The following is a 72,089-nucleotide window of genomic DNA, read 5'->3' on the forward strand; positions in this document are numbered from 1 at the left end:
GAGCACTAATCATCATCAAAAAAGCCGAGGAGCAGGTGTAGGCAAATGCATATTCCAAGGAAAACACAAGAGATGCAGAAGCGGCCAAATTTTAACATAACACTTCAAACAAGAAGTGCAGAATAGTTCCACCAATTCTAATTTTTTTCAAACCAATATCCAGACTAAACAAGGAGCGAGCAATTCTGTTATTTTTAACAACTACTCCAGAGTTTGATGACACTGCATTGCTCACTAAAATACAACTTAATCACTTTCCACATAGAGCAAACACCAAATCATAAAACAATATCCATATGCACCATGAATAGAAACCAAACAGGAGGAATGTAACACAAATTGAAATAAACGGTTGATGATTGATGGAAACTTCTGAGTTTAGTGCTATTTACTTATTCACACAAGGAAATGTGGTCGATTATCCTCTACAGTGCTAATCTAATGAGGAAAACAACTGTAACCCAGATTACAGCAGCCGAAACAATAAAAGAACAATGTAGAAGAAAGAAAATGGCTTCCTGAATTGGAGAGGCAGATCTCTGATTCCCAACATCTTTCTTCTCTTTCTTCTTCTCCATGTAACCTGAATCCCCTCCAATGAATTGGCTCTCATCTCATGCTAATTTTTCTCTCTGCTTCAGCTAACCCACCCAGCTCTCATCATGAGAAAGTTAGTTTTCCCTGAGCACCTGCCCTTGAGGGGCCACTCTATTTTTATTGGTTTTATTTGTTCTTTCTTTTCTAAAGTATGAGGCTCATTAAGATTGGATCAATCAATAATCCAATTGAAGAGGGATATGACGCACAAAACATCAGCTAAATCATATAATTTCGATGATGATCAACAAGACTTAAATTCAGCTAAAACACAAATTGCAAAAGGAGCCAAATATATTTCCTGCAAAAACTGCAGATGATCCTAACCTTTAATTCCATCTGACGCTTGTTTAGTTCACTTGCTGATAATTGCTGCCGTACTTCGGCTGTTTCTTTTAATTTTGCAGGATCAGCATGACCTAAGACAAAATGGTAATATAATTATGCTAAGTACAATTTTACATCAACCGCAAGTTCGTATGCTATTATTTATTAATGTTACACAGAAGAAAACTTGTTTGAGTACAAACGAATTCAAATGCTGAAAGTTTACAATTTTCATTTGGCATTCATCTAAGAAATTTTGGTTGAGCAAAAAGGGAGCGATTACAAAAGAAGATTTTTCCTGCAGCATGGCATCAGAAGTTGAGAGAGGTAACCAATTGATTATCTTGCAGCCAATCAAAAGATTTAAAAAGAAAGAAAAGACAGCAAAAAAAAAAAAATTATACACCCAGAATACAGTTACAAACCCTTCTAAAATTAGAGACTAACAAAGTGATCGATTATAAAAATGATTATACTTATAGCCCACTGTAACATCCCCTCCAGTGAAGAAAACCCGCCGTCAAGGTCACCATTGTATTGCTTGTCGTTGGGCACTAGATTCTCTTCCTCCTTTACAGTGGACCATATTGGCCCTCCCGAAGAGAGATTAGTGTCTATGCCATCAACCGTTGCGTTCATCAACCCCAGCACAAATGGAAGCAGGAAAAACAACCCTAGAATCCGGAATCCCATAAATAATCGTAATCCAGCCAAAGCTTACTGGGGAACGACCGACACCTAACGGGTAAAGTTATCCCCTGCTTCAAAACTCCTATCAACTTTAGCAACGGGCGAACTTACAAGGGGTCGTTTACTCAGCGGTTTATTCGCGTCATGTGGATTATCTTCTAGCCGTAGGTCAAATCGGGGTTTGGACGGACCAGATAACGATTGGTCTTAGCATACGCACATAAAATTTCCTTTGGTTGGTTTTTATTTTTGATGCATCTTTTACGTTTGGTTGTTTTTTTATTTTTTCTTTGGTTAGATTTTACGTTTGGTTGTTGTATGTTCTCGGTTTTGTCTTTTATTTTTTTTTTTAAATGTTCCTTTTCTTTTGGGAGAATTATTTTAAGATCACATCCAAAAAAAATTAATTTTTTTTAGGTTCATTGACAATTAAATTTAGGAGAATAATAACCTTTTTTTTTCTTTTGTTAGATTTCACATTTGGTTGTTGCGTGTTTTGGGTTTTGTCTTTTATTTTTTGTAAATGTTTTTTTTAAGTTATCATTCTCCTAAACTCAATTATTAATGAATTTAAAAATAATTAATTATAACTTTTTTTTTCTTTTCAGTTTGCAGCATCAAGTAGCCAAGATTGTAACTATTATTTCAAATAGCTTCTAGGCCTAGCCCCTTTCATTACAAGAAAGGGGGTTTTTTTTTTTTGGAGAAATTGTATAAAAACATATTAGATGAATTGCATTTGTAAATGCTTGGGTTTGAATTGTTAATATTGTAGGAGGGCTTGTAGCCTTCTTGCAACATTTAGAAGTCAAATTTATAAATTTACAGCTTATATGTTGTATTTTTATGCAAGGTTTTCAAATGATCTATTGGCAATAAATCAAGTTCAATATACTTATTAGTAATTACTTTGCCTACTTAATTAGATGCATACATAATTTCTCAATTAAGATTAAAATATGATGAGTTATTATAGTTTAATTGGCCAATACACAAATGATATGATGCATTGGATCTAATTAAAAATTTCTCATATATTAGAACAAAATTTATCTTAACTGCATACAATATTAGAGTTATATATACGTCATTAATCCATCTTACTTATGTATTCTTACACAATTTAAATTAAATGCTTCAATATGAAAAATAATTATGAGTTTACTATCAATTTTGAAGGCGTTTGTGTGCACAGTTCATTTTCTCGTTTAAATAATAAATGCATATAAATGGATATAACTAATTGCAAAATGTAAATAACGTAAAAAATTTAAAAGTTGAATGAAGGGCAAATTGAGAATAAAGACCTAAATAGTGGCAAATGTTATAAAATTAAGCAACCAAAAAATAAAGATATTAGGAGAAGAAGTAGAGATAAGAGAATGAGAAAATTTCTTATAAGTTCTTGTATTTTTCAAAACAAATTACATGCCCTATTTATAGGCATGACCTTACACATCAAAGGTTACATAAATGATAAAAATAAATAAAAGGTAATCAACTCTCATGACAGTGGGAATAGTGTTTTGAAAATCGGACCAGACCGAATGGTCGGCCGTCAATCGGTCTGATTTCTTGTCTGGTTCATAGGAAAAAACCATTTTAAGAGTTAAGCCATTTTGAACTGGCGGTTAGATTGGGAATCAAAATCAAACTGAGAATCGAATTTGGTTTTCAAAAACCGAACTGTTAAAAAAAACTTTTTTATTTTTTATCAAATTTTTTTAAAAAAAATGACCAATTTTTTTAATCATTTGATATTATGTTGTATCATATAGCTTGTTAAGTCATGATAAATTTAAAATATTCAATTTTTTTAAGTTAAATAGCAATTTCATATGTATTTCTTATATTTAAATTATTATATACATATATAATTTTTTAAATTTAATTATTAGTCACCAGTTAGACTATGCGAATTGTGGACCGCTGACTTTTCCGGTTCAATGTCCAGTCCGATTCTGAAAACGTTAGGTGGGAGTTTCATAAGAGGACAATCAATTCTCATGATGAAGGAAGTTCCATGGGAAAAGATAAAGATGAAGAGGTGATATCGCACCTAGAAACATGTGATGCGGACAGCGTGCAAGTGGAGGTCTCGGGCTTTGCGGTGAGAACTAAACAGAACAAGGAGTCGTCATTAAGATTTTGAGGTAAATCTTGAAAAATTGATTAATGAAGGATAAGAATAGTCTATGAAAACAGAAAATAAGTTCGGGAGTCGGTTGAGTATGGGAAAGGTGTCAAGCATCTCACAACACCCGTTCGTGAGAACAGTTACTTGAAATTTGTTGTGTTTTATTAATATGATTTTAAAATTATTTTAATTATTTCTTTTATATTCATGTGTTTTAAAAAATGATAAGAATTAAGTAAAAAATATTTATTTATTTATAAGGGAGGACTTGACTCAAAATCTGACTTTGAGTCCTACGTACCCTATGATGGGGATCAAAGTCCATGTAGTTCGACTTGCAAGTTGTTGGTGAAAATATTTTTTTGAAAAGAAATTAATTAAAAATAATTTATCATTTTGTAAATAAAATAATTTTTGAAATTTTGATATGTATGTTTTAAATTACAAAAAGTAATTTAATTTTAATTATTTTCTTAATTTTTGAATTTTTGAAATGAAGAAATGAAAAGGGTTTAAAATTATTATTTTTTATGTTTTATGATTGAGAATTTTAACTACTATATTTGCAGAACTTTATTGATTCATACGGTAATGCAGTTGTTCTAAATATCTCCAGAGATTCTGAATTCAGTGTTAGTAAAAATTTGTTTAAGTATTATATATATGATTTATAGGCTCTTAATCATTATACCTGCAAAGCCTTATTGACTTATACAGTAATATGATTATCCTAAATATCTGTGGAGATTCTAAAATCTCACATAATAAAGGAATTAAATTTATTTAAATACATCTTTTAGTTTAATTAATTTAATATATAATTTATATATATTTTAAAAATTTAATCATTATATCTGTAGAGTCTTATTGACTCATACGATAATATGATTATCTTAGAAGTCTACGGAGATCCAAAAATCTCACATGATTAAAAGATATAATCAATAAATGTGATTACAACTTAACATTTATTAATTTGATTAATTAATTTTTGTAAATTGTCTATTATATGATTACTTACAAAAATCATTTATTTATTATAAAAATTAAAAATCACTACATCTGCAAGGACTTATTATCCTACACGATGATATGATTAATTTAAGTCTCTATAAAGATTCTTAAAATCTCACATGGAACTTAAATAAATTATTAATGTGAATTATAAAAGGAGAGTTAATTTTAATGATGGGCTTTTGAAACCCATATTAACATATAAGTTTTACTCTCATACCTGTGAAACTTTATTGATTTACACGATACAAGATTATTCTAAATATTTGCAAAGATTCAAAGTTTCACACAATAAAAGGATTAAATAATATTTACTTTAAATACATTTTAATGTGTAATTATACAACATATATTTTTAAATATAAAAATATTAATCGTTATACATGCGAAGCCTTATTGACTCTCACGGTAGTGTGATTATCCTAATAGCCTATGGAGTTTTAAAAATATTACATGACCCAAAAGATCTAATTAGACAATATAATTATAATTTAAATTTATTAATTTAATTAATATTATAAAAAAATTTATTATTTTATTTACAAAAATTTGTTTATGTATGTACCGTACAAATTGTGAATCACGATATCTGCGAGTATTTATTATCCTACATGATAACGTGATTAATTTAAATCTCTATGAAAATTTTTGAAGTCTTACATAAGACTTAAATATTTTATTAATACAAAAGAGTTAATTTTAATAATGATCATTTTAATATATACAAATTGAATCTTCACACCTGTGAAATCTTATTAATTTACATAGTAGATGATCATTTTAAATGCCTATGGAGATTTTAAATTTTTCTTGCAATATTAATTATTTAAGAATATCCTTGTTTTGCTGTTTCATCCAAAAGTTATTGTATTTTACTTTACAAATGGACTCTAAAAATGATAATTTAAAGTTTTATACATCAAATTGCACATGTGGAGAAATATGGATATAAAATTAAGCTCAAGAAGGCCCCTATACATGGAGAAAAAAATCACCAATTAAGCTATAAAAATTAACATGTAATTTATTGACCAACTCTTAAAAATCAATGTAATTAAATAGGTAAATGAGATCTAAAATCCTAAGAATTTTGTCTCAAACAATAGTTAGAAAGTGTCATGGATACAAAATTTCATATTAAAGTAACCTCTATGTCAACATATAAGAATCTATAAATCAAGTTGTAACAATTTAATAAAGAAAAACTTTTCATGATCTATTCTGCAAAAACCATCATATTTGATCGTATAAACGGGCTCCAAAAATAATGAAAATTTTAGGGATTAAACTAAATAGGAGAAGGAACATCTGTGCAAAATATTAAACAAATAACATGTAAGTACAGATAGAGGAAACCAACAGTAACAGTCTAAGCAATGAACATGAAATTATAGGAGTAGATAAGTTCAAAGTCGTTACCTATGAGCTTGTTAATACGCATGCTTCGCCTGTGTCTAGTGAGCTGAACCATCTTCTCCTTAACTTCATATCTCTCCTCGCACATGTCTGTCAACCACACTCCTAGACTCACCAACAATAAGCTTCTCTGGATGATCTTAGCCTTCTTCTTAGGCCTCTGTGAAAGCTTCCTCTTCTTTCTCTTTGTTGAACAGCGAGATATACAACTTCAACTACACATGAACTCTCTCCTCTCCATCTCCTTCTTTCTCTTGTTCTCCATCTCTTTCTCTCTCTCATTCTCCGTCTCTGTTTGGCTTCCCCCTTCCTCTCAGTCTCTATTTTTTCTTTTAACTGTCTCACTTTCAATCTCTCCCTCGCTCTTCTCAATCCTCTACTCTCCTTCTGGGTACTCTCTCCTTTCTTGGCTTTTCTCTTGCTCATCACTATCAAAACTCTATTTTTCTTCTCTTTTCCTCTCAAGTCAATGCTCTTTTCCTCTTAGTTTGTACTCTGTTTCTGTCTGTTTTTTCTTTTGTGCTTCATCGCTGAAGCTTCCTTGGTTTTCTACTCTCATTCTTGTGCTCTCTTTTCTATTTTTTCTACATTTTTGTTTCTCTCTCTTTATGCTTTGTTTTTGTTCGATTTTCTCGTCTGCCCTCCCCTCCAGTTTTTGATCTTCTCTCTTTTAAAGAAGAAACAGGGAAGAGCTTGCATGTGAGGAGAGAGTTTATGTGCTTTATCGCTCGCTCTGCTCTGCTGTGTGCATGCGTCTGAATTTTCTTTTGCATTTTTGTGCTTTTGTCTGTGTGTTTTCGGCTTTCTTCTTCCTTTCTCTAGTGCAGCGCCTGACCGAGAAAGATTTGTTTCTTTTAGCTGTCTATGACTCTAGTTTCATGTGTTCACTGTGCACGCTTGCTTCTCCCTGGTCTGCTACTGTGTTTGCTTGCTCTGTGCTCAAGCTCCATACGTGCATGTCCCTTTTTTCAGCCATTCTTTTTTGCAATGCTTTTTTTTTTTTATTATTAATTAGATTAAGGGAGAGAAAGAAAAGTCTAATTTTAAAATATATATATATATATATATATAAATGGAAAACAAAAAGATTTAAGAAGAAAAATTTAAAAATAGTTGAGTCTCAAAAAAAATTAATTTTCAATATTTTTAAATGATTGGGATAATTTTAAAAAAAATTTAAAAGATTTAAACAAGATTTTTTTTACTTTGTTAAAAATAATCCTAAAAAAAGTTAAATTTTATTTTTTGTATTTTTATTTTTTTTAATTATTTTAATAAATTAAGAAATAAAATCCTAACTAACAAAAAATTATCCAAAACAAAATTAAGCTCTATAACAACAACAACAACAAGCCTTTATCCCACTAGGTGGGGTCGGCTACATGGATTGCAAGACGCCATTGTGCTCTATCATTTATTAAGCTTTTAGAAATATTATTAATTAAGAGATCACGTTCAACAACTTCCAAGAGTGTTCTCTTAGGCCTTCCTCTACCTCTCTTAATCGGACTCAAAGTTATATGTTCCACTCTTCTCACTGGTGCCTCCCTTGGTCTTCTTTGTACATGCCCAAACCATCTCAACCGATTTTCTACCATTTTTTCCTCAATAGGTGCCACCCTCACTTTTTCGCGTATGTGCTCATTTCAAATTTTATCTTTACGTGTATGTCCGCACATCCATCGTAACATTCTCATCTCTGCTACTCCAACTTTATGCTCTTGCTGTCCCGTTAGAGCCCAGCATTCACTACTATATAACATTGCCGGTCTGATAGCAGTACGATAAAACTTTCCTTTAAGTTTATTAGGCACCTTACGGTCACAAATAACTCCTTTAGCTTTTCTCCAATTAAACCACCCAGCTTGAATTCTATGTGAAATATCTCCACTGATTTCGCCATCATTTTGAATAATGGCTCCCAAATATCTAAACTTTTCCACTTGAGGTATAATTTGATCTCCCAATTTCACTTCCAAATTATTTTCGAATAGTCCTTTACCAAATTTACAATATAAATATTCCGTCTTACTTCTACTCAGACGAAAACCTTTCGACTCCAATGTCCTCCTCCATAACTCAAGTTTGCAATTAACCTCTTCTCTTGTCTCTGCTATAAGAACTATATCATCCGCGAAGAGCATACATTTCGGAATTTCCTCTTGAATATGTTCCGTCAAAACATTTAAAATCAAGTTAAACAAATAAGGACTCAGAGATGATCCCTGATGTAGTCCAATCTTTATAGGAAAATCCTTTGTTTGACCACTAGGCGTTCTTATACTAGTTTTTACCCCCTCATACATATCTTGTATGGCTTTAATATAAGCAATCCGTACTCCCTTTTTTTCCAACGCTTTCCAAAGCACTTCTCTTGGTATACGGTCATAAGCTTTTTCCAAATCAATAAAAACCATGTGTAGATCTTTATCTTTACAACGATACTTTTCCATTAATCCCCTTAGTAGATAAATCGCCTCTGTAGTTGATCTACCTGGCATAAAACCAAATTGATTCTCAGAAATACTTGTCTCCAATCTCAACCTGTGCTCAATTACTTTCTCCCACAATTTCATTGTGTGGCTCATGAGTTTAATCCCTCTATAGTTAGTACAATTCTGAATATCTCCTTTATTTTTATAAATAGGAATTAATGTACTTCTCCTCCACTCATCAGGCATTTTCTTGGACCGTAAAATCACATTAAATAACTTAGTTAACCATCTCACCCCTTCTTCACCTAAACATTTCCACGCTTCGATAGATATACAATCAGGTCCGTTGGCTCTACCATTTGCCATTTTCTTAAGAGCTTCCTTTACCTCCTTATCACGTATTTTTCGATAGAATGACAAATTTTGTTCTCCTTCACCAGTTACTAAATCCTCCAAGTTACTAGATGAATCCTCTCCATCATTGAAAAGTTTAGAAAAATAAGTCTCCCATCTATTTTTAATTTCATCATCTGTAACTAAAATTCTTTCCTCTTCATCCTTAATACACCTTACCTGTTCTAGATCTCTTGATTTTCTTTCCCTACTCTTGGCAATCTTATAAATATTTTGCTCTCCTTCCTTCGTCTCAAGGTTCTTATAAAATTCTTCAAAAGCTTTAGAACGAGCTTCACCCACAGCTCTCTTAGTTTCCTTCTTAGCCATACGGTACCTCTCCCAATTTTCCTCATTGTTACACAAATGTATGGCTTTAAAACAGTTCTTCTTATACTTGATTTTGTCCTGTACACTATTATTCCACCACCAAGACTCCTTATCTCTCGGACCAGAACCTTTCGATTCTCCCAAAACTACTTTTGCAACCTCCCGTATCTTTTTAGCCATATCCTCCCATATGATGTTAGCACTTCCCTGAGAATCCCAAATTCCTTTATCCAAAAGATTTCGCTTGAAAATATCTTGCTTCTCACCTTTTAATTGCCACCACCTAATCCTTGGTGTTACTACTTGTCGACGTTTTTGAATTTTACTCATAATACACACATCAAGGACTAGGACCCTATGTTGTGTCGTTACAGCATCTCCGGGATCACCTTACAATTTTTACAAAGTTTTCTATCTGTGTTCCTAACCAAAAGAAAATCAATCTGCGACCTTGAGGCTCCACTTTTGTAAGTGATGAGATGCTCATCTCTCTTCTTGAAACAAGTGTTGGCAATCTTAAAATCATACGCCAATGAGAAATCAAGAAGAGTTTGTCCTTCATTGTTTAGCTCTCCAAAACCAAAACCACCATGCACCCTCGCATACTGACCAGCTTCCCTCCCGACATGCCCATTAAAGTCTCCTCCAATAAAAATCTTTTCACTCTGTGGTATGTGTCGAATCAACCCCTCCAGATCCTCCCAAAATAATTCCTTAAGACTGGCTTCTGTCCCGACTTGCGGCGCATAAGCGCTAACAATATTAACAGTCTCACGTCCAATTATCATTTTTAAAGAAATAATTCTGTCTCCAATTCTGCTAACTGCTACAACGTTCTTCTTCCACTCCTTATCTATAATGATGCCTACTCCATTGCGTGCACTTACTTTTCCTGTATACCAAAGTTTGAAACCTTGAATATCCTTAGCTTCTTCTCCACGCCATTTTGTTTCTTGCAAGCAAAGATATTGATTTTCCTTTGAATCATAACCCCTACAACCTCTACAGATTTACAATTTAATGTCCCAACATTCCAAGTACCAAATCTAATTTTGCTCTTATGGACTAACTTCTTTAGCCGCGTGCGTCCAGAATGACGCGGTAGCCCTTGCTCATTTAACACTACATCCGGGCGCCGATGCAGTGGCTCTAACTCACTTATCACTGTACTCGAGCCATGCAGCGCGTTACTTACGGGCAACGACCTAGCATTAACATTATAACGTCTATTGTCCATGTTCATGATAGATTCAACAAATTTTTACATTGGCTGTTGATGGCCTAACACAACCCTCCTCCTTTACCTGGGCTTGGGACCGGCTATAAACATAGGCGGAGTTAAAATTAAGCTCTATCAATTAAATTAATTTTTTTTGAAAATGTAATCCTAAAAAAAATTAGACTTCATTTTTATATTTTTATATATTTTTTTAGTTATTTATTATTAAATTTAAAAAATGTCCAGACAAAATACGATGTTCATAGGTAATAAAGATGGATATCCACTATTGTAATATTCATAACAGCAATGATATTATGACTAATTCAGTAACTCCACCTCCTAATTAAATATATTTGACAGACAGCCATACTTGAAAAAATAACCAGAGAAGATATATTTCAGTAAGTACTAAAAATTGATATATTCACACTGTAGGCTGGTATGAACTTTAGATTGTGCAGAAAGATTCTATAAGCCATAGATCTGAATATTTGGAATCATTTTTTTTTTCACACAAAAGAGAGCAAGGCCCAGCAAACTCAATTTTGAATGAACAGCATATTTTTTTCATAAAAAATGTAAACCCCAAAACACTCCTCCGCCACGAAGGAGCCCGAGAAAATTCAGTTACCATAATTGAAAGTGAATCGAGCTAGCTCTGTTCTGGAAAGTAAGATGCCCTTCACTTCCCAACCCTTCACCAAAATTTGTTCCATCAAATCAGACAGATCCCTTTCCGCAGACCTCTTGCTATCCTCAATGATCATAGCCCACTCTTCAAGGGCTGACTCTGATTCATTACTATTTTCCCACCGACTACGATCCGCAATGAGGACCTTGCGGATGGAGCAAGCCTAAACAGCAAATGGGGGGAAAAAGTCATATCAATAATCATCGACAAAAGCAAAACATGTAGTGTGTTTGGTTTTGAACCAATGTTTTGCTGAAAGCAGGTAGTTACATACTTCCAACAAAAACCATGGTTTTGATGATTTCTAATGAGAATCTAAACACGTTAATAGTTAGTGTGTGCTTGGCTACTAGTTTAGAAGATTCAAATGACTCTTGAAAAATCCTGCTTTAATAATACTTGTTTGGGCGGGCCAAAACTGACTTTTATAAAATAGAATATTAACCTAAAACTGGGTTCTGCCTAAAAAGAAAAAGCTGCTTTTAAGAAACGGGGTTTTGCAAACAGAAACTGAGTTTTGGAAAACTGGCAGCCAAACACACACCAAGCAAGAAGATAAAACGAGAGACCTACTCTAGCTAAACCAACTGAGATGACCTAGCAGTACAGGCGCATTCATCATGACATTGATCATAATAGTTGGAAAACCATTGGTTATAATATTAAGAGTAGAGTATTCTCACCTGTAGCAAACCCATTATTATATGAACTGCTTCGGCACCTTCACGCAAAGAAAGAAGGATAGCGGGCTGCGTGGTTACCAACAAGTAATGAGTAATATAGAAACACTTCTAACACAACTAGTTCGTTGCAAGGTTAGGAGGCCTAAGAGCTGCAGAACGAGCTCATTAGTTATGCTCACCTGCCCAATTCTGTTTAATCTTTTGGACAAGATCTCTATGCATATGAAGTAAAAATCATCTCCAGTAATACGTTGCATTGCCTCTATTGACCACCTGGGTATATGGTTGCTGGGATTTAAACACCCTATTCTAATTGGCCACGATTCTTGACCTGATCAAATTCTTGTCAATTGATTACAAGTTCCCACAATCAATTGTGCGAGCTACAAAGAATTAAATACAATTCAAAGAATCAGTAGCGTATCACCTCCAATTCCCAGAATGTTAATTCCTTCTTTCTCGCTCACCTCTGCAGGAGCAGGAACGTACCCAGACTCAATCCAAGTATTGAGTATAATTTCAAGTCTATCCTAAAATAATAACACATCATGCGTGAGCATCATATTCCCAAACAGTGTTACTCTAAAATCCAAAAAGAGGAACTGAGAAACTCGGTAGACAAGAACTGAAGATCATGATTATAGCAAATAGAAAGGAGGAGGGGCATCAAAGCCTAGTTTATTTACCCCGCAACCCATGTTCAAAATTACAATCCTTTTCACTAGATTATAGGCAACTTGAAAGGGATTGAATCAAAAACAGTTTACTTAAAGGGAAGAAAAGAAGAAAAAGGCAAAAAACCATGGTCAGCTATTTGAAGCAACTACAACATAACTTTTATGTCATTAGAAAGCAAAATTTATTGGGAAAAAAAAAACAAGAATACCTGACACAAATCCAGTAGAATGATAATTTCCTTCAATAACGAGTCAAGTGGCACATTTGAATTGATATTTTAAAGACCTTTTTGTTGGTATTTAACTTGTCTTGAAGCACAAATGTGTCCATCAAATCACTTTGTCTCTAATAAAGAAAAGGATTCTTTATCCATAGGCAACTTAATATTCAAGCCATCATATAACCCACCTTAGTCAAAGTTCGCAGGTGGACAAGCTTCAGCCCCTGATATATCCCAAGAAGGTCCATGCCAGCAAAAATGAGATAAATAAGGAAATGAAGACCTACTTGTCGTCTTCCAAGCCAGAAAATAAATAAGGTAAGTGAGAAGACAAACTAAAACATTTATGCAGAAAACTTAAAACTTTCCGGCATATATATCTGAAAATAAGTTATTTGTATATCTTGTGAGCGCGCGCACAGATTTATGCATACACACATGCATGTGTGTGTGTCTGGGTGTGTGCGAGCATGTACAAGAAAAATACAATTAGCTCAATGTTTGATGGGACAGCCAACTGGAAATTTCATCCTCAAAGTAAGAACATTTAATGAATGACAATAACTTATAACCTTAGATACTTCTCAAATAACATGTTTATAAGTGCAGCAAGCACGAGGCCAAGGTTGTCAAAGCACACTGTTTGTATCTGACACACATCAAAATGTAGAATATAAATATCAGGATATATTCAAGAAAAAATAACCATGTAACCCAAAAAAAAAAGGGGGGGGATTAACCTGTGCCTTAGCAGAAATTTCACCAAGATGGTCCACCACAGCAAAACTTTGATGGACAGCAGACTGTAGAAACACAAAGTGAACAACAAATTCTACCAGCAAAACAAAGTACAGTAATTACTAACAGATGAGAAAGGGAGAATGATTGTGATAGAGCTCATGATTTTACTAAGACCTATAAGAGGAAATCAATGAGAGCAATGAGCAGAAGATAACATTATTGTTGGTTCAGATGTTTGCCCTTGGGATGCTGGTTATAAGGAAAAGTAATTGATGGTCTAGTGATGTGTTAGATCCCTAGTGATGTGTTAGTCTTCTAGGGGTAAGGGTTGTGTTAGAGTCACTTTTTGGGTCTTTAAATCTTCCTCCTTGCCTAGAGAGAGGGGGGGATTATTTTGAATATTGAGAGTGTTGAGGAGTGCTTTGGCCTCTCGAATGTCAGGTTGGGGGTGGAGGAAGTCATCTTTCTTCATCATTTTATCTTCTGCTTAGTGTATGTTTGTAAGTGAGTGACTTATATTTTGTGATTGTTGTTTGGTAGAGTGTATTTTTGTGCTGTTTCTGTTTCAGTACGCTGTAATTTTCAGTTCCTTATTTTGCTGTAATCCAACTTTGCTATTCGGTAATAGTAATTTTCAGTCTCCATTTGTGGTGTAGTTTCTAGTTTATGCTTGTTTAAAGCTTATTAGAATAGAGGGTTCCATCAGATTGCAAAATATTTCATCTGAAAATGATTTAAAGGAAAAAGGAGTAGGTAGAAAGATAAATCAACACAACCCATCTCAGAAAATAGAACATAAGTGGACCGCCAAATGGAACCCAAAGCAAACTGAACATCATAGTAAGGAATTGTTAAAGCTGGCAATCATGAGCTGTGACCTCTCTAAGTTTATTCTGTAAAGGATTTTTTTTTTTTTCTTTTGCCCCTCATTCTGCACAGGATATTTTAAACACATAATCTATCATACATCAACATGCTTTATGCATTTGTTAAACAAAAATATTAAGTTGGGAAGGAAAATTCTGCAACAATATACAAAAATAAAGCTCGCAATTAGCATGATGACAGAAATCTAAAGCCTCAGGCAAAACATCACTAAAAGCTCTCGTATATTGTTTTGCTCTCACAAGAAAAAGAAGCATTCTTTATGAACTATTATGCATCAGGGGCAAACGAAGATTTTCTCACTGATTTTTTTTCTTTTCCACCTTGTTTCCATCACTTCATCATATCATATCACGAAAACATAAAAGGAATTCAGGAAACAAAACAGTGCAATGGATATATAAACATGGCTTTCTTTGTTTTACTATCCAACTAATAATTTTCTCATTGGGCAAGTATAATATGGACTATCATATTTTTAATAAAAACAATCAATTTTGAAGATAAAAGATAGAGAGAAAATTCCATGAAAAATGTACTATAATATGAATCTTTAGATTACTAACCCTCGATACCTTACCCGAGTTGCTAAGTAGCATGCCAGGCTTATTTGCTTCGCAATGTTGGCAATAGTTGCAAGAAGGAGGAAGTATTGTGGGAACGCAGGAGTAAGTAACTCAAGTCCAATGCTAGCAACAAAAAGGATTGACGTAGAGAACCTGACTCTCTTTGTAGAAGAGGAAAAAATTGGGGGGGAAATGAAAGGAAGGATATAGAATTTTATCAGATGTCTTATGTGTGCAAATATATATCATATGTAGTATCACGTAAATGATAAACTGCAGTTCAACAATTACCACTTTACTTCACTGTACCTTTGATAACTTCGAAAAAAACCTTTGAATGCAGACAGTTAGGGTTTAAATGTAACTAATAGGAATTTATCCCTTCTAAATGACTTTTAAACGCACATACCTTCAAATTTGTATCAAATGCAGACGCCAGACTAGCAGTGTAGATGCATCTGCTAAGTCTTCCAATGCCATCTTTTAAAACCCAATTCAAAGCAGCAGAAGATGGAAGTGAATAGGAGTGCCCAACTCCTATGGCCTTGAACATGGCCTGGGATCAATTCATTATGATATAGTATGTTATCATGCAAAGTAAACTTTTCAAGTGAGACCAGAAGAATTCTCATTTAAAGAGAACAGATTGCAACTGTAAATTGCTCAGTGATTTTAATATTATTTCACTAAAACTGGCACATAGTACAATCATTCACAAAACAACACTGGAGAGGTAAGGAGAAGATTATAATTGAAGTCTTTTATTTAATCCGCCTATGGTCTATTTATATTTATATTTTTAATCCACTTCATACAAAAGTCATCTTGATCACCATAAACCGCTGAATCATCTAGAATGTTTCTGCTGTCTAATAGGTTCACTTCTATGCATGAGATGTTATGTGACAAAATACTAATAAACCTAGTCTGCATTTTTCACAAGAATACATGCATCAGGGTCAAAGTTGATCGCTTGTAGACTACTAAACAAAATAAAGAAAGAGGCAAGTCGGACGGTTTTCTGCCTATTTTGATTAGATGGTTTGTCCAGAGTCATGCACTGTGGTGGTTTATCAAATCTACAAACAAGACAGCAACTTGGCCAACCAAGTGTTTCTTAAAGTGTGTATATCCTCTATATAAAATGACTTTCCAGCTCTGATTTCGAACTTGGATGCTCTTGCTGATAGGAAGGGAATAAGACAATTTGCTTATCAGCTACAGTGGATTCATATTAGTTGTTTGTGTTTGCATGTTTTTGCATTTAGCACTCTTATGTTTTCTATTTACGCTTACATCCTCAACATGCTGTTGGGACGTTGAATTTGTTGTTGATCAGTTTTCAATGGAATGATGCTTTAGAGAAAAGCAAAACACATAAACAAATACAGGAGAACTGAACCGCTTATAATATTAAATCAGCTATCACCAACATAAATAAAGATTTAATATACCTGAGTAGCGAGAACTTGAAGCGCGGAGCTGAAAACACGATGCAAGAACTTCCACTTCACATAATCCATGTAACTATCAGCAACTTGTTGAGGAATAAGAAAATCCCTGATAAGAAAACAGCATATCCTGAACAATTTACGAAACCCCTTGTCGAAATCGAACTCAAAAGACGATGAGCCGCCACCATCAACACTGACCATTCGTATACAGTCCCCATCCCAAAAGTACTTAGAGACCTTCATCGAGCTACGAACCACAAACGGAAGGCTAACTGGCAATGTGGACTGTGGTCCTTTTTCAACCCCTTCATCGGATTCACTATCAAGTTGTGTTCTCAAAGAGGAATAAGCAGCCAATGGTTTGAAAAACAGTTTAGAATTATTGAGTATTGATTCATTGGATATGTAGCAAGTTCTTGGAAGTTTCCAAGATAAATGATAACTAATCGAGGCTGTGTGAAGAGAAGATTGCATGAGAATCGAAAAGTGGAATTAGAGATTGAAGTCAGTCTTGTCAAATTCCACTATAATTTGAATCGAACTGAGAAAATTTTCAGGCAGAATCCGTTCCCAAAGCAAGAGAACAAAACGTCTTCTCAACCTCGATGACTGATAACTAAAACTGCTGCGACAAAGCTTCAAATTAGAAAAAGAAAGAGAGATAGGGACAGGCTGACATAAAATGGGAGTTCAATGACCAAAAAAAAAAATAGCACCGGAAGGAAACTGATTGCGCCACAAGATAAGGTTTCTGTGAGTACTAGAGGAAACGGCGAGCCAGAATCTATTGCGGGACTCCTACGCGCGTATTTCCTACACTAGAGTTATGTCTGCAAAAGCCAACAAGTAGGGAAAATAAGTTCCAATTTCCACTGACTTTTAAAAGATTGGCTACAGGAATTGTATAATGTTATCACACCATTCAAATCACACTTAACCAACCCAAACCCAATAAGTTCATTACATAAAATTCCAATAAATTATAACAAAATTTTGACATAATCTTCCAAAAAAGTTAAACCTCAATTGCTGAACTCAACAAAACTCAATAAATGATTCATAATTCTACATTATTTAGACCAAAAAGAAGGAGAAGGAAGCGGGAGACTGAAACAAATGCCTTAGATACTTGCTTACTAAAGTAGACTCTTCAAACTAGTAATTCTTAATTAAGTCGTCAATTGAACTTCCTTGCCTTCAATCGCTCCAATGAAAAATGCATAATTTTGAGTCAATGATATCAGTTCCGAAGAGAAAGGAAGCAGGCGTCGAGCCGCGGATGCTGTGCTTACTTTTAGTTTCGATTTCGAAGACAACGTGCGGTGATGGTCAGAGGAGGAAGGCGCGCGGATTTGATTCGTTAGGGTAAGGAAAAGGAATGAGATATGGAAAAAATTAATAAAATAATTATTTTTTTTAAAAAAATTAATCATTTAATCGGCTTTCTAAGTGGATGAAGTTTTGTCCTCACCTCTCCTCATTATAACTTAATTTTTATAATTTTAATTCAATTATAATATAATTTTTAAATTTTAATTCTTATAAATTCATACTATAATTTTTATCATTTAAAATGTTGGTCATTATATTTTTAAAAAAATTATCATATGATTTTAAAAATAAAATTATAGATAATTTTAATTTTAAAAATAAAAGAACTAATATTTTAATGATTAAAATTATAAGGATTAAGTTGTAATAATTAAAATTTAAGAATTGAGTAATAATTGAATTATATGAGAATCAAGTTATAATTGGATTAAAATTATAAGAATAAAATAATTAATTTTTAAATTTTTTAATATTCAAGTGAGGAAAAATTTAGGCTCAACCCAATCTGGCTTAGGATTAACCTAAATACTCAAAAAATTTACTTTTTTAAAACAATGTATAAAATATAATATATTAAACATTAATTGATGCTCTAAATTTTAGTTAATTTTATTATAAATATTTTCTTTAAAAATTTCTTAATATTGATTTTTAAAATTTAAGATCTACAAATAAAAAAATTTAAGTCATTCACATTTTTTTAAATATCCTAAAAATATATTTCATATTTTTTATAAAATAAAAATAATTAATTTTAAAGAAAAATCACCAGGGCACATATATAAAAGCATATCATAATGGTCCCCAGCAAGGCCCAAAATAAGATACAGATCAAGCCCAAAAATGAACCAAAGCTCATTTCATCATTGTGCTAAAGTCGAAACAGCAACATAGCTACTTAGATGTGGTTCAACCAAAACTGAGGCTCAACCTGAAATTAAACTATTCTTAATTAAAATAATATAATTTAATTTATATACATAAAAACATTCATATTTAAATATAAAAAATAAATATTTAAATAAAAATCATTAGTTTTGCTTAAATAACACAACAAAAATTCAATAAAAAGAGAAAAATATTATACATGTCAACATAATATTAACAAAAATTCATCAAACTCAGTAAAATCTCAATAAAAATTAAAAAGTTAAATAACTTTGCTCGAATAAATGGACTAGGTTGACCAGGTCACCACCAGGGGTGACCCACTGAGTTACAACCAAATTGACTGGATCAATACTACCCTAGGTTAGATTATAAACCAGACTGACCAACTAGCTGGTTCATCAAGTTACCAGTTAAAATAACCCATCTAGTTCAAATTTTCATTCATTAGGATGGATGATTCCAAAATACATAGGATAAGCAAAACAAGCGAACAAACATGAACTCAACGGATTATGAAACAATCTACTAAATCAACTAGGGTTAAATTTGGTGGAAGGTGCTAGTCCCCCACAACATGTAACATCCTCAATTTTTTTAAAACAAGATTAAATAAGCCGAATCAAATTAATTAAGTGTACTAGTAAGGTGTGTGGCCAAAGAGGCCCAACGGGCGTGTTTGGTCTCAATTTCAACCCTAAACGCAGGTCCAAAGGAGAATTAGGTCACCTGGGAATGAAAGAGTAAGAAATTTTGAAAAGGGAGATTCTATACCATGTGTCATAGCTTGTGTATGAGCCGCCAAGGCGCATGTATGGCAACATGCTTAGGAGAGGCTCTATGTACCATAAGCCACAATGCATGGTCACTTTTTTGCTACAATAAGTCGCGAATCTGACGCAACAGAGAAGGAAAGAAATAAAAAACACAAGAGGGCAACGAAAGGACTATGCTAGGGGTTGGGAAATTTGAATATTGAGAGTATTTTTGAGCTCCTAAATGTCAATGGTAAGCTTCCTTACTCTCTCTTATTCTATTTTCTTAATGGTAGAAGTTAGGGTTTGATTGATGATGGTGATTTTCGGTCCATAGAGGCTATGGGTCTAAACCTATTGACTTAAATAGAGTTAATAAGAGTAGATTGAGCTAAATAAATTTGGTATTTATGATTATATGATGATTGGTGGTTAAAGGACATTAAATATCTAAAAATTCTCATAAATATGATGGTTGGGAATAATGTGATTCCATTAATAACCATTAAAGAGCTTCATGATATTAATGAGGGTTAAAGGAAGTTAAGAAACCTTATGGGTATTTTTACATGAGTCAATAATGAATCTTGAGTAATAAGAAATGTGAGTTATTAGTAATAATTAGTTCAAACGTGGATATTAATGAATTGCATTATAAATGCATGTAGAGTCACTATCATTGACACCATTCTAGCTTCTCGAAAGCTTTAGGATTGAGTATTTAAGGGGTGAAACTTTTAACCTCTCAAAAGTTTGAGGTAACCTGGAGAATTCTAACGTAGACTTTTATGTGTTTACTAGTTATTGATTGATATTTGATAATTAAATTATGTAAAATTTGTTCAAATGCAAATGTGGCTTGTTTTATTTAAAAAGCTCACTATTGAAGTAGTGATTTAATATAGTCCAATAATTTTCAATAAGTAAGGTACAACAATTATAAAAACTTAAAGTACAATGATTTAAGTTACTAGGAGTTCAATGACTTTGAAAATCTATGGAGTTCGACAATTGTGAATTTGTGAAGTACAATGATTTAAAATTTAGAGTTCTATGAAAATATGTTTAAGGAATTCAATGATTTGTAAAATAGTAGAGTTTAATAAAATTGGTTATGTAGAGTACTATGAATTATGTTAAATGTGAATTTTGTATGAATATGCATTGCATGATTTGAGAAGCAAGAGTTTACCTAAGAAAAGGAGTAGAAAATTAAATTCACATAATAGGGTTCCATCTAAGTGATGGCTTTTTTGAATTGATTATATTCATATTATCCCACTTGTTCAATGAGGGACTGTCTCATAGGTTCAACAAGGGACTCAAACCTAACTAACTATATACTAGTTTAACGAGAATGCTAGTTTAGGGTATATGACACCTCATGGTGAGAGAAATAGGGAAAATCGTGTTCCATAAGTGAATTGGGTGTGTCTTGGTCGAGTAATCCCCTCGGAAGTGTTTAGGCTAGGGAAGTCATGGATTATAGACTATCACATTATGTTATAGCCCACAGTTTCATGTTGGAGGAATAAGAAAGATATAAAGGAAGTATGATCATGCATATAGTGAATAAGCGCATATGGTTGTATGTATTGTGACCCTAATGATGATAATCATAAGTTGAGTCTTAATCACTTTTGATCATATATTATTGAATCGTGTGATAAACCTCATTTGATATGAAAATTGCTAAAAAACTTTATTTCCCAAACATGTGCTATTATGCTTGGAAGTGTGAATATATATTTTCAAATGTTTTACATGGTTTGAAGAATTATTTATACATGCCACTTGCATTTAAACTAATTGACATGCATTAGTATGGGTTAGTTGGACCTTGGTTATTAAGTGGTTATACTCACCCCACTATCTTCAATATTATAGGGAATAGCTCAAGAGAATTGGAATGAGGAAAGCTCTCCGAGGCTTAAGACTGTGATCCTATTTTGTAACCCTCTTCTTTTTTGAGTCATTATGTATTAACAATTTAAATTGCCAACTAGATTTTATCCATTTTTGATTCTTACTTGCATTATGTATTTGTGAGTTGTAAGTGTATTTTAGGCCCTAAGGAGTGAGTTGATATTTTGTGAAATATATGATAGGGTCAAAATACTAATACAAGTAAGAGGAGAGCACATTATGTGTTGATTATGGATTATTTGATGAAAATGTACTTAAACCCTCCCTTGTAGGTTTTTGAGGATAAGGGGTTGCGCAGTGAAATTATAATTTATAAATGTTTATTGTGATATGATGTATTGCATGTAACACCCTCAAATTTACAAACCGATTTTTCGCAAGTTATTAATTCAAGAAATCATTTTTTTTTCATTGAACCCTTATCATACCCTTATCATGGTAGAAAAATTTCTACCATGATACATCCAAGACAATATACCACAGGTCTTAAAATATCTCAAAAAGCAATTAGAACCATGAGGGACAGACATGATCCTCATAGCATGTTATTTAAATTAGGTCATGAATCAAAAGGGACAGACATAATCCTCTTGGACATATAAATGCATTTAATAAAAAGGATTAGAGTTTACATGCTCCATAGACAAGATATGTCCTAAGTTGGCACAAGATACATTGTATAATCCAAAATAAGAGGCAACGTAAAAGATGGTGTCTCATACACCATAATTACACCTCTGGTGCTTTCTCGGCCGGATTCGCTCCTGTAAAAATATTAACCACGGGGAATGAGACTTAAAAGTCTCAGTAACCAAAAATTAATATGTAATGATGCATGCGGATGTAACTAATCATGCGATTGCTAAGTGGGCACACAAAACATTTAACCGAACAATATTTTCAAACAAACCGAACAAGTATTTAATTGCATGACTGCACCTTATATCCTCCTTTCACCATGCTCGGACGCCAAATCACCCGGCCAAAGGTGAGTTGGACCAAGCGACACGCCACTCATTGGGTCCAATGAGGGCTTACCACGTGGTAATAATTAACCGAACAGAAATTCCCATTAACACCATACATTAAAATACCCTGACAAGTCATGCATCATTCAAATATCCAAACAGGAATATATCCGAACAATAATATCTCATCATGATAAACAAAAATAAATTTTTAACCCACTTGGCAATAATTTCAAACAAGTATATACAGTATTTATTTTCAATAATTCATAATTTTTCCAAACAACAAAACAACACATAACCATTCACAAACACACTCATCACAACACATTAATAATGGTTACCTTGTGTCTTGAATAACAAGTTCCCCTTCACAACTCCTTTTCACCACTATCTTTGTCAATATAATCTACATAATTATTTCACAATACTATATATTAATTTTACATTAAAATAAATAACTCTAATTTAAAGAGTTAGAAAGTCTTAGATCTATAATCCATATTAACACTAATTTAAGATTTATGCCTCATTTAACTTCCCAAATTCTTTTCTAAAATTCTCGTACCCTAATAAACTATTTTTTTTATCCTCAAATCACTTCTAGTATCACAATTTCATCCTTCTATATTCTAAAAATTCATCCAAAAATAAATTAAATTTTAAATTATCCTGAAGCCTCAAATCACCTTTCTATAACCTCAAAAATACCTATTCATACTTAAATAAATATTTAATAATCATAGATTTATCCCTACATCTCAGATTCCACATAAATTCAACCATATAGATCTAGATTTTAACTCAAAAATTCTTAAACATGAGTTTCAACCTCAAGAAAATATTCTATAATATTTATTATATCCCTAAGAGTTTTAACCTATATTTTTAATCCATCATATCATCAGATTAACTATCCTATAGAAAAATCCTAATCAAAATATTTACTCTATCCTACAAAATAATCATATCACTAGAAAGCTAATATTATTTAGAAAATAACTATAAAATTAATTTTGTAATTAAATAAATTTTTAAATGCTAATCTAAACAGGAAAGTTAGAACATACCTGAAGAAAAAAGAAAATAATCCCCCCTTGCGAGAAAACGCCGAGCAACGTGAGAGGAAGAGAGAAAAATAATATAAAAATGGGATTGTGAGTCCCAAAATTATATTAAAAAAAAACTATAGGTTTGAATTTAATTATTCAAACCTTTGGGCCCAAAGTTGCAATTTTCTCTAAATTGCATCTTAGCCTCTCATGCTTCCTAATGCACACACCCCCTCCTTTTTATACATGAAGGCACCTCTTCTCTTCCCTCATCTAACCAATGTGGGACTTAGAAACAACAACCTTCCACCCCCCCCTTTTTTTGTTCCTTCTACCTTCTCTTTTTTTTTTTAACACACACATAAAAAAAATTATTTATGTATTATATCTTAACTAAATATTGCTTATGTGGTTTTAAATTTAAATTTTTAAATTCATAATTAAATACCTAATCATAATATTATTTCTAAATAACCTCAAATAATATAAATTCCTATTATTATCATTTTTTTCCTCAAAACCTAAATTCCACAATTTCTTTATTATATAAAAATCAGGATGTTACAATTCTCCCCTCCTTTTAGAAATTTTGTCCTCAAAATTTAATAGATAAGCTTAGAAACTATGTACCTAAGCAAATAAATGTGGATAATCTCGCCTCATACTCTCCTCGGTCTCCCAAGTAGCATCACCTAGGGCTCCACCCTTCCAAATCACCTTCACGAGTCGGATGGTCTTATTGCGTAGTTGTTTGTCCTTAAAGTCCTCAATTCGCTCCGGTTCGGATCTAAAGGTCAAATTCTCCCTCAATTCTACTTCTTCAGGTTCAATAACATGGGAGGGATCCGGGTTGTACTTCTTCAACTGTGATACGTGGAACACATTATGGATACCTGCAATCTGTGGAGGTAATGCAACTCTATATGCAGTAGATCCAATTCGCTCCAAGATCTCATACGGGCCCATAAATCTAGGTGTCAATTTCTTTGCCTTAATGGATCTACCAATGCCTGTCACTGGAGAAACCTTCAAAAATACATGATCTCCTACTTCAAACTCTAACGGCCGTCTCCTCTTATCAGCATAGCTCTTCTGTCGGCTCTGAGCGGTTAGCAATTTTTGCTTAATCATTGCAATCTTCTGGGTGGTCTGCTCTACAATTTCTGGACCAATGATACTCCTCTCACTTAATTCTGTCCAACACAAAGGCGATCTACACTTCCTTCCATACAAGGCCTCATAAGGCGCCATCCCAATACTAGAATGATAGCTGTTATTATAAGCAAATTCAGCTAATGGCAAATGATTATCCCAACTACCTGGTAGTTCAATGGCACAAGCTCTCAACATGTCCTCCAAAGTCTGGATCGTCCTCTCTGTTTGTCCATCTGTTTGGGGGTGGTATGCGGTGCTAAAACTCAGTCTGGTACCCATAGCCTTCTGTAGCGCACCCCAAAAGTTTGAAGTGAACCTTGGGTCACGATCTGACACAATTCTAGAGGGTATACCATGAAGTCTAACTATCTCCTTAATGTATATCTCAGCAAATTTCTCTAATGTAGAGGTAAACTTGATCGCCAAAAAGTGAGCTGATTTGGTGAGTCGGTCTACTATCACCCAAATAGCATCCTTACTCGAGGGTGTTCTTGGCAGTCCAGTGATGAAATCCATAGAAATATCATCCCATTTCCACTTTGGAATATCTAACGGTTGCAGTGTTCCAGCTGGCTTCTGATGTTCTATCTTTATCTTCTGACACGTTAAACATCTAGAAACAAATTCAGTTACATCTTTCTTCATTCCTGGCCACCACCAACCTCGCTTCAAATCATGGTACATTTTAGTTATACCGGGATGAATTGTATATTTGCTCCTATGAGCTTCTTCTAAAAGGATATTCCTCAATCTTGGATCATTAGGTACACAAACTCTACCTTTATACTTCATCACTGTGTCCTCAGAGATGGTAAAATTTGGGGCCTTACCTACCACTATCTCCTTCCTTATATTCCTTAAGTAGTCATCACTCTGCTGTGAGACTCTGAGATCTTCCCAGAATTTGCTCTCAAAGTCTGCTACCTGGAGTGCGGCCATTTGATGTTCAATCACATCTACTGGAACATCATGAAAACTGTTCCATAAATGATATTCATGAACCATCAAATGTGCAGCATGAATAGTCTTTCTACTTAAGGCATCAGCTACCACGTTAGCCTTACCCGGATGGTAATGTAATTCAAAGTCATAATCCTTTAGAAATTCCATCCATCGTCGCTGCCTCATATTAAGCTCTTTTTGATCAAATAAATACTTCAGGCTCTTATGGTCACTGAAGATTTGAAACTTAGATCCATACAAGTAGTGTCTCCATATCTTCAGAGCAAACACAACTGCAGCTAACTCCAAATCATGAGTAGGGTAATTTTCCTCGTGTGGTCTCAACTGTCTGGAGGAATAGGCAACCACTCGGTCATTTTGCATCAAAACACATCCTAAACCCTTTAAAGAAGCATCAGTGTACAGAGTGTACGGCACCACAGGGTCAGGAATAGTCAATACTGGAGTAGTGGTTAACCTCTTTTTCAATTCTTGGAAAGCAGCTTCACATTTGTCAGTCCAAATAAATGGGGCATCCTTCTTAGTCAGCTTAGTTAAGGGCATCGCAATTTGCGAAAATCCCTTAATAAAGCGACGATAATAACCTGCTAAACCTAAAAAGCTTCGTATCTCTGTAACAGATTTTGGCTGTTCCCACTTCATCACTGCATCAATCTTGCTAGGATCCACCGCAACTCCATCTCTGGACACAACATGGCCCAAAAACTTTACTTCTTGGAGCCAAAATTCACACTTGTTTAATTTGGCATAAAGCTTATGTTCCCTCAAAACTTGCAAGACGATTCTTAAATGTTCACCATGAGCCTCCTCATCCTTTGAATAAATAAGAATGTCATCAATAAACACTACTACAAACTTATCTAAATAGGGTCGAAAGATCCTATTCATGTAATCCATGAATACCGCAGGAGCATTCGTAAGTCCAAACGGCATCACCATGAATTCATAATGCCCATATCTCGTCCGAAATGCTGTCTTAGGTATATCCTCTGCTCTCACTCTCAATTGGTGGTACCCTGACCTTAAGTCAATCTTTGAGAAAACTGCGGATCCCACAAGCTGATCCAGCAAATCATCGATTCTCGGAAGTGGATATTTGTTCTTGATGGTTACTTTGTTCAATTGTCTATAATCAATGCACAATCGGAGGCTTCCGTCCTTCTTCTTTACAAAAAGGACTGGAGATCCCCAAGGTGAAACACTCGGTCTGATGAAACCCTTCTCAAGTAGCTCTTCAATTTGCTTTTTCAGTTCCGCTAACTCTGAAGGGGACATCCGATAAGGAGCCTTAGAAATTGGCCCTGTACCGGGTACCAATTCAATTGAGAACTCTACCTCGCGCTTTGGGGGTAAACCGGAGACTTCGTCTGGAAATACATCCGCAAATTCTTTGACAATTGGGATATTCTTCACGCCTTCATCAATCTCAGCTTGGATAGAGAAGAAAACCATGTAGGCCTGGCAACCCTTCTTCATACATCTATCAACTTGCGCCGCCGACAAGAAAACATGATCTTGAGTCTCGACTGGGGTCACCGACAAAGAAGATAAAGACACACTCCTCTCTCTACAATCTAGGATAGCACCATTTGCAGCCATCCAATTCATTCCCACAATTACATCCATACCTCTCAGTGGTAGGATAATTAAGTCCATAGTTGTTTTCCTATTTTTAAACTCGACTACTAGGTTAAGGCATGCCTTAGCAGTCCTCACAGATTCTCCCGCAGGAGTAGACACATTCATATCAAAAGGTAAAATACACACAGGCAAATCAAGGTTCTTTACACAAGTTTCAGAAATAAAAGAGTGTGTAGCACCCGAATCAAATAGTGCAACAATATCATGATGAAGGATTTTGATGTTACCTCTAATGGCATCTGGGGAGTTCATGGTGTCCTGAGTAAGAGCAAACACACGACCAGAGACAGTAGGATGTTGGGAAGGGTTCTTCATATTTGAGCCCTGGTTGTCCCCACAAAACTTTGCAATGTGACCGGGTTTCCCACAAATGTAACAGACCCAGCACTGTCCGAAATGACGACGCCCGCATTTAGTGCACTGTTGAGAGCTCGCTGTACTCGGGGCAGGGGTAGATACTGTTGGGCTCCTCTGTGACCCGTGATAACTACTATGATAGCTCCTCTGTCCTTGGCCCCTTTGAAATGGACCCTTCTGCCTTCCTTGGTTCCATGAGCTACTCGAACCCTGATGGTTTTTCTTCATAATGCCTCCGGTGGGTCGAGGGTAGGTTGGGGGTCTACTATATGAATAACCCCTCTTCTCTCTCTCAACCTCCTTCTTACTGCGAGCTACTACTTGTAGTTTTATGCACATTTCATCATAATCTCGGATATCTAGATGAGCCAATTGTTCCCTCAATTCTGGTCTAGCCTTCTCCAATAAGCGCTTAGCCTTCCATTCGGAATCATCCCTATACTGCAGGTACGTGGAGTATCTAGATAACTCCTGAAACTTAGCAATGAATGTGTCCTCATCGAGGTTCCCTTGCTTAAAGGCATGGAATTCCGCTTCCTTCTCAGACCTTAACTCTGATGGAAAGTAATGCCTGAATAATTTTTCCTTGAATTCCTCCCAGGTGAGTGTAGAATCATCCCTGGGCCCTGCTGTCTCCCACCAATCTCTTGCTCCTTTCACTAGGAGCACTAATGCTACTTGTACTTTTTGATTGCTGGTGCATGTGACTACTCGAAAGATGGATTCGAGTCTCTTCACCCATTCCTCTACCACGGATGGTTTAAGGTTACCATCAAACGTAGGAGGGTTAAACTTCCTAACAGTTTCCCACACATCAGTAATGGTCGGTGGGGCTCTCTGTTCCTCCTGCCTAATTTCTTTCCTTCTAGACTCATGATCTCTCAGAGTGGCAGGATGTGAGGAACTGCCTTCCCCCACATGACTCTCAACATGAGCCCTATCTCCATTTTCAGTTACCTTTTGCCTCTTTAGCTCCGTCAACTCTTGTTCGTATCCTTGAACCTTGTCTGTTAATGTTTTTACAAGCATTCTTAATTCCGCCAAGTCAGGCTCCTCATTTGGCAGTGGCGGTGGCAGGTGCTCATGTTGGAATCCTGAGTTACCACGAGTAACAGGCATTTTCTCTCCCCTCCTAAAGGATACAAGATATAAATAATAAAATTAGCCTAGCTATATCATGGCCATACAATGAGAAGCACCATAACAATGTATATTGCCAACCGACTATATGCTCTGATACCAATATGTAACACCCTCAAATTTACAAACCGATTTTTCGCAAGTTATTAATTCAAGAAATCATTTTTTTTTTCATTGAACCCTTATCATACCCTTATCATGGTAGAAAAATTTCTACCATGATACATCCAAGACAATATACCACAGGTCTTAAAATATCTCAAAAAGCAATTAGAACCATGAGGGACAGACATGATCCTCATAGCATGTTATTTAAATTAGGTCATGAATCAAAAGGGACAGACATAATCCTCTTGGACATATAAATGCATTTAATAAAAAGGATTAGAGTTTACATGCTCCATAGACAAGATATGTCCTAAGTTGGCACAAGATACATTGTATAATCCAAAATAAGAGGCAACGTAAAAGATGGTGTCTCATACACCATAATTACACCTCTGGTGCTTTCTCGGCCGGATTCGCTCCTGTAAAAATATTAACCACGGGGAATGAGACTTAAAAGTCCCAGTAACCAAAAATTAATATGTAATGATGCATGCGGATGTAACTAATCATGCGATTGCTAAGTGGGCACACAAAACATTTAACCGAACAATATTTTCAAACAAACCGAACAAGTATTTAATTGCATGACTGCACCTTATATCCTCCTTTCACCATGCTCGGACGCCAAATCACCCGGCCAAAGGTGAGTTGGACCAAGCGACACGCCACTCATTGGGTCCAATGAGGGCTTACCACGTGGTAATAATTAACCGAACAGAAATTCCCATTAACACCATACATTAAAATACCCTGACAAGTCATGCATCATTCAAATATCCAAACAGGAATATATCCGAACAATAATATCTCATCATGATAAAACAAAAATAAATTTTTAACCCACTTGGCAATAATTTCAAACAAGTATATACAGTATTTATTTTCAATAATTCATAATTTTTCCAAACAACAAAACAACACATAACCATTCACAAACACACTCATCACAACACATTAATAATGGTTACCTTGTGTCTTGAATAACAAGTTCCCCTTCACAACTCCTTTTTCACCACTATCTTTGTCAATATAATCTACATAATTATTTCACAATACTATATATTAATTTTACATTAAAATAAATAACTCTAATTTAAAGAGTTAGAAAGTCTTAGATCTATAATCCATATTAACACTAATTTAAGATTTATGCCTCATTTAACTTCCCAAATTCTTTTCTAAAATTCTCGTACCCTAATAAACTATTTTTTTTATCCTCAAATCACTTCTAGTATCACAATTTCATCCTTCTATATTCTAAAAATTCGTCCAAAAATAAATTAAATTTTAAAATTATCCTGAAGCCTCAAATCACCTTTCTATAACCTCAAAAATACCTATTCATACTTAAATAAATATTTAATAATCATAGGTTTATCCCTACATCTCAGATTCCACATAAATTCAACCATATAGATCTAGATTTTAACTCAAAAATTCTTAAACATGAGTTTCAACCTCAAGAAAATATTCTATAATATTTATTATATCCCTAAGAGTTTTAACCTATATTTTTAATCCATCATATCATCAGATTAACTATCCTATAGAAAAATCCTAATCAAAATATTTACTCTATCCTACAAAATAATCATATCACTAGAAAGCTAATATTATTTAGAAAATAACTATAAAATTAATTTTGTAATTAAATAAATTTTTAAATGCTAATCTAAACAGGAAAGTTAGAACATACCTGAAGAAAAAAGAAAATAATCCCCCCTTGCGAGAAAACGCCGAGCAACGTGAGAGGAAGAGAGAAAAATAATATAAAAATGGGATTGTGAGTCCCAAAATTATATTAAAAAAAAACTATAGGTTTGAATTTAATTATTCAAACCTTTGGGCCCAAAGTTGCAATTTTCTCTAAATTGCATCTTAGCCTCTCATGCTTCCTAATGCACACACCCCCTCCTTTTTATACATGAAGGCACCTCTTCTCTTCCCTCATCTAACCAATGTGGGACTTAGAAACAACAACCTTCCACCCCCCCTTTTTTTGTTCCTTCTACCTTCTCTTTTTTTTTTTAACACACACATAAAAAAAATTATTTATGTATTATATCTTAACTAAATATTGCTTATGTGGTTTTAAATTTAAATTTTTAAATTCATAATTAAATACCTAATCATAATATTATTTCTAAATAACCTCAAATAATATAAATTCCTATTATTATCATTTTTTTTCCTCAAAACCTAAATTCCACAATTTCTTTATTATATAAAAATCAGGATGTTACATTGCACGAGTTAGTCTTAATGTTTTGCATGTGATCGAATGGGTGTTAATGGGTAAACACTTATGGTAAATGGTTTGGACATTTAGTTTTGTGAAATTTGTAGAAAAAGTGTAAGTTTAAAAAGAGTGTTCAAATTTTGATTGACTAATAATTTGATTATGAAACCAAAGCCATTAGTTAGATCTCAGAAAGAGCTTTCCGTAGATACTTAGTTCGTATTAATCAAATGTTAGACGTAAAATTAGAGGGCATCGAAAGTTATCCCAAAAGCTGTCAAATTGATAGTAGAATTTACTGTCAAAATTCGTGCAAGTGTGCCATAGTGCATGATGCCACGAGTTGCAGTGCATATTCGACGAGCTACGGTGCACGCCTCAAAACTTTTCAAAATTTTCTTATCTTTAAATTCTTATGCTAATGCACTTATGTTTGAAATGATCCCATACTTTTGCATATTTGTGAACTCTAATTTGTTTACTGGAAGGACTTTGAAAATGGTTTTAGTTTTATAAACTTGAGGTCCCAATTTGAAACTTGGTATTATGTTAACTACCTTAATCCCAATTCCTTGTTACTTGAGAATTGGAGTTAATAATAGGATTAAAGGAGGAGGATATTACACAACATGACGATTCAAATCCACTGTTAGAAAAAATCGATTTAGCAAGAGATTAACTAGTTCCCCATAATGTGACAATTCAAATCCACTACTAGAAAAAATTAATTGAGCGAGGGATAAATCCCTCGTTAAATGGCATATATCCCTCTCTAATTTCATTAAAAAAACAGCTTCCCTAAATTTAATGATGAAATACATTCCCTCGCTAATTTAGTGAAGGATTTGATCTATCGCTAATCCTTCACTAAATATGTCTGTTTTCAAAATGGCCACATAATGCCACATCATCAGTGCCTCATCACCGGCCACATGTGAGTCAATTCATACTATGTCATTGTCATCTACCATTTCATACCTCATCACCCGCCACGTGTGCAACGACTCATGCTATGTCATCATCTGCCTTATGGCATATCACTTACTTATTGCTATGTCAAATATTCATTATGTTTAAGCCAAGGCCAAAACTTGAACTTTTGACCTCCTACCTTCTATAAACTTTATGCCCTTCTTTTTTGTCAGTTGAATTGAAATACACTTGCATCATTATATGAAAAATTAAATATATGTTATTTAACTACACAAATATATCAAGTAATATGTTATAAAAAATACACATGTATATTATATTTTATTTTCAATAATTAATATATTAAAAATATTTATATTTGTACTTATATGACTTTTTATATTATATTTTTTAATAAAAAAGTTATTTTTTATAAGGAAAATGAACTTAAAATAAAGAAAATATTAAACATTAAATAATTTTATTATGAATATTTTAATTAATTTTTAAATTTAATTTTTATTTTTTAAATAAAAATAATTAGATATATAATTAATTAACATTTATTTTCAAAAATTAATTTTTTGTAGCAATTAATTAGAGACAAAATTTCTCATTAATTATTTAATTTTAGATAAAAATGATAGTCTCTCATTATTTTTTTATTAATTATCTTATTTTAAAGAGTGATTGATATCTCCTCATTATTTTTCTCACCAATAGTAATGATCGACCGGGTGGAGGAAGCTTCTTATATTTAGTTTTTTGATCTTGATGATTTTGGTGATACAGAGGATTTGCATTAGGTACCTCCTGTATTCAATGTTCTCGTGTTGATGGACGAAGTGGCTTTGGTGTGTTCGGTCGAATCTGTGATAGGCCAACCCGCAAGTTCAAGTGCGTCGGCGATGATGAATTCGATCTCCTCAGTCAAGGTGTTTAAAAAGATGTTGAGCGGCTCTGTGATAGCGGTCTCATCGAAAAATTGTCCTATCCAGGATCATCAATTCTTAGAGAAGATGCAAGGGTCGAAAGATAAGTTTAGTCTTGTCTTTGGTTCTTATTTGTGGTATAATGTCTCTATGCCTATCTTCTTGGTGTTTTTTGTGGTTTATATCTGGTATATTCTCATTGTTATGGCTGATCATTCATGGTTGATATGGGTCCTTGTCTCTGAGTCTATGAATCCAGTGGTTATAGATGTGCTAAATGTCTATATTTGGTTGAACTGTTACTATGACTTGAAGCTTTTGCTGGCTATGCTTGAGATTAATTCAATATCTAGATGCTTGGAATGGATTTATCTTGGTTTAGTGGACCATACAAGTTTGCAATTTAATGAATCTCTATTTGGGGATTTCTCCATTTGTTGCAAATTTTGCAAGGTTATTCAAAGCCATTTGTTGCCTAGATTGGAGAATGATTCGTGGTTTGAAATTAATTTTCAACAATAGACTAATGAACGGAAGTCCATGATCATGATCTTTATTTTAGGGCAGATCTGGAAAGCACGGTGCTCCTTTATTTTTAAGAAGCAAAATATACATCTTGAAGGTATAATTCACTTGGGCATTCATGACTTTGATATTTTCTGGGCTGCTAACAATTATAAAGGTCTAGGTTTAAGTGTCCAATATGAAGATTCAAGGGGCATGGATGCGGATGATTATATAGACATGGCTTGCTATGTTGTGATAATAAATTTAGATGGTGCTTTTCTCATTAATTCTAGCTCTGCAGGTCATGGGTATATTGCTCGCAATGCCCAAAACCTGTACCTAGAAATCTCATGTTGTCCTTTAAATGCTATTTTTGCTTTCTTTAGGGAGGATTTTGCTATGCTATTGGGTTTGTAATGGTGTGTTTATGCTGGTCCTTCCAGTATCCTAATGTTTTCTGTTTGTCTCCCTCTGGTAAATGTGGTTAATGGTATGACTTTTTGTCCTGATTGGGAATCATTTGCCTTAGTGGACATTATTCAATCTCTTGGTCAATCACTAGGCAATATTTGCTTAGAGTGGATTCCAAGAAACCTTATCAAAGATGTCGACTGGATTGCTCATGCAGCAGCAAAAGTGATGTGCTCTTCGGATTAGGTCTTTAGATCCCCGTCCTCACTTGCTTGTCTCCTGGATCGAAGTCTTGCTGATTCCAAGATTTCTTTAGACCTGATAGCTATCTTCCTCTCTTATTTTATTTCTACTGCTTCTTTGTTGTCAGTTTTCCTTTTTAGACCGTTGCTGGTTTTGAGTAATTTTAGTTTCATTGTTGGCCAAAAAAAAAAAACATCTCTCACTAATTTTTTCACTAATTTGGCATTTTGGAGAGGAATATACAATCTTTCGCTAAATTTCCTCGCTAATTCACATTTTTTTAGTAGTGATTTCCATTAGAAAAAATACTCATTTAGTGTCTGATAATATCTTGAATAGAATTGTCCAATAGAAAGATATTTGTGGATAACCAAAAAAAAAATCCATTATTATTCTTTTTGCTCCTGAAGAACAAGTCCATACATTTATGAATCAATAGGGCCATTTTCTTTATATGTTCAACTTGAGTCATGAGTCAGAAGATGTTCATTTGCTTCTTGGTTTGTTATCCATATTCCTTACATTCAAGAAAACTCATGAACTTAAAAATACAATATATTGTATTCTCATATATAATTCATTTTTCTATGTCACTCAAAATATGGTAAATCGAAGTTTTAATTCTCGCCAAAAGGTATATTTATATTCAATGTCTAATTGTATTTTAAATATGATTTCTTTCAATAAAAGAACATTTATACACACTGAAAAAAGAGCACATGAAATTTAGCAGTAAAGGATCTGGTTGGGAAAAGAAAATCAGCAATACTACAAGACTAAAAAGAAAAGAAAGAGAGCAATTCATAGAAATTTTCATTGACAATGTCAGACTTCAAAACTAAAGGTGAAAGATTGAAGTGCCTCTTTTGGTTGCATATGATGGCGTAATTTGTTTGTAAAGTTAAGAAATGATCAAAACTTTGCGAACGAACATGGGGCAGTTGAAGGACAAAAACAGAAGAAACTAAAAGTGGTGTGGTTTGAAAGATTCAAATTTCTAATAATGCGGAAGGGGGAAGCTATGCCCACTATCTCACTTCAAAGCAAGTCTTCATGTGGAAAACCACGAACCAATCATAATATTTTTCGATATTTTCACTTACGGGTTTAAATTTTTTACAACTCGTATTAATTATTAAAAAAAAAACAACTGGGATCATGCTTACCAATGTTATATGACAAATATAACCTTAAGCACCCAGCTAATTCAGATTATAGGTGTAAGGGAAAATAATATGTACGGACTACAGGGATTGGTTTGGTTAATTAAAAGAATATGGGCTTGTTTATTTTATTCTCCATTTCGTTTTTAAAAACTATTTTATTAATTAATTTTTTTAAAAAATTCAACAAAAATAAAGAAAAATATGTTTTAATCCTTACATGGTTAATTTAGGTTCAATGGTATCAGAGATAAAAAAAAATTAAAGAAATTTCACATTTAAAAATTAGAAGAATATATAAAACTTCTACTCAAATAACTTAAATTATTTTGGTAAAGTTAACCACCTTCAAACATACTTAATATAAAAAGTTTAATATGATATCATAAATCACTTCATTGGAAAACAAAAATGAAAAAAAAATAGTAGACTATATTTAAGCATACTTAATATAAAAAGTTTAACATAATATCATGAGCCATTTGATTGGAAATAAAAAAAGATGAGAAAAAGAAAAAAAGAATAAAAGCATGGAAGGTGGGGAAAAAAACGAGACATGAGGAGGAGGAAATGAAAAAAATCAAGGAAAAAAAAGGAAAAATAACAGAAAGAATATTAGAAATAAATAAATTAAAAAGGTTGTATATCTAAAAATTAAAAGATATATAAGAATATATAAAGTTTAAGATATGTCTAACTAAATGACTTAATATATTTTGATAAAATAAATCACCTTCAAACATATTTAATATAAAGAGTTTAAGAAATTATTATAATTATTAGATGAATATATAAAAGTGGTCCTTATCACTTCTTTTCCAATAAATCAAGCACGGTGGTATGAACTCTTAGTGGAATGTACTGACCTATATTGATTCGATAAACTGATGTAATGTTTCATTTGCACTAATCGGCCTATCTTTCAATTCAAAAAAATAAAATAAAATCACGAAACATAATAACTCCGCATCTTTTTACCCACACAATACCATGTAATAGTATATAAGTTTTTTTGACTATCCAAGGTATTTTTATGGTTGACAGTTATAAAATTAATTATTCAAAAAAATTGAGTATTATTTAAAAAGTTGTCCCCTTCAAAATGATAATTTTTCATATACATCTTTAATGATTTTTAAAAAAGTTTTAGCTTAAGTCGTTTGATTTTGACCCAAGAAAATAAATAATAAAATAAATAAATAGAACTCTAGCCTTTGAGTGTTTTAAACGCATGGCACTTCCCGTCCTTTCAAATTTTGTGATTTACAACTGTTGGCAACTGGTCAAAAAAAAAAAAAGACACTGTTGGCCGTACTAGCACATTTTTCTTGAGGGCCACCTTAGCAATTTTTAAATGACGACGTTGACCAGTTTGGAAGATTCAAGGGAGGGTTTGGTAATTTTGGTAAACTATAAGGATTTACCCATAAAAGTTTGTACGACTTCAAATTAAAAATTGGGGTAACGAGTGAAGACATTAAAAAAAAATTTTAATTCCGCCTCTCTTTGTTTTTTCTTTTTTTCTTCTTTTTTTTTTCCTTTTTTCTCCTAGATTTGATTTCCCACCTCAACAAGTGCTTGGTTCAAGGGGAGCTGTAAGGTCTCCATTTCAAATTTTGTAAATACAATAATATTTGGTGGCAAAACTTTTGCCCGGAAGGATTTCAAATATTACGTATTTTAAAAAAATTAGTATAACAATGTGACTGAATTAAATTCAATCATGATCAAGTCAATATTTGTTAATTTTTTTAAAAAACATATGATGAATGCATAAATTTCAAAACAACCAATTATTGAAGGTGCTATAGAAGTCCAGGAAAAATCAACGTCTTTGGTGAATTGTGCCCCCACCCACTGCTTCTGTTTGTATTGTTTTGTCCAATTATATGCCAAAAATCAAACCAAACTTCCATTAACGAGTCTTCAAAAGGACCAAAGCGTCAGAAAAGTGACTCAATTTCAAAGCCCTAACTGTGAAACTTCGTCTCTCTCTCTCTCTCTCTCTCTCTCTCTCTCTCTCTCTCTGTTTTTTTTGCCTCCAACTTTTTTTTTTCAATTCATCTTCATTATTCATTCACTCACATCTCACAACAAAACATCCACATCCATCCCTCACTCACATCACACCCACTTGGTTTTTCTGTCCACCATCCCTTCTTCTTCCTCTCATTTTCTCGTCTTTTCTCTCCTACCAAACATGTCCATCGCCACACACTTCATCACCATCGTCTTCTTCCTCTCCGTCACACTCCTCACCTTTCCTGGCACTGCAAGAACCGAGCAGACATGCCCTTATCCATGCAACCCACCCCCCATTGGCGGCGGCGGCGGCGGCACTTCGACGGCTACCACGGTGACCCCAACTCCGCCGCAGACCGGCGGAACAGTATACTCACCACCGACTACTGGGTATAATAACTACCCTTATTATAATCAACCTCCACCGTACGGATTCGGCGGCGGCGGCAGTGGATACTATGGTGCCCCACCTCCTCCGGAGCCGATTCTGCCATACTTTCCGTTCTATTACAGAAAGCCACCGCATGGGACAGGTGGGTATTCATCATCATCATTTTCTGCAGCAACCAGTGTGCAGAAATGGACTGTAGCAGCATCATCTCTTTGCTTAATCCTTCTTGTTTAGTATATTCAGTGAGAATCTTTGATAATGTAATGTTCAAACTCTTGCTGGAACCACTGAGATTCTGATCAGAATTAGTGATGATAGATGCGTTGTGGTTCATAATTTGTTTCTCAGTTATTTGTCAAGCATCTTTGTCTTGCAGTGATTCTCAAGTAAGGAAGGCATACCGATTATTTCATTTAGCTTTATCAAAAAAGTAATTTCAATTAATTATAATCTTTTAAATTACAATCCATTCACTTTTAAATAATATATTGATGATTGATAAATATTTAATTTGAGTGAGTGTATTGATTTTTGAGGGGGGAAAAAAAGACCAGGTAACTTTTTACCAAAAAAAAAAAAAAAACTATGTAACTAACAAGTGCTTGGATGAGCCGGTAAGGATTGTACCAGATTAACCAGGCTCGAGTTAGGCTTCAGACAATGAATAGTTTATTGTTAAAAAAAAAAAAAAAAGATGGAACTACTTCTTACGTCACTTGACTTTGTCTTGGAGTTGTTGTGTGCTTGAACAACATTCTTCGGGTTAGTCTTAGACCAGATTTGAAAGTTTGTGAGAATATTCGTCTTACCAAAAAAGAAACAATATTTTTCATGGTCTCTTTAATTTAATAAGCTTTTTTTATATTCTCTTTTTAATATTCGATGTTTCGTAACTGATTTAATATTCTTTATTAAGAAATAAAAATTTGCTTTTTCATATCATCACCATTTTTAAATTGAATTATTTCTTTTTTTTTTAGTGAATAATCGTACAATTAATGTATTTTAAATAAATAAAATAAGGAACATTTATAAAGCTATATATATTGGCCAGCAAATATATAAAGCTACTCCCTCCAGTTGAAAATATAAGACATTTTTAATTAAATTTTATCCTTAATAAAGTAGTTATTTAATTTTAAATTAATTATATTTTTTTATATTTACTCTTATTAAATATTCTATAATAAATATAAAGCTTTTAATTAATAGGGACATTTTCAAAAAAAGATAATTATTACACCTTAAAAATTAAAAATATCTTATATTTTTAACATCTAATTTCTTAATGAAGAAAGTATGCATAAGTATAACCCTAATTATTTAATAATATAATTACCCACCCTTGAAAATCTGCCCCTGCATAAATATGAATAATGTAGTGTAAAATGCTTTTTTTTTTACCAAAATTCTACAAACGCTTTATTAAAATAAGAAAGATATATCATATTTATTTAAAAATTATAAGGTATCAATAAATTGATATTGTAAAATCTTTCTAATGATTTTAACTAACTTATTAAAAATTGAATCGGTCCTTAAACCACTTAAAACATTAATTTAAGGAATAAACCACAGTCATGAATAAGATATTTTATTAAAATGGTTGAAGTATAAATTTAATGATTTATCAGTTGAATTAGTGGAGTTGATCTAATTTTTACTATTAATTTTTACCACAAAAATATTAGGGATTCAAATTATAAAATTCAATATACTATCATAATTTTAATAAAACATTGGAATTAATTATTAGCAATATTTTTTATTTTATTATTTTATGCAATGCTTGTTTTTAGGAAGATTCTCTAATTAAATGAACCTTGAAAAGGGGGCATGGCGGTCCCTTACATGTGTGGGCAAGTGGGTGATGGCCAAAAGATAATCCAAAACGAGGCTGCGATATAAGCTGTGGCTTGGTTTGAAGAGAGTAACGTTTCATATAAGATATATCATAAACAAATATTTTAAAATAAAACCGTATGTGAATAATATTTTAAAAAGATTTTAAATTTAAAATGTTGAAATTTTTCTTTCTTTGTAAAATTTGTTACGATGATATAAAATGTTTGGTAAATTTAAACATAAATTATTTTTAATTCAAAAAATTATGAATTTTGTTTTCAAAGTAGAAAAGGTACGATTGTGCTCGCTGCTCAATGTTGAGCGTCTCAAGGATCACGCAAAACGAAAATAAGCTCACCTGATATTAGTGGGAAGCAAACACAATCGCAATCATGATTTCCCATTTGTTTATATTTTTCTTTGGTTTAATTTTCATCTTATTTGATTAGGGAATTATAAATACCAACCTTTTGTAAAAAAAAAACTAAAATTTTGAAATTATTCCTTTTCAAGAGTCAAGATTTAAAAAAAAAAATTATATACGAAACACTAAAGCGTGAATATAAAACTATGAAATTCTTTGTTCAAACTTTATACTTTCTCCACGGTCCAAATTATGGTATATTTTATTATTCTTGTACAATGTTTCCGAACATAATGATGACAGCTATTATAAAATATTTAATTTAGACCAGTGAAAGGATCTTGCGGTTTGATGCTTTTGCCTTACATTGTCTATTGTTTATTGTGTATGTCTGCTAACTAATAATACAACAAATGTGCTGTTTTGTTGTCCTTGCAATTACATAAGTTCAGGGTTTCTATTTATTTACAAGGGACCCGAATTTGAGAATGTGTGTGTGTGTCATATAAAGTTTGGATAAATTTTAGAAATAAAAAATATAAAACTTAAACAATACTATGATGAAATTAAAATTTTGGGAGGATCACGGACCCGCTTGGTTAATTGGTCACTTGTTTGTTAAAGTTGGAGAGAGTAAATGATTTGTAGATAAGTTAAAAAATTTAGAAAAAAAAAAGAGAAATTACTTTGCTTTTGGTTACAATACTAAAAAAATAATTTATTATTTAATAATTTTGGAATTTTATGATTTCTATTTCTATTTTGATTTTCTAACAATATTCTCTATCATCTACAAAATTTAATCATTTTCCAAAATCACATGAAATAGTTTCTTAAAATGACAAAAGAAATTGATTTATTATTTTTAAAAGTTTAAACAATAAAAAATTTAAAAGGTTAACGATTTTTTACTAGAAAATATCTAAATAGACCGGCTCAAATGGAGCCAAAAGGAGGGATGGTTTATTGAAATTTCAAATTTACTATGTCACCATTAATAATTTTGAGAAACGTGCCACGGCACATGTCGCATTGCTGTCTTAGTTGGCTGCAAAGTACTCAGAGTGTTTAAAATCCAACACGCCAAAACAAACCAAGCCAGCTACAGTAAATCAAACAAAACAAATGTCTAAACAGGTTTCGTTTTTAACCCAGCCAATGCAAATCAAACCGAATTCGATTTTGTCTGGTTCATCTTTTAAAGTCTTGAAATTTGAACTAAATTGATTCGAACTTGATCTAGATTTTTTATAAGTTTAAAACAAGAGTAACCCAATATGTTAAGCACATATCATGAAAAAGATAGATTGTAAATATGTATTCTCTCTTTTTTACTGCTTTATAAAATATTTTTGGTGAACAAATAATAAAATTTTATTAATTATAATTATTTTAATACTACTCTTTATTATTGGAATCGTCCAATATAAGAAAGCAAAGTTGTGACCTTGCATAACGTTGGAACCGTCTTATATGCGCCAACCAAGTTTGAATCGTAGTTAATCAGATTGTTCTTATCAGTATAATGCCCAACTCAGCCTTTGTGGGTCTTAGCTAAAATAGAAATCGAATTGGCGTGTAATTGCTTCTTTCATATCCTTTATGCACTTGCAATTCAGATCTTTCTTTCTTATGACTAATATGACTCTTCATTAGCAACAAGATCAAATAATCATGTTTATCCTAATAATGCATTATTTTCTCTTCTCATATACGTTTACTCAGTGCTTGGGTTTTGCAATCCATTAAGAATATGCTTGTCACGGATAGAATTATCTATTATAGACAAACTTGTCTGTCCAAAGTTAGATAGTATTGAATTGCTTGTCTAATAAGTAAAAATAAGAATCAATTAGTTAGACTTTGGTATGGTTTTATCTTGCTGAGGATGACCATTACTTTTGAACTTTTTTCCTTCTACTATTTTTGTGGACAAAAACAAGTTGATTTAGCCTGCATGCCTTGTGGTGTCTTTAGGTAGTTGGTATTTCTGTCAGTGATAAATAAGTAAATTGAAAATGGAAACATATAAATGTCCAGTTGTATTGTTACTGTATCTTTTTTTTTTATTTGGTTAAATGATTGCTTAAATTTCATGGCATAATTTATCTTCAGGAGAAAGAAAATGGAAGTTGCATGGCCGACTGCAGCTCAAACACTTAAAGCAAAACTTGAAATAACAGAGAGTAACTGCATATATGCTAAAATTGAAGTAGCAAAAATGAGAAATATAACATGTTTGTTTTCTATTTCTAAAAACTGTTTTTTGTTTTTGAAAATAAAAAAAATAAAAAATTTATTTGGATAAGTGATTTTCATTTAATTGTTTCTAAAAATGTTTTCATTTTTTGTTTTTAACAACAAAAAAATAGAAACAACTTTAAGATGTTTTTATTTTATTTTTCTTATTTTTAAAATACACTACATTTAATTATTAAATATTATAATTACATTAACTAATTTTTATTATTAATCACTATCATTAACTATCTATAATTATCACTTTTAATTTATTTTTTAGTTATAAAAATATTTTTAATTGATATAAACAAGTGAATTTTCATTTTATTTTATTTTAAAAATAATTTTAAAAACTGTATTACAAAACAATTTTTAAAATAAAAAAAGAACAGAAACTAAATAAGCCCTAAATATATCCTTGTATGAGCTTTCTTATAATTATCTTTAGGAAGGATATTTATGCTTTTATGATGGCCAGGTTAGTTGGAATCTAAAGTATTAACATAGACTAAGAGTTTTTCTCCCACAAATGTAGGGTTGGGTAGAGATAAGATTTTGTCTGAAAATATAAAAAAAAAATATTCAAGTCAAGAATTTCTTACAAATTTAATTCATATATATCATAACTCAAGTGAGATATAAAAAAATGTTGATCAAGGGACTCTTCTAAAAGATTGAATAAAAATGTAATTATATTTTTAAATGTACTTAGGGCCATTCCTTTCATTTGTTTTTTGTATAGGGTGTGATATAATTTAACATAGGTATAATATTGTTTTTATCTTCCTTTAATATATTTTTTGATAGGAGGTACCTTGTGATCTTTATCTATCATTTTCATTGTACTTAAACAACAAAATAGAGTGAACCTAATAGAATTACTATTGTTTCATTAAAAATTTTGCTATTCATTTTCCCTCTTCACATGTTCTCGTTTTTCAAAGACAATTCATTTGTCCTTTATCTTACATTATTGAATCTAAATTATTTATAGGTTAATATAGCTTATTATACAATGTATAATATTTAAAAAAGATGGAACTTATTGTGAGTGTTCTTAATCGTTCATGATAATTATTAATAATTACATGTAATTTTAGCAAATAGAGCACATACACATGGCAACAACTTTAGATTTCATAATAATTATAAATAATTACATGTAAGATTTAATGGATTCCATGTAAAACAAACAAGCAAAGTCCACACCACTGTTGGTGTCTCTAAAGTTCAAGGGAACGATCATTGATTTCATGTAAAACATTTTACATTGTGAACATGCCTAAGGAAAAATTATATATAAGATTTAACGAATTTCATATAAAACAAATGTACAAAAATCACACCACTCTCAATATTCCTAAATTCCATGGAAATGATAGCTAATTTCATACAAAATAATTTATGAACATGTCTGAGTAAAAATTACATGTAAGATGTAATGAATGCCACATAAAACAAGCACACAAAAGTCACTGCTTTTAAGTCAAAATTTTTGCATTTTAAATCAAAACTCTTGTACTTCAAGTCAATCCCCTTATACCTCGTACTTCAAGTCAAAATTCTTACACATTGCACTCTAAGCTAAAGCCGCTGAATCTAAATCTTTGCATTTAAAGCCAATTTTCTTACATCTTGCATCTTACGTTAGAACACGTTCACTTTAAGTCAAAACCTTTTGCATCCTTTGATTGTTAACCCTCTAGTTGTTAAATTTCCCCGTAATCTTTGACATCTACATGTAATTAAGTATTTTCACTTTTTCGATGACTTTTTATCAGTTAGTTGAAGCTCCAACAGGCACACTGTCACCTACTACTACTAGAGGAGGAAGGACAGGAGCTCTAGCCATTGAGGCTCTGATGACCTAATTTTGTGCCTTTTTGCATTTTTTTTAATCAACACAGAGAGATATTTCAATCAATTATCCAACGTTCTTATGAATAAAATATTCTATCTGTTCCTTCAATTACGCTTGATCATTGGACATAACTTCATTTATTAGCAATTCTCCCGTTTCCAATAATCAATGTTTGACGGTTTGGTCGGGGTCAATTAAGTTTTGCGCTTCGAAAACCCTTGCAGCGATGGGGCTGCAATACTGGCGTCGGAGCGGAGCCTCTTTCCCTGATTTGGTTCCATCTGTGTTTTTGGTGCTTTCTAGGGTTTCTTCTCATGAGTTTTCTCCATCGTAACAGTCATCCGTCCAAAGATAAATTGGTAACCACACCAGTTATGGCTTCGCTTGTATTTCAAGATTAAAAAGCAAAAAAAAGTACCTTTTGAAATGTAAAAATAGGTTATTTAATCCACCATGATGTAAATTTTTGTTAGGGTAGGTTCACAGTCTGCGAAGGAAAACTAGTAAGTTGTATTTTCTGCTTTATTTGTTCGTTTTTTTTTCCTGCTTCCTTTCTTTTAGTTCTTAGTTATAATTGGTGATTCTAGTTAGTCTCCTATTACTCTAGATATTGGTAAAACCTTGCTGCAGCTGTTTTTTATCTAGCTATAACCAATGCATTGTCTTAGCTCATGTATTGGTAAAGTTAAACATATAATGATCCTGTCTGGCTTTTCATTGTGTTTTCCATTAATATGTGGGATATCTGTTACTGATAAACTTGACTGGTATAATGATGTGTTATAAACTTACATCAAAAGACCAAATTTAAATCGTCATTTCAGTTGCCGGGTTACAAAATCAGTTTTGTAGCATTTGTAAGGCTAAATTGGTGGATGAAGTTATCTGATTGACTTGCAATTTGTTGTGTCCTATCCAGCAACTAGTGGAATTTGTTGAGTTAGATTGTCTAATTTTCTATTTCCCAATATATTCGAAAGCTTTGCCATCCTGCATTCGTTTAAATATGGAGGCCTTTTCTATGGGTCATAACTCATATCATGTGTCCTATAATTGTCTATCCTTTTGTGGAATAAAAGGGGCGCTGATTTTCTCAGAGCTAACTTTTTTGTGATTCTTGAAGTAGAAGCTAATATTCCCTCCATTAGGTTTTATAAGGTGTTTTTTGTATTAATTACATTTTTCATGATACAAGATGTTTTGCAAAAACGATGATACATCAATAAATGTTATCCCAAAATACCCTTCCTAATTTGATGGATAGGAAATATGAGTTAGGGGCTAATATTAAACGAAGAGTACTTTTGAAGTTTACGCTTCTTTTTGAAATAAATTAAGATTCCTAAGTCCATTTAACTGTCTTCATTGGTCCTTGCAAATTTTGAAGAAACAGCTTATAAAATGTAATGGAGGCAGTACTAAATTACAACATACTGACCTTGTCCCTCTTCTGTTCTGACTTTGTTACCCTTACACTTTATGCATTAATACCTTTGAAGGAAGTACGGAGATGGCTTGATTCTTATATCACCCTGCTCCCTCAATTTATTTAGGATCTACGGGATTTGGATAGATATATCCTATTTTTATGATTTTATTTGAAATTCTAACGCCAATCTGGCATCACAACTTATGAAATCATCTATTTTTGTTAGTGCAACTATGGGCATATGATGGCTTTACACTTGATCTCTGAACTTCAGGTAAGTTCATATGTTGACAAATTTATCTACTGATGCCCTCTCTATTTGCACCAATGATAGAAGGTAGCAAAGTATTAACGAAGTGGGGAAATTGTCGCAACTTGTTGGTTAATGCTGTTAAGTTTGGAAGCTGTTGACAAATAGTTATGGCTATATATTAATCTTTTATTTCATCCAAAACTTTCTTTTGATTGAGGAGGAGGGTTCATCAGTTTAAAGAGGACGGGTTCTTTATTTCCTGTTTAATTAGTATCATGATAAAATGGAGTTGTTCGGCCTCATTGTTTGATATCTGTTAACTGCTTGGTTAAAGAAATTAGCCATTTATTTTTCCTTTAACAATCTTTTCTGCCCTTTTGTCTAGCACATGTTAATGTTTTTGGTGGAATTCCAGGTTCTGATTCTTGTTCAGTGAAAAAGATAATACGTCTCTACTTAAGTTTCGCACTTGTGTTTCGGTGAACTTAAACGTGCTATGAATCTTCCATTCTTTTTTTGTTTAACTGATGGCACTAATGTGGTTAGGATCTAGGAAAACAGCTGTGTTGAAAATCTTGAAGCCAGAAATGTTCTTCAATGAATTACATACTCAAGGCAGTACCGGCTTCCAGATGGCTGTATAGAAAAAAGATGCCAAAAGTATTTTGTAATCCCTGAAAATTTCGTTAATACTTCTGTCTGTTCTTGTGCTCTTTCTTCATGGTGACGTCTGACTTTTCTCATTTTCTGTATATTGAATTGTGACTTTTCTGGCCACTTGATATTGGATGATAGCTTAGTCGACTGGCAAGGATGGGATGAGTGTGTCCTGGTTGATTTTGTTTGCTATTTCAGTTCTAAGCCCTTCTTGTCTTCGGCTGCCATTATTTTTGACTCTCTGTTTGGAACTTGTCGAAGGATAAACTATGGATTCTTCGAATGGACTAGCCGTGAAAAAAAACCATCGACTGTTTTCTTTTTCTCACAGGTTAAAAAAAAAGGTAGTATTTATCATACTTGTGAGCAAGGGTCATTCACAATTTAACATGTTTCTGGGAATGCATTCCACCATCGTGCGTGTGAGGTAACCATGAGATCAGAAAAGAATTGTACAATGCCAGAGACATTTCAAGGTGGAGATGCTCTCGATAAAATTATATCAATCACAGTTGGTTATAACATTGCAGATTGCAAACCTAAACATACGATGCATCATGTTATGGTTGATAACCTAAACATGTGCATACTTTTGCCATTGTGCTGTTTGTTAATCACTGGCTCTGCTTTATGTTGGACCCTTCAATCACGTGTTATGTATACCCTTGACTCATTGCTTCTGAAAGAGAACTTAGGAAAGCATTTGTTGGCTATGTTCATGGTTAACGCCTCATGTATTGTTGATAACGCTAGGTGTTGAATGGCTCATGTATTGCTTATAATACTGTGTTTATGGATGTCTTTTTTTATTTTTTATTTTTTTTGGGAACCTGGTTTATGGATGATGTATTTGTACAATATGGTTGGTGGATTGCTTCAAAATCATTTTAATAGCAGTAACGCAGCAAGTCCAGCTATTATCATCAAAGATGCTGAACGCAAGCTTAATTTCACTCATGAAAAATAATATCGAATTTTAGGAAGGTGCTCTATAAATCAGGAGTAACGTGTCTCATCTCAAACTCTGCAAAGCACATGATCGACATTTCAGCAACCCCAACAACCAAAGTTGGTGTACTGATGTATACTTGTCTCAATTTAACTTGTTTGGTTTCCTTACCTGGCTTTCATTTCTTACTTCGGGGCGTCTTCTGATAAAATATTTGCACCATGCCAAGATATACAACGGCGGGAAATTAGCATGTCTTTGCCCCGTGAACATCAAAATATGCTAAGATATATTGTGGTGTTGATTCATAATTGATTTTATTATATGTAGAAATATTTGGATATTTTTATGAAAGTTATAATTTTAGATTTATAATTGATTTTGAAACCTAGCCCACTTAGGAATGGGGGGATAGAAGAGACAGGCAAGAGCAGTAAAAAAATGTTATGTTTTAACTTCAAGGCACCAATGGGGGTTTGGTAGAGTTGGCAAGGGCTACTATCGACATTCTTTGGGGCAAAGGTTTGAACTTTGAGGGGTGACAGATACAATAATTAACATGATTTCAAAAAGGTCATCTCATTAGTACCTCGTTACTACCGTAAGGTCTTCTTATGGGGGTTCAGATTCGTTTGGGACGGGCAATAAATTCAGGATACTCCAGGATAGTGGATGATTTATATCCAGAAAAAAAAACTTCAAGACTCAATTTTATAAATATTTTTTATTTTATATTAATTATTAAATTTAATTTTATTTGATATGGGACTTTTTATATCGTTTATAGTCCATTTACACTTAGGCAATGTAACGCTATCACATTGTAGCAAAGATAATTATATAAACAAAAAGTGATGATGAGGAGCTCATCAAAATTGTAGCAAACTTCACATAGTACAAAAGTAAATATAAATTGAAACACAGATATTTATAGATTTTAAGGCGAACGACTCTTGGATCCCAAATGATGATTTTGATCACGGCTATAAAATAGTTTTGCTAAAAGATTAGTTCGAATTCAAATGACTGCAAATATAAAAGTTTCAGTTACTGATTAGGTATTCAAATTTTGCATGCCGCTAACAACTATTTGCAAATGAAAACTCTCATTTGCAAAGCAATATTTGCAGCTCAACTTTTAGCAAAATTTTTTAAAATCTAATTGTTATTAAATTTTCTTTTTTAGAACCTAAGTGTTAATTTCCCTAAATTTCATACTAATTATGTCCTCATATCAGTAATAATATTTAACATTATGTATTGACAAGGTATAAATCATAATAATCATACTTTTACTAATTAAACCAATTTTTATTGGCATTTATCAATTTCTAACAATAGAGATACGGTTCAAAGAAAGATAAATTCAAGAATAGGACATGCCATAAAATTTTACGAATCAAATCTTCAATGTTCTTCACCCCAAAAAAAAAAAAAAATCTTCAATAAGTCCCTTTCATTTTCTGATGTATAAATTAAGGACAATTCCAATTTTGACATAGAGGGTTGTCCGGAGAGATAATATAGCAAAGAACATCAATAATGAGCATGCCCATTATTTACCAAAGCTACTGCCTACTTGCATGCATGCTGCAATCATTGACTTATTAGTAACTTTAACATTATAAAATAACCTATGGTGCAATCATTACACTGTATTTTGTGGGGCGAAAAGCTAAGATAATAGCAGTCCTGGAGAAAGCAGAAGATCAGTTTGAAGATGAAGAGAAGAAAGTTTTCAGGAAGCCACAGGTACAGTGAGACTACCAATTCTTGAACTGCTTCTAACAGCTATACTCTTCACACTATTCTTCCTTGTTTCAATGCTCTGTTTTGGAGTTTGCCCAGTTCGCTTCTCTCTACTGTGTGGCCTTCTTGCCTCCTTAAAGCTGCCCTCTAATGAAACTCTGGTTTTGCCACCCAGCCTTTGCTCGTTCCTTCCATCTGGAAACCCAGCCATTTGCTTCGAATCAAGAAGGCGGCTTTGGTTGGTTGGAGGAGTTGAAGAGGTCACACTAGCCTCAGAGGATGCGATACTATGTGGCTTGGTTGATGTTACAGATTCATCAGCAGCTTGATCATTTCTGATTCTAGTCTTCAAATTTGAAGAAATTGCTGCGCCTGATATGCTCCCTGCACATTTTGGTTTATTCTGTACTTTCTTGTTCCTACTTTTGTTGTTATCTGTTACATCCTGATGTTCAGAAAGGAGAACCAACAAATGTTAAGGTAGTTGAACTCAAATAGGGAAAGCAGAGGGGGAAAATGCTACAATTGGACACACATACAAAAAAATAACAAGGAACTTAGCCAGAAGGCTGAACCAACTAGTAGGTCCTATGCTTGAGCCAATAGGTTGGGAATTTAAAGCATTCATGCCGTGGTTTTGACACCATTTCTCATAGCTCATGAACCATGGCATGAATCAGATGTTTGGACTTAAAGCAATGTTCATAAAACATCTGTTACATGTTTAATGAATCAAGCTGAATATATTAATTATGATCGGTGAACCCAGTAAAATAAATTTATTTGAACTTGAGATGATGCCCATAAAACATTCCTATTTCCTAACATGTTTTAAGTAGTTAGCTTGCAAAAAAGGTCGGCCAGAAGCCACTCATCCATACATTTCACATACTCGTGTAAAATCCCCATTTGCATATCTCCCATATCAGAATCATCGTCCAATTGCAAATTACTAACAAAACAACTGTTGGGAAACGTGAAGACATGTTTTACAACACATGTAAATTTAGTATATTTTAATATTAATTTTATTATAGAAGATGCTATCATCTTAGGTTCATCTTGTTTTAAGGTAATTATATTCTAAACTTTAATATGTTTTTTATTATTATAAGATTATTTTAAATATTTTATTTAAGATAGAAGTCCTAGATAATACAAGTTTTTCAAATATCTTATCACTTACGCCTTATCATTATCTTCTACTGGGGGGTTTCAGTGTTGGGATTTGTTGTCTCCTTTGTTGTATATGTTCAACTATTTTCATTCAATAAGTTCTGTCAAGGGAAAATTAAGCCTTAATTTCTGCAACAACGAATGACCACAAACACTCACAAGCCTATAAGTAGATTTATCAGAGAATAACAAGCCAAGACACAAAATTCAGTCAACGAATGAGATATATGACAGCCTATACAATCCAGGAATAGAATTATATGTCATTACAATTTCCATTTACCTTATTCCCGTCTGAATGTGAAGCAGCAGCTGTGCGATAAAAGGAAGGCATAGGCGTCGCTTTAAAGTTAAGAGTCTTCCTGAGTTTTCTAATCTCAGCTTGTGTCTTTTCCTACAAGAAACAGATGCTGAATCCAATTAGTTTCTTGGAGCTCTATAAGGAATACAAACAAGCAACTAGTAGAAGCAGCAGCAATGTCTGAATTCAACCTGCATAACTAATTGATAAAAGTTATTTAGGATCCTTTAAACGTTTCTTTCTCCATTCAGTATCATTAACCACACCCCTATCTTCTAGACTCCTAACCTTTAGCGAGAAGATCTTTACTTATTATTTAGACCAAGGTCCTTTCCTACTTGTATTCTTTTACTCTCCTGCACCTTTAATTTAATGATTTGTATCCCCACACTCATATGTCTCTCGAGACAAAGCGGTTAAAAAACCTCCATTCTCTACACTGTACATCTCGAAACCATAAACAAATTTCTCTGCTCTTATTTTCAATGAAAGTTCACTGGCATTTGATCTATTAATCTAATCTCTTCTCCAGCCAAGCCGTGTCTTCTCACAAATCCCTAAAGCTTCCAACTCCACTAATTTTGGATTAGTCCTCTTGATAACCTATATACAACAGTGCACGGAATGGTAGACAAACAAATCTAAGCTTGATTCTTAAGGGAACTAATTGAACACATATAGTTGTTGATGCACTGCAAAATTTAATTGAACCAGTATTGATTCTATAAGAAACATTGAAGTACATTTTACTTAAAAATAGAACGATGCCATCTTTTTTGTGCCGAAACTATGCTGCTTTCAGGGACCTCAAGATTTTCAAACCTCAGACTCCCCTGTATTTATTTCATCAAGTCAGCCCCCTCAAAATACTCTTTCTTTCTTTCTTTTTAACTTCAAAGGCACTTAATAATTCATAGTTTGGCTCCTCTAGTAATTTGATACCAGATCTACCCCTGATATTTTTACCAAAAACAAGGAAGATGATGCCTAATTGGATCCCTTCCATGCATGCATATGACAAATCACAGGATAATACTATTAATGTGGTACCACTAAGATTTAACTAATAATCCTGATGTTTTATCCATGCCAGAGTTTTTTGTTGCTCTAGGATAAACAGATTCATCATACTCAAACATGGCAAAAATAGCTTTACTTTCGTGATTAGCCCTAAAATTGACGGTAGCAAACTATAGTACCTATTTTAGGAGATATTAAGGATAAAATAGAAACACGCCAAATCTAATGCGTTTTCATTTCCAGTGGAGGTTGATAAAATTTTGGGAGAATCCCAAGAATAAGACATCAGTAAAATAATGATATAAATTGAAATAAAAAAAAATATTAAACTGAAATGAAGTGCACAGATTAGCAAATTAGTTTTGTCACAAACTTGCCACATTTGTAGAGATTTCAATTGGGATGTTTTTTAAGATAGATTTGATCCATATTTCACATTTACATAAAAGACAGTATCCTCTTAAAGAATTATAAGTTTCATGATACAGGCAAACAGAAAATGGCATGACAGATAATAGTGCGGCATGCTGGTGCAATCATCAACTCATTTCCTCGTCAAACACATTGATGTGTCTTTCCCTCCTCCCATAAGAATAGGAAAAAAAAAATAGACTCATTTCGAATTTGAAGTTCCATAAGCTAGAAAACAATATACTACAAGCATTTAGGAACCATCTGCCACATAACCTGCTATATATTTCTCCTTACAGAAACAGAAGCTATTATTACTCACTATTTTACACTACCTTTGACATTGCTTGCATTTGATTCATCTCTGCTTCTTTTGCATGCATTTTTTCTTCCAACTTCATGTAGAACTGAGCGGGGGCATGAAAACAAACCAAACAATCATCAACCCTAATTTTAAACATCAACGTAATAAGATTTTGAAGTGACGGCACTACGCTTGCCTCTTTCCTCCTTTCTGCTCGTTCACTACTTTTAAAGTTGAAAGCTGCAGCCCTTGGCCTAGCCTCAGAGTTTCTTGAACTTGAATTGACAGTTGGGTTCACCCTAAACAACAGTACCATACTAGTTCATATCAGAAGGGAAAGAAAAGATTCATCCTTAATATAAGTCTACAAACCTTTTGGCTTCTTGGATCCCTCTGGAATTAGCTTTTAAAACAAAAGGTTGAGATTCTGCAGCCTTGTTTATTTCTAGAACTTTTTCACTACCCCCAAAAAAGAAAAAACACGTATGAGGTCTCAATGTGTGAAATATATAATGTTTTTAGATCTAAGAAACAGCAACTACCTTTTCCTCTCACAAATTACTTTTTTCTCACTTTTAGAAACCTGCATACAGAAACCCATGCATGATGTTACTGCATTTTCATTAATGATGCATAAAGGCCATTAATAATCAACATAATTTGAAAATGTACACTGAGACAAATAATTATCAACTCATTAATCTTCCATTCTTCTAGAAATACACTGCTGCCATTAAATCCTTACTTCTTTTGGAGTTCTGCCTAGTGAATGAGTCCTTGGCGTTGCAAGTTTTGATGAATTCTTTTCCACATTGGTTTTCCTTGGACTCTCTCTACTAGAATTTCTTGCCAAGCCCTTAGGTGATCTTGCTGAACTGTTTTTCCAGACTTGAACACGGTTGACTACGGAGCTCAACCCAGGCTCAGGCTTTGTTTCCCATGAGTCCGTCCACAAAATCATAGGACAACATATTACATGAAGTATATTTAAATATTGCAGAATATGAACAATGCATAAGAAAACACCTACAGAAATAGCTCCATATTTAAGAAAACAGTATTTGATAATGTTTTAACTATACTATTTCCTTTCTGGACTTTCCATTTTTTATCTTCCCATGTTTAAAAAAAGAAACATCACTGAGGAGAAGCATACCTTTGGAAAGGGACTTGGAGGATCATTGAGAGCTGTTTGCTCAACACCTCTAGCTGGTTCAGTCACATTCATAATTCTTAATGATTCATCATTATTGGCAGTACCACCATGGTCCTTTTTCACTTCTACAACCATCGTGTCATCAACAGAGATTGTGCTACTTGTCTCATTTTCAGGTTTAGGAGCTTCATCCAAAATTCTGTTATTGTCAATAGCATCCTCCAAAACATTACAGTTATTTACAGCGAATTCCATATGCAGGTTAGAAGATGAAACTTTTGGCCCTTCTGTGACCAGACCTTCCACTTCATATCCAGTCACTCCATACTCTCCATTATAATCTGAACCAGCAGGTCCTTCATCAAATTGAATATGATTGTCATTTTCATCTGGCCCAAAATCTTCGAAAGATCTGTGTTCATATTGACCATAATGGCCATCCACAATTGGCTCAAAATCTTCCAATGATCTTTGATCAAATTGAATATATTGGCCGTCTACAATCGGTTCAAAATCCTCTTGGGATCTTTGATCAAACTGAACACCCTGACCATTTTCATTTGACTCAAAATCCCCTAGGTCGCTAATTCTCTCTGAACCGTCATTTTCACCAGTTGTTTGATCAGATCCATCATGATTTACAGGTATATTAAAACCTAAAAGGCCCTTCTTCTTGAAATGAGCTTCAAAATATGCTTTCTTCTCAATAACTGAACCTGGTTTTGAACATTTCTCAACTTCTTCCAAGTACCTATTGTGAGAGAAAGAGGATCTTCTTTCCCAAGATAAAGGTTCATTTTCAAATCTTCCAAATGAGATGGAGCCGGAATGTATTGAATCTCCCTGCATCATTTGCAATGAAGCAGAGCACCAGCAACCAGAAACAGATATTAACACAACACAATTGAGACAATTCTCATAGTAAACTCTGTGAAATGGAAGGGGGACAAGATAAACACAATAATTTGGCCCAAGAAAAAATGATGTGAAAGAAAAAATAATTGCAGCACCATTTTATGCAAAAAAAGACTGCAAGTCCACGTTTTACAATTTCGCAAATTTCCTTCTACAGACACTTGTACATTTAACAGTTTCCATTGTACCATTTCAACATCACCAGAACAGAACTCTATATGGTAAAATAATACTTTGAGGTGGTCCGCTAGATTACCAAAATAAATGCTTTGGCGAGATACTGTCACTAAATATGAACCCCATAAAAAAAAAAAGTACTCATGTTAGAGTAAGCCCCATCAGGGTAAATTAGTATGTTGGACCAATCCACAGCAGTCAATCACTATCATTCTATTTTGACAAACTATTATATGAATTAATAGTTCAGATCAGTTCCACTCCGCAGCTGACAGAGAACACGATAAAATTATCATCTAGCAACAAATAATCATTAACCAATTTTATTCACAGCAAATGAAAACGGTAATTAGCCAATCACCGAGAAAGGAAAAAGACGTCGGTGGCGTCTTTTGAAACCTTAAAATATTCAGTTCTTCTCACTCTGTTTGTGGATTAAATTGATTATTGAAAAAAGTTGTCGCTCGATAAAGCAAACAAAAGTTGAAAGAAGACGAAAGAAACTCATGATGGTACTGGCATAAGGAAAAGCCATAAAGCGATCCATGATTAGATCATAAGAGAGTGGGAAAAAAATAACCTGAAAGTTAATGCTAAACGTTTCTTCAATCTCCCCAGCCATAATTCTCCCTTTATAAATCACTAGCCATAAGCAGAATCACCAAGTCTTACGAATCATGATCCTTATCCTCAAATGAAGCTACCCAGACAATCTCGTCACTGAAAATATCCAAACCAGAAAGGCAAAAGGCACATATATTAAGACCCGTACTTCAAAAGCACAAATGGTACACAAAAATCATCCAAAGAACCGACATGCATTTACAAAAGCAACAGACCACAAGCATAAAAATTCAGCGCCAAGAAGTACAACCTCGAAGCGAATTCCAATTCCAGCAGTAGGTTTATTTCGGAATTAAAAAGATTCAGGAACCAGAAAACCCAGGGAAAGGAACCAGAATGCCCGAAAAAACGCTGGCTGCTTGATAGCAGATCTTTTAGCTCGGACACGCAACAAGATTCTTGTTTCAGAGTGTTTGGTGTTTAATATGAAACTCTTGAATCCGAATCATATACTGAAAAGGGTTATACAATATAGTAATCCACAGTCATGTGCTGGTTGTCTTGTCCTGTAATGCTCAGATCAGACACTGGTGAAATTGCTGGGCGTCGCGCTAAGGCTCATGCGCCCACAAACGGATCGTTAACGCAACGCTAAAGCTAAACCGAGGCTGTGTGTGACAGTATGAGCATGCGTCACCTCCTCCTCCTTCGTCAGGCAGAGGAAAACAAAAGCCAGAAGGAATGCATTGCAAGGTGGTGGCCGCGCGTGCATCCGCGTGTCGGCTGTATCGCTGGCTACTTGTACTATTTATGGTATTTGCATCCAGAATCCAAGAATCCGATTGCGTAAATACAGGCAAAGAAAAGGATAACACTTTCAACCATGGCCGTAACTAGAGCTGGTAATTCGGGCCGAGCCCGACGGGCTAGCCCGAAAAATTTTAGGGTCGGGCTTTAAAAAAAAGATGTTTTTTATGTTCGGGCCTATTCGGGCCGGCCCGAATAGGCCCGAAAAAATTCGGGCCAAGCCCGATTCGGGTTCGGGCTTGGCCCGAATACCCGAGTAATTTTATTTTTATTTTTAAAAATATATAATATATAATAAATATTAATTAATTCTTTAATTTTTAGGTTATTTTATACTAAAATATCATATATTTGAGTCCTAAACATCATTTAAGTATTAAAAACATATATTTTATATTTTTTTATAAAATAAAATAATTAATTTTAAAGTAAAAAAATTAATTAAAAATAATTTTAAAAATAAAATTCGGGTATTCGGGCCGCCCGAAGCCCGAAGGAATTCGGGCCGGACTTAGTCATTCGGGCTTTTTAAAAAAACGAGCTTGTTCGGGTTCGGGCCTATTCGGGCCGGGCCTATTCGGGCCGAGCCCGAATAAGCCCGGCCCGCCCGAATTCCCAGCTCTAGCCGTAACGAAGTGAATTCGGAGAATGACTTGAGTTGATCTATTTAATGAGTGTGTTGAATTTTATACGTACTTTGAAAATTATCAAAATGACAAAATCCATCTTTTTATAAAAATTTAAGCAATCTTCAAAATTTTCATTTGTATGGTTCTTTTATTAATATTTTTATGACAAAATTTTTTATAACTATTTAATTAAATGAAATCATTGTTATTTGTGTATGTGGTGCTAGTTATGTGGTTCACTGAATCTAAATCTCAAGATATTAAAAATTAAATTGATTATTAAATCAATTAAGATAATAATTCAATCAGACTGAAATTAAATTAATCATAATTAAAATAATAAATTTTAATTAAAATATACACAAATATTTTTATGTGACCATGAAAAATATTTAAATAAAAAGTACCAATCCTCAAAATATTGTATAAAATTATTATTTTGTAAAATATAATATTTTATAAGATGAAATGTATAAAATATCCATTAACACAGTAAGTTAAAATGAATAATCTTTATCGAGAATGCATTTTCAAAATGGCTTGAAAACTTGGGAAAGAGAATGACATGTCAGCAAGAATGACATGTCTCCAGACTATCATTACCACTTTTTAAAAATATAAAATATTTTTTATTAAATTTTACTTTTTAATATCATAATTATCTACTTTTTAAGTTAATTTTATTTTTTTATTTATTTTTATTAAACACCTATAATAAAATTATTCATCAATAAAAATATTTTTAATAAAAAATAATAATTATATTTTAAAAGATTAAAAATATCTTACATTTTTAACATTTAATTTTTTTAAAAATATTTTATATTTTTAAAGAGATTGAGTATTATTTATTTTAAATAAAAAGTAATGAAATTATAATTATTATTTTCTTCTACCCTATCTCTCTTTTTTGGGCACAGCTTCACTTCTCTTCTCTATTTTGCTTTATCATTTTTCGATGACAGCTTACTTGTGTGGCATTCCAAATCTGCGTTTTACTCTTCGGTGTTCCAGATCTACTTAGTTGTTTGGTGTTCCCAATCTGCACATTCTAGATCGCCTCTCTTTGTTCCAAATCTACTCGGTCTCTCCCAGTGGTCTACTGCTCTTCATCTGGGTTGTCATCTCGTTTCAAGCATAGTTGGAATGAAGCAACATATCTCCTCTACCACCATCTTCTTCTTCTTATTCATTTATTTAGTTTTTCTTGCCGTTGTTTTGAAGCTTTTGAAATTTCAGCTAAGCTGACAATTTTTTGGTTTTTTTTTACATTTTTTTTTTAAAAAATCTGATAGTAAAAGCAAATGATCCAATTAACCTAGCTAACTCGATGGATTATTCAATTTACACCAAGTTAACCTCGAGTTAATCAAGTTATATAGGATCACAAGCTAACTAAGTCAGGAGGAAAATCGAACCAATGAAGAAGTCGATTCACCAATTCTTGAGTTGACCCAACGAGTTTGGTTTTTCATACAACACTAAATCCTAATCCATACTCAACTTGGACAAAAAAAACAAATAAGATTTTAATAATTATACTTTCAATATTACTCTTTTTATCTTAGTATTTTACAAATAAAATTATATTAAATGAAAGGTAATTTTAAAATATTTATATTATATTTAAAAAATAAAATTATAAAGTGTATTTAATAAATTTTATTGGCATGTATGATTTTATTAAAAAATATTTTATAAATTGAGATATATCGATAAAAACAATTATTTCTTTATTTTTATTAAAAAAATACCATGTCTTTGGTCTTTTCTCTTTTTGTAGCTCTTTTATTATGAAAAATAAAAATAGTTGTTTAGTTAGATTACGTGTCTTCTTGGTAGAAGAAGAAGAAGAAGAAGAAGAAGAATAATAATAATAATAATAATAATAATAAAGACAGAATTTCATCCAAAGATCATTGGTAGAACTTACTTACAAATCAAATCCAAAATAATTAAAATATCACTACAAGATTTGATGTTTGAATTTAAATTAAACTAAAAAATAAAATGATTAAAATATTCTTCTTTTATTTTTCATATATTGTAAAAATGGTACTGGAGGAAAAAAAATTATTAAAAAAAGGAAAGTTTATGAAACATGTTTTAAAATAAAATTAAAATCTATTTTATTGTAATTGAATATGATAAATTTTTTAAAAATATTTTTAACAAGTTAGTATCTATATGTTATTCTGTACAAGTGAAATATTCTAGAAAAATATGTGATAACAATACATCATATAATAACAAATTATTTTATGTATTTTAACAAATTTTTTTCATATATTGCAAAAGCGGTAGCGGGGCACCCTAGTTCTACAGTGCTCCACCCCCAACATTTAATTTTTATATTTAAAAAAATTATGAGAAAAAGGGAAGTTTATGAAACATGTTTTAAAATAAAATTAAAATCTATTATATTGTATCTATTGAATATGATAAATTTTTAAAAATATTTTTAACAAGTTTATATCTATATGTTAATTTGTACAGGTGAAATATTCTAGAAAAAATATGTGATAACAATACATCATAAAATAACAAATTATTCTATATATTTTAACAAAAAATGAAAAATTTAAAATAAAATAATTGATCGTTTACATTGTTACATAAAATTGTTATTCATTTCTATTTGCTACAGACCGAAATCAGGCTCGTTGCACGAGAAACAAGAAATAAAAAAATATAGTATAAGGCTTATTTTGTGCCTTCCAATTATACAGACAATACTATTTTATGCCTTCTAAATGCTATTTTGTCTATAATTATAAACTTTAATATTTATTCAATATTCATCTTCTATTAATTTTTAGGCTAAAGTGTAGTTTTAGTCATCTAAATTTATAATATAAGGTTTTAATTTAATTCTTTATTTTTATAAAGTATTATTTTAATCCTTCAACCTTAACATCATTAGTTTGAAATGATTATTTTTTACATTAATAATTATTATTTTAAAAAAATTAAATTTAATATATCAATATTTAAAAATATTTTGTCAATTTTTGAAAATATAATGTAAAAATTTGTTAGGAAAAATTAATAGTATTAGAATTAAAAGACTAAAAAGATATTTTATAAAATTAAGAGATTAAAATAAAATTTTATATAAAGTAAAAGAACTAAATGCATACTTTAATTTAATTTTTAACATTTTCATTTTAACTTTTCTGCGCATCACATGAATATAAAATCTAGTTAAGTTGAAATACTAAACAGGACATATAATGGGTTTCACAATAACGACAAGAGATTAACAAGTAATATTATATGTCTAACAAGTCCATTGTAGTATTACTTAAAAAAGTAACTTGAGAGGTAAAGATTTACTATCATGTAAAATATTCAATTACTAATATCATTTGTTAATTCCTTGTTGTTACTTATTAAATCCATTATGTTGCTTGTAAAATAATGTTTGACTTGTTTGACGCATAATATTAGTTGTTAATTCCTTATTATTACTTGTTAAGTCTATATGTTACTTGTTCACATCCAACATATAATAAATATTTTTTGTCAATATACTATTTTAAACAATGTAATTGAGTTGTTAAACTTATAATATTACTTGTTAACCCCCTACCATTACTTGTCAAGTCCATTATGTGTCTTCAAATGATATTTTAGTCATTTTGCTTTGTAATTTAATTTCAATTCAGACCTAAAATCCTGTAGTGATATTTTGGATTATTTCGTGTTTGTTTTGTAAATAAGTCACATTATTAGTCCTTTAACAAAATTCTCCCAAAAAAAAAAATAGATTATGTCCCATACTCACATTAATTAATACAAAAATAAATTTAAGAAAAAAATTTAAACTGACTAAGTATTTTAAATTAAGATTATTTAGAAAAAAACATATCTCGCAAGGAGAGAGAGAGAGAGGGTATAAAATTAAAAGTTGATTGTAATTACTCACCAAGAACACATATTTACATGCACATCCCTTATTATTGATTGAAAATTTGAATTCAGAATACTTAGATTCATTTGTGCATTACACTAAATTACTCGATTAAATCTTTACACTTGAGCCTTTTTCTCACTACATCACGATTTAGTTAAATATAATGAGTGATACTTATATCTATGGTAAAACTAATGTGGGAATATTTTATTGTAATTAATTGAAATAAGAAAATATAATTAAAGTTGTTTATAACTCATATTTTCATCAAATAAATCCCTAAACTTATTTTTTTATAAGATCTAAACAAATAAGTGATATTTTTTCTCTCCATATTTTTCACATTTTAATGGACTTGGGTTTTTTATTTTTGCCATTCAAGTTCAGTCAAAGTTGATAAGATTGATGAGGACTAATCTTATATCCTATGAAAATGAAAGTATGAATTGCCCATTAAAAAAAAAAAAAAAACAAAAATGAAAGTATGAAAGAATTTTAAATACGTCAATTCGTTACTATATTTGCAAATGATTTTGGAATTACTACGTTAAGACTTATATTAAAATTTTGTTTTGAGCAAAAAAATCTTCATTTTTCTAATTTTTCATTATCTATATTTTCACTAATATTTTAATATTTAATTTGTATAGTACTTACTAAAACAAACTAAATTTGTAATTTTAAACATGAAATAAACGCAATTGAATTAATATTTTTAAAAATAAATTATACTTTTAATAAAAATTAAATTAAATGCTATACTTAAAGAGACAGTTGGATATGATGAATTAAAAGTCAACCTGTACGTTTGACCTGTAACACATGTGACAATTTACCAACAAAAATGGCATTCTTTTTCTTAGAAAATGATTCTTATAATAATTAACACTTTTGTTTGCGACAGTATTAATTATTAATACTTTATTAATACTGAATGCAACCAAAAACGCTGAATTGTACGACTTGGATAGAACTGAGATTGAGAAGTACCAAAAAGATCCGTCTTAATTAGAATTTAGAATAGATTTATTGCTGATTTCGTAATGGTTTTAAACTTTGAAGGCAGTGTATTAAATAATATTTTATAATTTTGTCGTTGTCTTAAGTTGGCAATCATAGAGCTCGTTGCTTTGTCATATTCCAACATTAATTGATTTTTTTCTTTTTTTAATTATTTTTATATATTTGTTTGGTAAGATATCCTTTTTGATGCAATATCAATCATTATACTTTCAGGGCTTCCACGATGACATTTTTTGTATAGTCGAAAATGTGAAGAATTTACTAATAATTCAGTCAAATGAGATAAACTGGAGTAATATTTTTTTTCTATCGGCGAGAAAGTGCTAGATTGATTTTACCAAAAAAAAAGTTAGATTATTTAATTTAACGTTTTTCTTGATTTACTTGAAAAAAAATTGTAAACTCATTGCGAAACAGAGGAAGTAATTTATTTATTAAAATGTAAAAGCCACCGCAATTTTTAGGGTGTTGCTTTTGACCTTATAAAACAGCAAAATAGAGCGAGTAGCTATGAAAAAGCGAAGAAATGATGAGAATCACCAAAAAGAATGATTTGAGCTTGTGACCCTGGGTGAGCAGAATCCAATCCAAATTAAAAATTGAGTTGAATTGAATTAAATTTTTATTATTTAATTTGATTTATTTAGCTTTTTTTGATTCAATTCAATTGTTTTTTTAAAATATTTTTGTTAATTGGTTTAATTTGATTAATAAAATTTAAAATTGAATGGGTCGAATTAATTGAATTATCATATACTATACATATATATGTATGTGCCCGCGCATATATAATTTATTAATTTATAAATTATAGTTAATTTATTAATTATTTTATTTTATTTTATATTCAAACAAAAGTAAATATATAATTTAATAAATTGAAACTCTAACTTTTCATTAAAATGAGCTATTATTATTATTTTACAAGTTTAATTTTATATACAAGTCTTGCTTGTTTTAGTAAAAAAGAAAAATAAGAAAATTATCTCAAATGCAAAGAACTTAGCATGAAATTCAAAACCAAATTAACGGATTGAATCAAATTGTTAAATTTTAATTAGATCATTGTTGGGAACTAAATATCAATGCTCACTCCTAGCCGTGAGGGAACCCGAAACATGTTGTGCGGATGATGGGACTTGGGATCTAAGCAACAGTGACCCATCCGGAAATTTCAAATTCGATCCCATGGGTCTCATTGTCAACAACCACTATTATAGCGAGTCCTTGTTGTATTATCTATATTGTTTTGCAAAACTCGATTGTCTTCAACCATGACTCTAGAGATGCTAATAAATGTATTGGCTTGCCAACTCATCAAGCATTTCCTGACTCTCGTGGTATGAACATTTTAGACTTTTCATCTTTATTAATTTTTTTAGCCTCCTCGAACGATTTTCTGTGAAATCAATTCAGCTAAATTTACTCCAAAATGTAGGATATGTAATACTTTTTAAAATTATTTTTATAAATGTATCTTTAATCTAGTTCTTTCTCAAAGGAACGCATGCATCCACCCATGCATGCATACAACACATCTTGAGCCTTAGATTTAAACTCAGGATATCTTTCAAAAGAGAGGGATATGCTTAATGCTAGAACAACTAATCATTAATTTTATAAATTTATTCTTTGAATTAATTAACATGAGCATGAAAAATATAATTTGACTAAACACTTTTCCTACTTTTCACAATAAATATATTAAGAACAAAAAGAAATTTTATGAAAGTAAAAATAATTAATTTTATTAGTATATTAAATATAATCAAAACTTAAAAGCATCTTATAACTTAACGAAAAGTACTCCTTACGTTCTAAATTATATGAAACTTTTAAAATAATTTTTTCATTTCAATATATAAGACACTTTGGATAGATTAAGATTTCATTAAATACACAATTTTAATATTACTCTTTTTCTTTCTATAATTAATTTCGGTTCCTTTTCTTTTTTATTTATTAAATGATGAGTATTTTTAAAAGTTTATATTCTTATCTTGAAAAGATAAGATTTTTAAGTGTATTTAATGAGATTTATTGATATGTAAAATTTTATTTAAAAATATCTTATAATTTAAAATGAAGGAAGTATATATTATTATCATTTCATAAAAAATAATTAGTTTTATCAATATATAAAATATAATCGGAATTTGAAAGTATATTGTAATTTAACGGGAAGCATATATTATTAATTTATTGTCATTACTACTTGGGTTGCTATTGGAGTGAAAAAAATAAGAAGAAACAAGTGGAGATTGAGACAAACAAGGACGCTGCGACCTGCGAGTGCACGTGATTGAGGAGGGCTTGTCTCCCAGCTAGAGAGGTGGAACCATGCATCTGTGGGGTCCACCAAGGGGTTCGACCACCGCCCAGTTTCCACAGGTAACTCACTCCCATTCGTGACACGCGCTTCTAGATCCATTACATGAAACTTTCAGCAAACCATTTGTTCTTTGACTATGCCCATATTATACACTACAGATTCCTTCCTGCTAATTGCTCGTTCATTGTCAACTTTAAAGTGAGTTGTTCTCACTTATAAACTCTGGAATCTTTTATTAATCATGTTATTTCAGATCATACTTAAAATTATGAGTAAGCACAAATCATTATTTCTTTATATATATAAATATGTATATATTATAGGTAAATTACTTGCCCCAAAACTATAAATTTATAAGTTATATTCATTTTTGATACAATATTTTCTTTTAAAATTTAAAATGATAATAAATTTTAAATTTAATTTAGTTGACTAAAAAATTATAAAAAATTTCAAAAGTTACATAATTTTTTTTTGAAAAAATTTCAATTAAAGATCAGGGAAAAGAAATATTTACTTGTGAATTTCAAAAAAAATTAAAATTTCTTTGCAGAATTTTTGAATTGAATTGAAATAAAATTAGTGGCTAAAAAAGCCAAAATGCCTTTTGTAAAATTAACAAATAAATTTTTTTATCAAGTACATAAATGTATAAATTTTATATGTTAATGACTTTACATCACTTGTTGTTTTCTTTATGTTAGTTGTTAAAACTTTAAAATAATGTTTCAGCAATACATATGGCAAGTTCATTCTAAAATTTCTTAAAGTCAATTACATTACTTAGTTACTATTAAACTTTACTTCTTAATTGTTTACTTGTACTTGTTAATTTCTTAACAATATTTGTTAAATAATTAACTAGTTAATTTGGTGGCTCTATAATCTTTAGAACATTATTTGTTAATTTCATAACCTTACTTATTAATTTATCTACATGACTTATTAACTACTTAACTTAACTTGTAAAATCTTAACAAAACTTGTTCACTCAATTTGACAGAAAAGCACCACCATTAGCACTTGTAAGTTTGCCAATATCAATTGTAAATTATTTAACTTCACCTGTCAATAATCATACTAGCTAGTTCAATCATTTTGTTTAAAATCTAAAATTATTACTTGTTAACTATCTAATTTTTACTTGTTAATTTATCAATATTAGTTATAAATTACATGACTTCACTTGTCAATGATTATACTAGTTCAATCATTTTGTTCAAAATACGAAATCATTGATTGTTAATTCTCTAATTTTACTCGTTAATTTACCAATTTTTGTTGTTAATTATTTTTTTTCTTTTACACATGGGCATTTCGATCATTTACCAATTTTTGTTGTTAATTATTTTTTTTTACACATGGGCATTTCAATCTTTTCAACCATCATTTTTATTTCAGTTCAATCCAAAAAATTACAAAAAATTTTTAGATTTTTTCAGGATCCATCGGTAAATATTCTTTTCCCTGATCCTTAGTTGAAACTTTCCCCAATTTTTTTTATCCTTTTTGTGTAATTTGTTGGGTTTTTTTTTTAGAATTTTTTGTCCATTTTCTTTAAAATTTTTGAGATCATTTTTAATTTTATTGTCAACTAACGACTTAACTTTTATTAACTGTAAATGTGACACTGTATTGCACTGTTTTAAAAAAATTAAGAGAAAAATGGTGCCAAAAATAAATTTAGGATTACAGACTTTTCTCAACTTATAATTTAAAATTAAAATTGTCTTATGATCTACAGACACAGCTTTTATACATAATCCATCAAGAGACAAGGTTGCTTTTTCTTAAAGTCATTCCTTTCTTTCAAGAAGTTCAACATTCCATTGTTAACTGAACAAAAAAATATTATATTTTAATTATTTAACAATTTCACAATAGTTATTAAATGTCATCTATTTTATATGATAAACAATATTAAAAAAATTAAATTTTAATTATTTAATAATTTTGTAATAATTTTTAAATGTTATCTATTTTATGTGATAAGTAACATTTTAAAAATATTATATATAGTTAGATAATAATTATAATCTATTCTCATAGTATAGGCAACAATTTTATTGAAATATGGCCATAGAGTAAATAAATTATCGCCACTGACTTTTAGTTATGATGCTTTAGGCAAGAAATTAAAAATATTGTTTAAAAGTACAGGCAACAACATTTCTCAAATGTTCTTAGAAGGTAACAATGTTATAGACTTATAATGCAACTCTTCTGATGCCCTAAATCTTAGCATCTCTCTCTATTTTTATTTTTTGCCAGATTAATCTTAGCATGTCTACCTAATTTTCATTTAATAATTGAATTGATATTTAATTATCTCATCTGCATGCATAAAGTGATTATAATTAATTCAATTTTCTCTTTTAGAATAGGCAAGCCAAGTTCTAAATATTTGGTAACAGGATAACAAGTAAATTGTTCAATATTTAGTATTAGTGGTTACTCGTATAAACCGCACATTATTATTTATCATATCAATTGAGTTTTGCTTGAACCGAGAGAAGAAGGCGCACAAATGTTGGAGTAAACTAGTATATAAGAAATTTACGATTTCAACCTGCATATTAATATTTTATTCTACTAAAGTCTTTAATATGAATTTAATCAATTCAAAACCTTTCAAACTTGAATTGTATCGTATAAGTGAAAAAAAAGTTATGGTTATTCAAATACAAGACCTTGAATTTAACTTTGCATAAATATAGAAAACATTTTTGTTGAAAAGTTATATCTTTAAACCTGTCAATACTCAAATGTGATCTAATAATATTTGATATTAGAAAATTGTATATAAAAAAATAATATATTATAAGGATCCAAATAAAATAGCATATTGGAGGAAACTACGTTTAATTTGTGAAAGACAATAATCCCATGGAAAGAAAAAGCCTTGAGTGCCCTACTCACATGGCATCACACATATAGTCAATGATATCACATATATTATATATAAACTATCAATAAATTTGAAGGTCCACATCCTTCACATTTCTTCATTGATTTAGACCTCTCTTTACTTCCTTCTTTCTCTATCTCATGTGATTTCCATCCATGTTTTCTGGCGTATAAGTACATATGTTTGTCTATATATGTTGTTTTTTAATACTAGAGTTGTTGCTAAATCCCCATTTTACCAAACATTTGAAAGATTAATACACAGAAAGGAGAAAAAGGGAGAATAGCGCACAAGGGCTGTTGAAAAATGTTGCTCGTAGACAAAAATCAATAAAAAAATTGATTATTATTAAAATAAAAATATGATTTATTGTTTTCTGAATGGTAATTTATTATTTATCTTTGTTTGTAAATAACATTTTTCAGCGGTCCCTGATTTTCCCAAAAAAAAAAAAAACAAAGACAGTTTGAAACTCTGATCCAAACAAATGTATTTTTTCAAAAAGTATCAAAATTCACCAATAATCATATTCTAAGAGGACATTGAGGAAGACTAATGTCAAAATTACGTGAGTAATTAACACATAAAATACATGGGGCTAGTTCAAAATTTAATAGTACTATACATGTATAATTCTAAGAGAAAAGACGTCTAATAACTATTCTCAACACAACATGACAAATAAATAAGATGAAACTCTATGAAATTAAAAGAGAAACCCACTTATGTTTGTACGGATTTCACGGCTACTACATCTAAATTAAGTCGGAAAGATTCATGTAATGACGGATTAAGATGAGAAAAGATTTATTACAAGCGAGTGGAGACGCATTTAAACATGGAACCAGGAGCTTTGCTGATTTCTCGGAGAGGCTTATCAGTGAATCTAATGAGGCTGTAGGCAAAGGCACCAACAATGGCGCCAATGAAGGGGCCAGCTACATACACCCAAATGGAATCATAAATGTTCATTATTATTGCTGGCCCAATACTTCTTGCTGGGTTCATTGATGCTCCAGACACTGGCCTGCCATTCACATCAATATCATACATTTGTCAATTCAAAATCACAAGTGTGTGGATATCCCAAAAACAAAAAAAAAAAAAAAGAAAAAGAAATCATAAGTGTGTGGTAGATGGCCAGATGCACATCACTGAGTTGATGCACTTGGAGTTACATTTTAATTTAAAATTTTAAAAATATGAGTTATTCTTGATATATGCATACCTTTTGGGTCTAATCCCATTCAACCTTTCAATTCCTTTTCATTTGATCAATAGATTCTATTTAAAATGAGACATATTTTGATATTTCAGTATAAACAATGCAATTTTTCATTTTTAAATGATTTTTCAAAGTATTTTTACCCACAATTTGTGTATTTTGTATTTATTTTCTTTAAAAAATTTAAAAAAATGCAAAAATGTACCATTTCATCGCCATATAATTAAGATATCAAAATAGTTCTGATTTTATATAAAATCTATTGACCAAAAGAAAAAAAAGAAAGAAAAATTATTGAAAGGTAGGTCCATTAAAAAAGAAAATAAAACATGCACTCAGCAGAGGTTGGGGGATTAGGGACCCTATGCTAGACATTTCTTGTTTTTTCATGTAAACTTAAGTCAACTCATATTTAACATTACACTATTTATAATTTAAGAAAAATGCGACTCATTTCACATGACACATGAAAAAATTATAAGTACTTTCTTATTATATATTAATAAAAGTAATACAAGATATTCCATAATCCATGATGAAATAACATGACATTTGCATCAAATTAAATTAGTTACCCAGCAATGAAGACATCCACAGCAATCGTCATGCCGACTGCAATTCCTGCCAGTTCTCCAATCTGATATAAAGCAAACAAGAAATCATTTAAGCTAAACTTCAATTAATGAACACAGCATTGAAGTGCATGAGAAAGTAGATCAATAGAAATTAAAAAGGGAATGGAAGATATATATATATATATATATAGAGAGAGAGAGAGAGAGAGAGAGAGAGAGAGAGAGAGGACTAACAGCTCTCGTATCAGTTGCAACAGCAGAAACAACGAACATCAACAAGAAAGAAGTGATGATCTCCATCACCAGTGACTGAACATTTGATCCTGACGGCAACGTCCCAAAATACGACTCGTCGTCTACCTCGAACAACATGTACAGTGTCCCACTCGCTAGTATTGATCCCACCACCTGTGCTATTATATACAGTGGCACCTGTCTCAAAGGAAACTGCCGGAAGATGCTGAACGTGACTGTCACCGCCGGATTAAAATGGCCGCCGGAGATGTGCCCGACCGCGTAAACCATGATCATCACAGCTAAACCCCAAACGACACACACCCCAGGAAACGTCACTCTCCCATCTAGCACATTCAAAACCACTGAACAACACCCTGCAAATACCACCAAGTATGTCCCTATTGCCTCCGCAATTACCTGTTTGATCACCAATAAATTTGACACTTAGGCAATGTTTGGTGCACCGAAAAGTGTTCTTTAGAATGGGAACGACAAATATATCTGGAAAGAAAATGAGACAGACACATATCTCATTTCCTTTCAACAAAACACTTTTCTACCCACCAAACATTGCATTATTTTTTAATTGACATCAATGAAACGTAACAAGTATAGGTTCATGCATGAATTTATATATACCTTCTGTATGATTGGAACTGTGGAAGAAGAACCACAAAAACCAGATCCTTTTGAGGGTTTAGTTTCACCTTCCTCCATATTTGTGATTTCCTCCTCATCGTCATTACTGCTTGGCATTTCCTTTTTCCTTTTGCCTTTTTCACTTTTGTTCTTTGCCTTTTGCGCCTTTTAAATTTTTTTTTTTTTTGGGATAGGAACATGCAGTTGCTGTGTTAATTTGACCACGGATGTTTATAGTGGATTTGACTGTACTGGTTTTGCTATTTTATGGGACTAACAGGTGGCAGGAGATACAAAACTTGGGTTTAACTTGACACGAAAGTTGAGCCTTTACTTTGAACTCAATTAATGGCCACAATGCCCCTATTATCCAGCATCTATCAGTGTCAGGTTCTACGTTTTGCTTTCTTTGGTTTTGAAGTATACAGGGTTTATATGAGACAAAAATGAAAGTGATATTGTATTTCAGTGTAGTTTTAATTTTTTTATATTAAATTAGTCTCTTCGTGAATTATATATTTTTTTAAGGGAGAGTACTTAAGACAGAATATTGCTTATTTATTTTAAAAAGGAAATAATTCGAAAACCAAGAAAAATAAATAAACTTAAAGGATTAACCAGTTTTATTCATACAAAAACCCTGTAGCCCAAATGGATTGTTCAAGGCCTATCCCGAGCAAGGCATAATGGATTCTGTTTTGCAACCCATTACCCGTCTCGGCTTATATTAACCCATAGCCGAAAGCGGGTCATAATGGTCCGTCTCTAAAGGGAACTTTTTTTTTTAAAAAAAAAATATTTAGGTAAATTGAGTAAAGAGGCTAACCACTTACCAGGACCAGAGTTGGTGAACTTTTTTTTTTTTTAAAGAAAAACATCTACTTTGATATAGGTCAATTTTTTTTAAAGTTTTCCACAGATATTTTTTTATTAGAGATAATTTTATTTAAAATATAATTGGGCGTTAATGTGGGGACCTCATTGAATGAAGATTTTAATATTAATTTATCATGTTATAAGAAACTAGTATCTTTTATTAAACCCAACCTCATTTAAATTCTTAAGATTTTAATTACTAGTGCTTTCCTTTATTTTTGTAATTAGATTGAATAGGTTTAAACTGATTAGTAGTTTGTTTTATATTTGAAGGCGGAGACACATACTACTACTACTATATTATTATTTGCATCAAATACAGGCAAAGGAGTGTGTCGCATAATAGTTTCTCCATCCTTATTTATAAGTTTTAGATCTCTGATTTGTTTTATTCCTAAATATAAGTATATATCACGTCAATTTGGAAACCAATGCAATTCAAATCATGCATTTAGAAAGAGACAACGAGAAAAGAGAAAAATTATGAATATGATAAGATTTTTACTCCAATTTTTCTTTTCTTTTCTTTTCTTTTCTTTTCTTTTCTTTTTTTTGTGCCGCATGTACACACACTCTCTTGGCCAAGGGGGAATATATTTCACTAAACAGAAGCAAACGCACGTACTCTCTTTAAATTTTATCTAAATTCACAAATGAATACAATTTAATTAATTAAATGTGAGATAAAATGATAAGATGTATGAATTTTTTTATAATTCTGAAGAAGGATGGCACTAGCCAGTACTATCAGGGACTTGAATTCAATAAGATTCAAATCATCAAGTAAAAACCAATATAAAGAGCCAATCATGACTATTAGCAACTGAGAGTGATTGCCTTATAATGTGGCAAACTAATATTTAAATTCTCATTAGGAGAGGTATGATAGTGTTTTAGATAGAATTATCTTCAATAAGAAAATACTTGTAAGTAAAAAAAAAAAAACACTTCGAAAAAAACTATTAGGAGGATATTGTTAAATCACCCAAATATAATTGGCCTTAAACTAATGTAAAAAATCTTACATCAAATAAAATTAGACTCAAACATAATATATAATAAAAAAAACAAACTTATAAAACTTAAATTTTCAGTTTTTGAATTAAGATGTAGTACCTTACTCTTGCCTATCTATTCTCTTCCTTACATTTGAGGTAGTCAATTCCTATTCTTAATTAACAATAACAAACAGTGTTATGCTTTTAATTTATCCTGATAACTATTTGACCGTGCCTTGAGTTCGTAAATAAATGGTTAGATTTATGATTTTTTTTTTGCCCCACTTATTAAATTCAAATCCTTGCAGCGTGATGTTTATTTAAAATTTTGAAAATAATTAGAACATTATGTTCTGTGAAGAATAGGCAGATACGTATACTTACTGAAACAAAATTTGGAAGTATGTTACTCAGTTCAATTCTTCAAGTCGCAATATTTGAAGGAGGCCGCACCTCACGAATTTCACACGAGAGAGTCAAAAACATGCATGCAATTAAATTCATGAACGGCCACCAAACTGATGGTATCAATTAAAGTCTGTAGGTTCAAATAAAAAGTACTATCGAGAGACAAAATCAGGTAACAGTATCCAAGGCACATGAGTTAACATGGTCAAGGTTCATTGACTCTTCATATCTGTCTATTCCATTACCAATAATCAACCATGAACAACAAATATCTAATCTAATCTGAAATCTAACTTATGAAAAAGAAGCAAATAAAAGAAAAATGGTTGGTTCATGCGTAAAAGGAAGTTGGGGTTTTAATTATTTTGGATGGTCCCGGTGAGATTGTGTGGAGGTTCAGCCTTTCTCTGTGGTCCCGGTGGCCACCGCCGCCCCCACTGGTCCACCACCGTGGTGGGCTTGCCGTGTCTGTGGTTCGCCCTACACCCACCATGACCTCTCTTCTTCTTCTTTTATTACTTTTGTTTTTGCATGCACCCATACATATTTACTTAATTTTA

At 32.0% G+C, this 72,089-nt stretch overlaps 5 protein-coding genes, 1 long non-coding RNA gene and 1 other non-coding gene across 15 annotated transcripts in view; 3 read left to right on the forward strand and 4 right to left on the reverse strand.

Moving 5' to 3' along the window:
• The window catches only part of LOC129322394 (hsp70 nucleotide exchange factor FES1), a 5,918-nt gene extending 4,124 nt beyond the window's left edge, over positions 1-1,794 (reverse strand). For 2 of the 4 annotated variants that reach the window (XM_054968726.1, XM_054968725.1), the window contains exons 1-2: positions 1,401-1,794; positions 925-1,016 (exon numbers count right to left, since the gene is read on the reverse strand). In XM_054968726.1, the coding sequence (XP_054824701.1) occupies positions 925-1,016; positions 1,401-1,617 (309 nt within the window). In that variant the 5' untranslated portion in view covers positions 1,618-1,794. The other 2 variants (XM_054968724.1, XM_054968727.1) reach the window with 2 other exon arrangements.
• A 9,161-nt stretch (positions 1,795-10,955) lies between these two features.
• On the reverse strand, positions 10,956-17,828 carry LOC129322391 (protein root UVB sensitive 4). 5 transcript variants are annotated; one of them, XM_054968717.1, is made up of 11 exons: positions 17,617-17,822; positions 16,480-17,309; positions 15,435-15,581; positions 15,040-15,186; positions 13,574-13,636; positions 13,406-13,482; positions 13,022-13,127; positions 12,363-12,465; positions 12,115-12,266; positions 11,936-12,001; positions 10,956-11,415 (listed from the first exon to the last, which is right to left on the reverse strand). In XM_054968717.1, the coding sequence occupies exons 2-11, from the start codon at positions 16,951-16,953 to the stop codon at positions 11,185-11,187; spliced, it is 1,566 nt and encodes a 521-aa protein (XP_054824692.1). In that variant the 5' UTR covers positions 16,954-17,309; positions 17,617-17,822; the 3' UTR covers positions 10,956-11,184. The 5 variants fall into 5 exon arrangements, 4 of the variants coding, with proteins under 4 accessions (XP_054824692.1, XP_054824693.1, XP_054824695.1 ...); XM_054968718.1 differs by having other exon boundaries at positions 17,772-17,793; XM_054968720.1 differs by lacking the exon at positions 17,617-17,822 and having other exon boundaries at positions 16,480-16,585; positions 16,678-16,833.
• Positions 17,829-37,196: 19,368 nt separating this feature from the next.
• LOC129284604 (uncharacterized) lies at positions 37,197-37,959 on the forward strand. The gene has a single exon (XM_054920130.1). The coding sequence runs from the start codon at positions 37,372-37,374 to the stop codon at positions 37,816-37,818; it is 447 nt and encodes a 148-aa protein (XP_054776105.1). The 5' UTR covers positions 37,197-37,371; the 3' UTR covers positions 37,819-37,959.
• A 5,991-nt stretch (positions 37,960-43,950) lies between these two features.
• LOC129323113 (uncharacterized) lies at positions 43,951-47,116 on the forward strand. Its single transcript, XR_008596361.1, has 2 exons — positions 43,951-45,598; positions 46,124-47,116. It is a non-coding gene; the product is annotated as an uncharacterized LOC129323113 (long non-coding RNA).
• LOC129284702 (small nucleolar RNA snoR101) lies at positions 45,572-45,635 on the forward strand. The gene has a single exon (XR_008586943.1). It is a non-coding gene; the product is annotated as a small nucleolar RNA snoR101 (small nucleolar RNA).
• A 1,603-nt stretch (positions 47,117-48,719) lies between the features above and the next one.
• On the reverse strand, positions 48,720-55,752 carry LOC129321183 (protein WVD2-like 7). The gene is made up of 10 exons (XM_054966865.1): positions 55,267-55,752; positions 54,973-55,112; positions 53,301-54,143; positions 52,890-53,072; positions 52,687-52,727; positions 52,517-52,603; positions 52,341-52,443; positions 52,176-52,247; positions 50,392-50,502; positions 48,720-49,377 (listed from the first exon to the last, which is right to left on the reverse strand). Exons 2-10 carry the CDS (start codon positions 55,012-55,014, stop codon positions 48,922-48,924), a joined length of 1,938 nt encoding a protein of 645 aa, XP_054822840.1. The 5' UTR covers positions 55,015-55,112; positions 55,267-55,752; the 3' UTR covers positions 48,720-48,921.
• An 11,399-nt stretch (positions 55,753-67,151) lies between these two features.
• On the reverse strand, positions 67,152-69,413 carry LOC129321258 (probable aquaporin NIP-type). Of its 2 annotated transcripts, none has more exons than XM_054966971.1 (4): positions 69,248-69,413; positions 68,606-69,025; positions 68,372-68,433; positions 67,152-67,598 (listed from the first exon to the last, which is right to left on the reverse strand). In XM_054966971.1, the coding sequence occupies exons 1-4, from the start codon at positions 69,362-69,364 to the stop codon at positions 67,382-67,384; spliced, it is 816 nt and encodes a 271-aa protein (XP_054822946.1). In that variant the 5' UTR covers positions 69,365-69,413; the 3' UTR covers positions 67,152-67,381. The 2 variants fall into 2 exon arrangements, with proteins under 2 accessions (XP_054822946.1, XP_054822947.1); XM_054966972.1 differs by having other exon boundaries at positions 67,378-67,593.
• Between the last annotated feature and the right edge of the window lie 2,676 nt (positions 69,414-72,089).

This window comes from Prosopis cineraria, unplaced genomic scaffold (genome assembly GCF_029017545.1).
Source record: "Prosopis cineraria cultivar Desert tree isolate PC_DT_omini unplaced genomic scaffold, ASM2901754v1 PC10, whole genome shotgun sequence".
Classification (NCBI taxonomy): domain Eukaryota; kingdom Viridiplantae; phylum Streptophyta; class Magnoliopsida; order Fabales; family Fabaceae; genus Prosopis; species Prosopis cineraria.

Bases quoted from the DNA above. Each gene is read 5' to 3' on its own strand.
- LOC129321258 (XM_054966971.1), bottom strand. From the start codon at position 69,364: ATGCCAAGCAGTAATGACGATGAGGAGGAAATCACAAATATGGAGGAA. The intron at 69,026-69,247 runs GTATATATAAAT...GTGATCAAACAG, and splicing joins CAGTTCCAATCATACAGAAG to GTAATTGCGGAGGCAATAGG. The intron at 68,434-68,605 runs GTTAGTCCTCTC...GCTTTATATCAG, and splicing joins TTGCAACTGATACGAGAGCT to ATTGGAGAACTGGCAGGAAT.
- LOC129321183 (XM_054966865.1), bottom strand. From the start codon at position 55,014: ATGGCTGGGGAGATTGAAGAAACGTTTAGCATTAACTTTCAG. The intron at 53,073-53,300 runs GTATGCTTCTCC...TGGGAAACAAAG, and splicing joins CTCCAAGTCCCTTTCCAAAG to CCTGAGCCTGGGTTGAGCTC. The intron at 49,378-50,391 runs GTAAATGGAAAT...TCTGAACATCAG, and splicing joins CACATTCAGACGGGAATAAG to GATGTAACAGATAACAACAA.
- LOC129322391 (XM_054968717.1), bottom strand. From the start codon at position 16,953: ATGCAATCTTCTCTTCACACAGCCTCGATTAGTTATCATTTATCTTGG. The intron at 12,466-13,021 runs GTGGGTTATATG...TTATTATTTTAG, and splicing joins ACCTGCGAACTTTGACTAAG to GATAGACTTGAAATTATACT. The intron at 12,267-12,362 runs GTGATACGCTAC...GAATTTGATCAG, and splicing joins TAACATTCTGGGAATTGGAG to GTCAAGAATCGTGGCCAATT.
- LOC129284604 (XM_054920130.1), top strand. From the start codon at position 37,372: ATGTCCATCGCCACACACTTCATCACCATCGTCTTCTTCCTCTCCGTC.